The sequence below is a fragment of the Pristiophorus japonicus genome, chromosome 13 (genome assembly GCF_044704955.1).
Source record: "Pristiophorus japonicus isolate sPriJap1 chromosome 13, sPriJap1.hap1, whole genome shotgun sequence".
Classification (NCBI taxonomy): domain Eukaryota; kingdom Metazoa; phylum Chordata; class Chondrichthyes; family Pristiophoridae; genus Pristiophorus; species Pristiophorus japonicus.
The window spans coordinates 115,200,793-115,272,881 of record NC_091989.1 but is presented as its reverse complement, the minus strand read 5'-3'; the positions used below and the strand labels follow the sequence as shown (position 1 = coordinate 115,272,881).

At 45.6% G+C, this 72,089-nt stretch overlaps 1 protein-coding gene across 1 annotated transcript; it reads right to left on the bottom strand.

Moving 5' to 3' along the window:
- Positions 1 to 31,039: 31,039 nt before the first annotated feature.
- cetp (cholesteryl ester transfer protein, plasma) lies at positions 31,040 to 55,832 on the bottom strand. Its single transcript, XM_070896889.1, has 16 exons — positions 55,593 to 55,832; positions 54,413 to 54,527; positions 52,937 to 53,068; positions 49,542 to 49,612; positions 47,474 to 47,561; positions 45,610 to 45,679; positions 43,754 to 43,814; positions 42,778 to 42,869; positions 40,671 to 40,847; positions 39,939 to 39,989; positions 39,049 to 39,216; positions 35,968 to 36,035; positions 35,832 to 35,874; positions 33,887 to 33,956; positions 31,516 to 31,601; positions 31,040 to 31,423 (listed from the first exon to the last, which is right to left on the bottom strand). The coding sequence occupies exons 1-16, from the start codon at positions 55,729 to 55,731 to the stop codon at positions 31,334 to 31,336; spliced, it is 1,521 nt and encodes a 506-aa protein (XP_070752990.1). The 5' UTR covers positions 55,732 to 55,832; the 3' UTR covers positions 31,040 to 31,333.
- Positions 55,833 to 72,089: the final 16,257 nt, after the last annotated feature.

The window sequence follows — 72,089 nt, the reverse complement described above, 5'->3', positions numbered from 1 at the left end:
ATTACCCACTCTTTATAGATCACTCTCCTGAGACAGGAACGGGGTGAAAAAAAAGAAAAGTTAAAGCACCTTTAGAAGATCCAAAAGTCAGATCCTTTGGATTCAAATACAAATCTGATTGTCTCTCACTACCCATCAGGGATTAGGCCTACCCATCAGGGATTAGGCACAGAAATCGCATTAAAGTGTCAGGAATTAACACATAATCGACAGTTCCCCATCACTAAACCAAAAGGATCAGATATAGATGTAATGTTCTTACTCAATGGCACAAAACCCACACAAGGCACATTCTATGGACAAGGTCACTCTATGACCTGAACCTTTATTCACAGGACCAAGAAGTGATGACCCTCCGAGGGACCTCCCTTTATATACCTGGATGACCAGGTAAGGAGTGTCTCCACAAGTTCACCCCCTGTGGTCAAGGTGTGCATTGCTCAAGTATATATAGTATTGCAGTGGTGTTACATAGAGGTTACATACATGACAATAGATGCCACATTAGACTGTTGGGGATCAGATATGGGTAACCACTCTATGGTTTACCAGGGATTTAATGGCCTTGATTTTGTGGTGGTAATGATGGTGAAACTGTCAGTGTTCACTGTTGTTACCCCTCTTTAACTGACTGTAACTTCAGGATTTAGTGCATACGCAAATAAATGTGGAAATCCTGACGTTGCAGTCAGTCATTCCCTGCTCCAGCACAAGCTGCGCTATGGAACTCCCTACAGCCAGCAATTAGTGAAACTGATGAAAACTTGGGAGTCAAAATTCAGTTTCTACCGCCACGCATTACCGTACACAGGAGGCGGCTAGTCAACGGCAAAGGCCCACCTTTGATGGTAAGCGGCGTCCAGGCCTGTGCAGGACTTCAGTTGGTTCTTTGGCAGAGGTGCTAAGAGCTAGCTCTGCGCCGGCTAACGCCATGCACGTGATGAGGTCATCCAGTGTGCAAAGCCTCCTTGGCGCCTCTATCACAATATTTAGTTAGAACATTGGCCTTCCCAGCAGGCATTCCTGCAGCCTGAAAAAAGTGGTGAGTAAACAGCGGAACTCGGCGGAATCAGCCAGAGAGCAAAGTAAGATTTTTTCTTTCTTTATTTCTTCATGTTTTCATTAGTTCTAACAGTGGGGCAGTGGGTCGGCGAAGTTCTTCCCTTTTCTTCCTGTTTTCCAGCTAGCATGGCGGCAGCACCCCGATGCGAAATTCAGTCGGCCTCCTGAGCTCCCGTCTGAGGATGACTGTGAAACGCCACGTTTTAGCGCTGCTCTCTAATTTTGGGGCGAAGGACTGAATTTTGCAGCTGGAGCCGGCACCTCCTTTTCAGAATGGCAGGCAGTGATGAGTGGAGTACCGCAAGTTTCAGTGCTGGGACCCCAGCTACTTACAATATATATTAACGATTTGGACGAAGAAATTGAGTATAATATCTTCAAGTTTGCAGATGACATTAAGCTGGGTGGCAGTGTGAACTGTGAGGAGGATGCTAAGAAGCTACAGGGTGACTTGGACAGGTTAGGTGAGTGGGCAAATGCATGGCAGATGCAGTATGATGTGTGAGGTTATCCACTTTGGTGGCAAAAACAGGAAGGCAGATTATTATCTGAATGGTGACAGATTAGTAAAAGGGGAGGTGCAACGAGACCTGGGCGTCATGGCACATCAGTCATTGAAAGTAGGCGTACAGGTACAGCAGGCAGTAAAGAAGGCAAATGGCATGTTGGCCTTCATGGCAAGAGGACTTGAGTATAGGAGCAGGGAGGTCTTACTGCAGTTGTACAGGGCCTTGGTGAGACCACACCTTGAATATTGTGTTCAGTTTTGGTTTCCTAATCTGAGGAAGGACATTCTTGCTATTGAGGGAGTGCAGTGAAAGTTCATCAGACTGATTCCCAGGATGGCAGGACTGATATATGAAGAACGACTGGATTGACTAAGCTTATAGTCACTGGAATTTAGAAGAATGAGAAGGGATCTCATAGAAGCATATAAAATTCTGATGGGATTGGACAGGTTAGATGCAGGAAGAATGTTCCCGATGTTGGGGAAGTCCAGAACCAGGGGTCACAGTCTAAGGATAAGGGGTAAGTCATATAGGACCGAGATGAGGAGAAACTTTTTCACTCAGAGAATTGTGAACCTGTGGAATTCTCTACCACAGAAAGTTGTTGAGGCCAGTTCGTTGGATATATTTAAAAGGGAGTTAGATGTGGCCCTTACGGCTAAGGGAATCAGGGTGTATGGAGAGAAGGCAGGAGTGAGGTACTGAAGTTGCATGCTCAGCCATGATCATATTGAATGGTGGTGCAAGCCCGAAGGGCTGAATGGCCTGCTCCTACACCCATTTTCTATGTTGCTATGTTTTCACGCCTGACGGTAAAATCAGCACTCAGGTGGTGACACCGCCTCAAAAGTGACGGTACCGAATTTTGACCCCTTATGCTTTTCCATTCTAAAATTGCTGTTAAACATCCCATAAAATGTAACTGGGGCTTTTACAGTGTATTGACTGCTGAACAACTGTTCAGTCATAACTGTGATGAACTAATTTCATATTTGTGGAAAGTAAAATTTCTCCATTATGATAAAAAAAACACTATAAATTTAAAATATAAAATATTTTTAAAGTTTGTACATGACCCAATCTTTATTTCATTCTGTAAAAATTTTTTGAAGTGAATTGATAAAAGCTTCTTTCTATTTCTTGGTTTGCTGTCTGTGAGAATTCTTCAATGTGACAGCTCGATGACATCACAGCTGCTATATGCTAGGGATCTCCTTTTGACAGCGCTACAAGTAAATTAAGGTCGAGAAAGCTAAAGTATTCACCACAGAGGTCGCAAGATCTTTGTCAGCAGCTTTCTTCCAGGTAAGCGGCGATCACCATTGCTTCACCACTGACCGCAAATTCCAGGCTAATATGTCGCTCCCATTAGCCCACACAAGTAAAACAAATACTTTGGTTCTGCCTTCACATAGGAAGATACAAATAACCTTCTGGAAATACTAGGGGACCGAGGGTCCAGTGAGAAGGAAGAACTGAAGGAAATCCTTATAAGGCAGGAAATTGTGTTAGGGAAATTGATAGGATTGAAGGCCGATAAATCCCTGGGGCCTGATGTCTGCATCCCAGAGTACTTAAGGAAGTGGCCCTAGAAATAATGGATGCACTGGTGATAATTTTCCAACAGTCTATCGACTCTAGATCAGTTCCTATGGACTGGAGAGTAGCTAATGTAACACCATATTTAAGGAGGGAGAGAGAAAATGGGTAATTATAGACTGGTTAGCCTGACATCAGTAGTAGGGAAAATGTTGGAATCAATTATTAAAGATGAAATAGCAGCGCATTTGGAAAGCAATGACAGGATCGGTCCAAGTCAGCATGAATTTATGAAAGGGAAATCATGCTTGACAAATCTTCTAGAATTTTTTGAGGATGCAACTGGTAGAGTGGACAAGGGAGAACCAGTGGATGTGGTGTATTTGGACTTTCAAAAGGCTTTTGACAAGGTCCCACACAAGAGACTTGTGTGCAAAATTAAAGCACATGGTATTGGGGGTAATGCACTGACGTGAATAGAGAACTGGTTGGCAGACAGGAAGCAGAGAGTCGGAATAAATGGGTCCTTTTCAGAATGGCAGGCAGTGACTAGTGGGGTGCCACAGGGCTCAGTGCTGGGACCTCAGCTATTTACAATATACATTAATGATTTAGATGAAGGAATTGAGTGTAATATCTCCAAGTTTGCAGATGACACTAAGCTGGGTGGCGGTGTGAGCTGTGAGGAGGACACTAAGAGGCTGCAGGGTGACTTGGACAGGTTAGGTGAGTGGGCAAATGCATGGCAGATGCAGTAAAATGTGGATAAATGTGAGGTTATCCACTTTGGTGGCAAAAACACGATGGCAGAATATTATCTGAATGGTGGCAGATTAGGAAAAGGGGAGGTGTAACGAGACCTAGGTGTCATGGTACATCAGTCATTGAAAGTTGGCATGCAGGTACAGCAGGCGGTGAAGAAGGCAAATGGTATGTTGGCCTTCATAGCTAGGGGATTTGAGTGTAGGAGCAGGGAGGTCTTACTGCAGTTGTATAGGGCCTTAGTGAGGCCTCACCTGGAATATTGTGTTCAGTTTTGGCTTCCTAATCTGAGGAAGGACATTCTTGCTATTGAGGAAGTGCAGCGAAGATTCACCAGACTGATTCCCGGAATGGACTGGATCGACTGGGCCTATATTCACTGAGTTTAGAAGGATGAGAGGGGATCTCATAGAAACATATAAAATTCTGGCGGGACTGGACAGGTTAGATGCAGGAAGAATGTTCCCGATGTTGGGGAAGTCCAGAACCAGGGGAAATAGTCTAACGATAATGGGTAAGTGATTTAGGACTGAGATGACGTGAAACTTCTTCACTCAGGGAGTTGTTAACCTGTGGAATTCTCTACCGCAGAGAGTTGTTGATGCCAGTTCATTGGATATATTCAAGAGGGAGTTAGATATGGCCCTTACGGTAAAGGGATCAAGGGGTATGGAGAGAAAACAGGAAAGGGGTACTGAGGGAATGATCAGCCATGATCTTATTGAATGGTGGTGCAGGCTCGAAGAGCAGAATGGCCTATTCTTGCTCCTAGTTTCTATGTTTCTAACAACCAATATATTTTTTAAATGATAAAATATGAAAAACATTAGGGTCACAGTCACCCACCATCACTCCTACAAAGGGGGAAAACTTCTGTTAGAGAGAAGTGACATTATCCACGCACAAGACATGCAAGAAATGTGCTCTTCCAACACTTCAAATTCTCCTAATTTTGTCCCAGTTTAGATTCAGAGTTAGAATTATAGGCCTAGAAAATCACGACCGGCACAAAAGCTGCCGGTGCCACCGTGGCCGGTTATTAATAGCTGCCAAAAATGGTGGCTTTGGCAGGACTGAAAAATTAGTGCTGGGGACTAATTAACATTAGCCCAGCACTTAACTCACTGTGGCGTTAGTCCCAGCAGGAGGCTCCACTGTAGCGTGACCGAAGTGTCATTCAACTAGAACAGCCTCTGAAAGCAAGACTGTGATTTCAGAATGCATTGTCGGTCTCTTGAAGGTGCAATGCCTTCTGATAAAAATAAATTAAAATGATGTAAAAAAATATGCAGTTTTTAGCCCTTACAGTTCTTACTGTCTTCTGGAAAAAAAATTAAGACTTAAAAAGAATTTTCCAATGTGAATCTTCAACTTTTAAAGCGGAATTCTCTTCTGCACCTAAAAATATGGGAAAAATGCTTCAGCATTAATTCAAGTGAAGGGCACTCATGGTCTCACACGCAGTACTCCAGCTTTCTGCAGGGGGTCAACATTGTAAGACAGGTCCTTTACCCACAGGGGCCAGGAGGCCCTCCAGAAAGAACGATGTGGGACCACATCACCGAGACTGTCACTGCCAGTAGTGTCACCCCCACCACCTAGCTCCAGTGCCCAAAGAAGCTTCATGACCTCAGACCAGTGGTCAAGGTCAGTGAATGCATCTTCAAAAAACATCTCCAACCAACTACACCACTAGCCTCACACTGCTCAATGTGCCACTCGCCCCCACCCCTACCACCAATCACTCACCTACCAACAACCTGTCATCATAGGCAGTCCCTCGGAATCGAGGAAGACTTGCTTCCACTCTTAGCATGAGTTCTTAGGTAGCTGAACAGTCCAATACGAGAACCACAGACTCTGTCACATGTGGGACAGATAGTCATTGAGGGAAGGGATAGGTGGGACTGGTTTGCCGCACGCTCTTTCTGCTGCCTGCGCTTGATTTCTGCACGCTCTCGGTGACGAGACTCGAGGTGCCCAGCACCCTCCCGGATGCGCTTCCTCCACTTAGGGCGGTCTTTGGCCAGCGACTCCCAGGTGTCAGTGGGGATGTTGCACTTCATCAGGGAGGCTTTGAGGGTATCCTTGTAACGTTTCCACTGCCCACCTTTGGCTCATTTCCATGAAGGAGTTCCGAGTAGAGCACTTGCTTTGGGAGTCTTGTGTCTGGCATGCGAACAATAATATGGCCTGCCCAGCGGAGTTGATCAAGTGTGGTCAGTGCTTTGATGCTGGGGATGCTGGCCTGGTCGAAGACATTAATGTTGGTGTGTCTGTCCTCCGAGGATTTGTAGGATCTTGTGGAGACATCGTTGGTGGTATTTCTCCAGCGACTTGAGGCATCCACTGTACATGATCCATGTTTCTGAGCCATACAGGAGAGTGGGTATTACTACAGCCCTGCAGACCATGAGCTTGGTGGCAGTTTTGAGGGCCTGGTCTTCAAACATTCTTTTCCTCAGGCAGCCGAAGGCTGCACTGGCGCACTGGAGGCAGTGTTGGATCTCGTTGTCAATGCCTGCTCTTGTTAATAGGAGGCTCCCGAGATATAGGAAGTGGTCCACGTTGTCCAGGGACGCGCCGTGGATCTTGATTACTGAGGGACAGTGCTATGTGGTAAGGACAGGCTGGTGGAGGACCTTTGTCTTGCTGATGTTTAGCATAAGGCCCATGCTTTCATACGCCTCAGTAAATACGTCGACTATGTTCTGGAGTTCAGCCTCCGTATGTGCGCAGATGCAGGCGTCATCCGCTTATTGTAGTTCGACGACAGAGGTTGGGGTGGTCTTGGACCTGTCCTGGAGACAGTGTAGGTTGAACAGCTTCCCACTGGTTCTGTAGTTTAGTTCCACTCCAGCGGGGAGTTTGTCGACTGTGAGGTAGAGCATGGCAGCGAAGAAGATTGAGAAGAGGGTTGGGGCGATGATGCAGCCCTGTTTGACCCCTGTCAGGACGTGGATTGGGTCTGTAATCTGTACAATCTGTACCAACAATCTGTACCAAACACAAGGCACACCTCCTATTCGTAGCTTCACCTCACCTCCCTTGGAGAAGATGGTGCTGGCCATTCTTGGCAGGGGCGTGGCTGAGCCTTTGGCCAGCAGTGGGGCTGAAAGGATACAAGATGCTGGTATCCTCATACGTTATCCTCCTTCTCGCATGCACCTCTTGCTTTCCCACCTTCCCCTCACCACAACTGCACCCTTGTGCCTTCCTCATTTCACACACCCAAGAAGTATAGCCTGCCCAGCCAATGGTTGATGATGAAGAGGGAGAAGAGAGTGAAGAAGAAGAAGAAACACCATCACTCTTATTTCACACTCCCAGCTACCAGCTCCTCCAGGTCGACCAACAAGGCCATTTGCAGTGTACCCCACTGAAAGTCAGCAGCCTTCCAACAGCCATGCTGCAGCCACTGCGTGACATCCGTAGGATAGGCAAAGGCACACACAAGACAGTCTCTAAGGGAATGCATAAAGGTGATGAGTTGATTTCTTGATGTCATATTTATTTCTTGATGTCATATTGGATGGATAGTTTGCTTTGTGGTGGATTTTATTTCAGCATTGTGGCCATGAGGATGCTGTGATGGTCAGTAACAATGAGAAGGTAAGGTGTGGGACATATGTTGAAAGGGGAATTGGGGTTATGGTCACTGGCACAGCAGATGGTTGACTGATATCCTGGCCAGAAAGGGTTTCATCCTTTCTTCTAGTCTTCCCCTTCTATCTGCGAGAGGATGCGGTAAATCTGAAATAAAAGCATGAAATGTTGGAAATACTCAGGTCAGGCATCTCAACCCGAGATGTAAACTCTGTTTCTCTCTCCACGGATGCTGCCTGACCTACTGAGTATTTCCAGCATTTTGTGTCTTTTCAGAGGCCTTCTTTTACCATCCAAGGAGTTGCAAGCATCCAGCAGCACTCCCTACACATTAAAAAAAAATTAACATCTATTGCAGCAAGCCGCTACTTCAATAAAAAAAACAAATCCAGTCCAAAAGCTTAAATGCAAACTTACGTGAAAGATGTGCGTGTTCCTTTAAGAGGTGCTGATAATGTTGCTGTCAGTGTGCAGAATGCTGGGTTTTCATAGCGAGCTTAGGATCGAGTGCTGAACTCAGCACTAAGGTCAGAGATCGCTGAGGTGACATTAAATTGGCATGCCGTTACCCTCTCTTCATTTACATGTCCAGGGACAGCACTACAAACAGCAGCACTGCGGCCCTCACCACAATGGTGGCTGCCAAGTCCCGCAGCAGTCAAGGGCGTTAGAGTGGCATCCGTTGTTTTTTGCTTGGACTGTGACGTAAACTAGTGGCGGTAAGAGGCCCAATTTCTAGGCCTACAGCACAGGAGGGCATTCAATCCATCACGTCTATGAAAGAGCTGTTGAATTTAGTCCCACACCCCCAGCATTTTCCCCATAACACTGAAAATTAGTCCTCTTCAGGAACATGTCCAATAGCCTTTTAAAATTTCCTATGGCATCTTCTTCCACCACCCTTTCAGGTAATGTGCTCCAGATCTTAACAACCGTCTGTGTGGAGGAATTTCACCTAATTTCCCCTCTAGTTCTTTTGCCAATTAATTTAAATCTGTCACCTCTGGCAAGTGGGTCAGTAACCAGAGGAAATTGTTTCTTCCTACTTGCTCTATCAAAACCCGTCATAATTTTGAATACCTTTATTAGCTCTCCTTTAATCTTTGCTGCTTTAAGGAAATAATCCCAGCTTCTCCAATCTCTCCAAATAACTGAACCCCCTCATCCCTGGTATTATCCTGGTAAACCTCCTCTGTACCCTCTCCAGAGCCTTGACATCTTTCCTAAAGTGTTGTGCACAGAATTGTACACAATACTCCAGCTGAGGCCTAACCAGGGATTTGTAAAGGTTTAGCATAATGTCCTTGTTTTAGTATTCAATGACCCTATTTACAAAGCCAAGTATCAACCGCCTTCTCAACTTGCCCTGCCACCAATGTTCCCTTTAAGCTGTGTGGCCATGGAGCTGCGCAGTGCTCTGGAGGTCCCGCGCAGCCGGCTCACCGGCTTTTAAGGGGGAAAACTGCGCATGCGCAGAATTATGAATGAGCCACGCAGCGCATTAAAGGGGCCGTGCGGCCCCAAAACAATTAGAGGTAGCCTGCCACCTTTAAAGATTGGCAAATATATACCCCCAGGTCCATCTGCTCTTGCACCTCCCTCACAATAGTACCATTTAGATTATACTCCTCTCCGTGTTGTTTCTCTCAAAGTGCACCACTTCACACATCCACATTAAAAATTGCATCTGCCATGTGTCTGCCCATTTTCCAGTCTGTCCATGTCCTCCTGAAGTCTGCTACCATCGTGCTTACCATTTACTATGTTGCCAAATTCTGTATCGTCCACCAACTTTGAAATTGTACTCCCTATAACCAAGTCTAGCTCATTTATATATAACAAAAAAAGCAATGTACCTAATACTGACTCCTGGGAGAACCCCACTGCGTGCTTCTCGCCAGTCAGACAATCATTACAAACTGCCGCCTATCCCTTAACCAATTTCATACCCAATTTATCTCCATCGCTTTAATACCATGTGCTTCTATTTTCCAAATAAGTCTGTTATGAGGTACTTTATCACATGCCTTTTGAAACACCAGATATATACATCTTCTGCACTACCTTTATCAACTCTCTTAGTTACTTGATTAACACCCGTGCTTGTAAACATCACACCACCACACCTACGCTGTGAATATGCAGTCTCCGGAGAATACAACCACTGTTCCAGCAAAGGCATGCCGATCCAGGCCGACTTGAACAATCTACCACCAACCGGTCTCAAATCTAGGCAGCCATTTTGGACCATCACCTAAGCCCTTCAGCAATCTCCCCTCACTCTTGATGGCCGTTGGTGAAATGTTTGCTAGAACTGTGACATATGTTATGGATTCCTTATAGAGGACCTCACAGTACAACCTGAAGGATCAAACCTTCCTCGCAAACAGTGGACAACCATCAACCGTCTCAGAACTGGTCATGGTAGATGCTGCCACCTTCTCCTTAGATGGAAGATTAAAGCATCCCCATCATGTGACTGTGGAGCTCCTAATCAAACCCTGGAGTGCACCATTGAGCACTGACCTCAGAGCAAATTCGCAGGCAGCCTACAAGATATCCACACTGTTACACTGGAAGCTTTGGCCTGGATATCTGACTTAGATATTGATATTTGATTTGCTTTGCTACTACCATATGAAAAAATAAGACTTCATTAAAGAATTCAATCAGGTTAGTCAGACATGATTTGCCTTTAACAAGTCCATGCTGGCTGTCTCTTATTAACCCAGACTTCTCCAAGTGAGAATCAATTTTGCCTTTGAAAATTGTTCCTAGTAGTTTTCTCACCACTGACATTAGACTGATTGATATGTTTGTAGTGTCCTTAGATGCTCCAATAATGACTCCACGAGGCAGTGTGTTGTACTTGAACTGTAGTGACCGTAGTCCTTTATTAGTTAACTCCAGAGTGAGGATCACACCTGGTGGCCTGCCTTTTATACTAGGCCAGGCACACCTATACAGGTAACCTACGAGTCTCCCACTGCTGTGCCCTCTGGTGGCACACTTTGTGATAGTACCAACAGTAACCATGTAGGATACATGACATCACTCCCCCCTGAAACCTCAGTGCAAATTGCCTCTGCATTGACTGTGCTCTGGGCTTAGCTCTATGAGAGCTCTGTCTGGTTGACCCTTGGTGGGTCACTTCAACCTTGGGTGAGTAGTTGGTACAGTAGCGTGCTGGTGGTTGCTGTTTGTGTGTGTGTGTCCCTGACCACTCCATTCTCACCCCCACCTACCCACATCGATTATGGTGTGGGCTTCTGACATTCATGTACATTCAAGTAAGTGGGTTTAGCGGTTTTTTTTGTGTGTGGTTCCGTGGTGCAACAAGTATGTTAGCTGCCTTATCGATGCAGTGACCAGTGCATGAGTACAAGTTAGTTCTGGAGCTGCTGGGTTGTGTCCCTGCAGTCTGGTGATGGCTCAGTGCCTGGTGCTGACAGTGGGAACCCGGTTGGCTCGCGGAGCCTGCTCTCGGGGCTGTTGCTTTGGTCCCCAGCGTCGGGCCGGTTCACAGATGTCTGTGACCTCCCTGTCCTTCCTTTGCGCCCTGGGTCACAGCTGCCCCAAGAGGAGCTGTCATCTAGCAGTGCACAGGGAACTGCTGACTCGCTGGCCTGGGCGCTGTTTGGTTTGGGATCCTGGCTGGTGCCTGTTTCCTTCGGGGGAACAGTGGCGGGTGACCCTAGGGGTATGGCCTTGGTGCAGTCTGCTCCTTCAGACTCATGGCAGTTGATGCCATCGGGTGCCTGAGAGGTGGAGCCGACCCGGGGCATGGCATCGATGCCTGTGCCATTGCCCTGCTGAGGTCACTTGCTCTGCAGCTCGTGTGTGTTGGCTGCTTGTGGCCACACTCCATGGTGCATGAATCTGGTCCCCGGGACTCAGACTACAGCATTGGGTAGCTCGCTGGACCTGTGTGCACCCGATGGGTGTCTGCCCGCTGCATTGGCTGCATGCAGTAGAAATCCTGCATCGCACAACTTTTCCTTACTTATGATGGACACTCTGTGGGTCCGACCGCGATCGCACGACTTTTCCTCGCTGGTTGCATGTACACAATTCAGATCATCAATTACACATTTTACATGATCAGATACACACTTTGTCTCTGACTTACAGTTCTTATTACATTGCTTGAGTGTGTGGAACTGTCCCTTTAATTGTAGTGGGTTGCAGGCCTCCTTTAAGAGAGCCTTGCTTGCTTTACCCCAATCTGCTTCTCCGTTAGGTGCCACATGTTGCTGCATCTCATGGTCTGGCGCCATCTTTCTTTCGTTCACGATGTCGACTGCGGTGATCCTCTTCTCCTCAGGTTCTGTCTCTGTTGTTGGGAAGTCGCTTCTGGATCCAATTTTCTTCCACCTGCCACTGGAGCCTGGAAGGTGTGTTCGGGTCATCTCAGCTGGATCATCTCCACGCAGTCGTTACGAGCTCCTTGTACGACTTGGTCGTTGTTTTCACTGGTGCCAGCAAGTCCCTGATAGACGTTGGGCCCACAACTGGTTAGCAAGATAGCGCGGCGCTTATCAGCCACTGCAGCCGGGTCTTCTCCTGCCAGGTCGTTTGCTGTGAAGAAATGTTCGAGCCTCTCGACAAAGGCGTCCCAATCATCACTGCGAACTGCTGCAATGTACCAAGGGTAGCCATTTCCGCATGAAAGTTCGCAATCCCGTCACCAATTGTAGTGTCCTTAGATGCTCTAACAATAACTCCACGAGGCAGTGTGTTGCACTTGAACTGTAGTGACCGTAGTCCTTTATTAGTTAACTCCAGAGTGAGGATCACACCTGGTGGCCTGCCTTTTATACTAGGCCAGGCACACCTGTACAGGTAACCTATGAGTCTCCTACTGCTGTGCCCTCTGGTGGCACACCTTGTGATAGTACCAACAGTAGTCATGTAGGACACATGACAATGTAGTTACCAGGTTTATCCCTCTCCACTTTTTTAAACAGGGGTGCAACATTTGCAATCCTCCAGTCCTCTGGTACCACTTCAATATCCAAGGAGGATTGAAAGATGGTGGTCAGAGCTTCTGCTATCTCCATCCCAGCAACACTCAGCAACCTAGGATGCATCACATTTGGACTTGTTGACTTTGAATAATTTGAATATTTAACACTTCCTTTCTACCTATTTTTATCCTATCCAATATCTCTACTAACCGCCGCCCCCTCCCCCCCCCCACTCTGACATTAACTTCATCCTCTTCATTTGTGAACAGATGCAAATACTCATTCAGTACCTCAGTCATGCCTGCTGCCTCCTCAAGAAGATTGGCTCTTTTTTTCCTAATCAGCCCCACCATTCCTTTAACTATCCCTTTACTTTTTATGTTTATTTTCACTCCTATTTATGTTACTTGCTAATCGTTTCTCATATTCTCTTTGTCCTTGTAACCTTTTTCAATTTCCCTCTGCTCTGCTCTCATTCCTACTTTAATGTAAGATGATGCAAGTGTAAAATGTACAATTGGCTGATGGCATCAAAATGCAAGTGGTGAAATGGAGCAAATATCTTTCATCGGCTGAACTTTTGTCTTGTCTTTCCAGGTCATTTGGTTCAGTAAGTTTCACTTACAGCACTATTTAGAGAAAACACGTATTTAGTCCATTACTTTATCCAATAGTTAGAATATAGACTAGCAAAACAACGGTAGTCCTAAATCTGTCAGACACCAGGTATCACTTCTTACTATTCCCTAAGTGCTACTGGTGGTCGTCAACGTTCAGAAGAGTCTCGTTCCTTAATTCCTCCGTGTCAGTTTATAGTAGGAAAGTCTCGCTGGCAGTTGAGTAGATGGACTGTATTCACAGGTTGCTTGGAGGCGCATTTCATTTCATCTTTGGCTCCAGTTAAGCAGTTTCATTGGTCCTGACTTTGTGGTAGGAATAATGATGAGGATAACAGCACTCACCGTTATTATGCAGTAAATCGGACAGCAAATTCCGGTGTCCGCACATGCGCAGTTAAATGCGGAAACCAGGAAGTTGCTGTCCAATTTGCCCCGCTCCTCCACAAGCTTCGCTACACCAGTACCTCGCTAAGAGACTTGCCATCAAAACACATGAAGGGCGTGAAGTTGCGGTACTTACCCACTAAATACGCCAGGAAAAGTTAGGACTTGTCCATTCAAGTGCAAGTTAATTTTTAACGGTGTGATAAATCTTAATTGCTGCCAACAAACTTCTCTGGTACTGAAAAATTACTTTTACAAGTGTGGATTCTCATTCCTGAAGATTTTAATTTTTGCTGGAGGTTTAAGAAAAAAATTTAATTAAAAAAAAAGTTTTTAGTTTTTCTTTTGTCTCCTTTATCGCGCTCTCTTAATCCCATCTTTCTTCCCCTCTCTTTATTTTGCTTTCTGACCATGATTTTATATCAAATTAAAGATTCTAACTTCGACTCCGTGTTCTCGACTCTGCGTGGCTCAGTAAGGATTCTTCAATCTGATTGGTTGAAGATGTTATGTATTGTCCAGGTACATTAAATACATAAGTACAATGGTGCGCCACAGAGGGCGCTGTGGTGGGAGACCTGAAAGTACCTGCAAGACAGAGTATAAAAGGCTGCCCACCACACCTGAGAGGCACTCTGGAGTTACACAATAAAGGACTAAGGTCACAGCAGTTACTACAACACCAGACCGTGTGGAGTCAGTGATTTGAGTGCTACATACACCACATTGGCGACAAGGACACGGACGAACTTCACGCAACCATAGCTACTCTGGGCTCATTAAAGGATTTTACGGTGGGCAATGACTGGGAGGCCTTTACGGAAAGGCTCGAGTACTATTTCACAGCAAACGACTTGACAGGGAACACGACGCAATGAGAGAGAAGCGTAAGGCGATATTGCTTTCCAGTTGTGGTGATAAGGTTTACTGGCTCGTCAGGGATTTGCTGGCACCCGCGAACGTCAGGGATAAGTCATATGAGGAGATGATCGCACTCATTCGTGACCAACTGAAACTGAAGGAGAGCATCCTCACGGCCCGGCACAAATTCTACCACCACTGCAAACCTTAGGGCCAGGATGTCACCAAATATGCTGCTGACCTCAGGAGACTTGCGGCGCCATACGATTTTGGCACACACCATGACGATGCGTTGCGAGACGTCTTTGTTATGGGGATTGGCCATGAGGGTCTCCTTCACAAGCTGCTAGCCACTGAACCCACAGTCACCCTGAAGCAAGCCATCACCATCAGCAGGGCATTTATGACCTCAACGTGCAGCAGATGATCCACACAGTCCCGAACTCGGCAGGCAATGTCCACAGGATAGTGCCCGCCACGGACAAAACTGCAGAACGTGGCTCTGGTCAGGGCAGGGAGCATGGACCTTAGGGTCTTGGAACTCAGAGGGGGGCTAATTGAGTAGCACTATGCTGGCGCTGCGGAGGAAGCCACGGGGCTCATCGGTGCAGGTTTGTGGAGTATACGTGCAATACCTGCCACACGAAAGGCCACCTTCAGCGTATGTGCAAAAGAAACCTGACTCACCGTCTGAGGAGATGGTAGAGGATCCACCATCCAGCGAGGAGCAGGCAGAAGAAGATGAGGCGTTGTTTGGACTGTATACGTGGACCGACGATTCGGCCCCAGTGATTATGGAAGTCAAGATCAACGGAGTCCCAGTGAGTATGGAAGTGGACACTGGATCGGGTCCGTCGTTGGTGAGTCAGAGAACTTTTGAGAAACTGTGGGTCAACCCAGCTGCACGACCCAAGCTAGTCCCGGTCACGGTGAAGCTGCGTACCTACACCAGGGAACTGATACCTGTTCTTGACAGAGCGGATGTGCAGGTATCTCAAGGGGGACAAGACGCACAGTTTACCTTTGTGGGTCATTACAGGCGATCGGCCGACGCTTCTCGGCAGGAGGTGGATGGGAAAGGTCCGTGGGAACTGGGAAGACTTCATTCCTCCACAGACTGCTTTTCCCCGGGTTCCCAAAGAGCAGCGCCGACCGAGCTGGAGGAGAAAGAAGCCGTTCATCCGCAGTCTAAATTCCCACACAGGCGACAGCAGCCCAGAACTCCTGACCTCAAGCAATCCTGCAGCCTCAGCCTCCACAGGTGAGCAGACCTTGGAAAAGCAGGCGTTGATCAGGAAATCCATCGACGGACGACAAATCAGGGAGGCCCACGCGGAGAGAAAGTCGGGCGGCGGTCGCGGCTACGGTGGAGGCCGGGACGGCGGTGGCTGGAACAGCAGGAGAGGAGGCTACAGCGGCGGCGGAGGCTACAGCGGAGAACGCGATAGCTACTCGGGTAGGCACAAGAGCCAGAGCGGCGGATTAGGCAGCAGTTACGGAGGCCATAGGGACTATGACTGATCGAATCCACAGAACCATTTCTACCACAATTCAAGATTCAATCGTTCTTGGCCGTTTTTCTTCATTCTTCCTTCTTTACCCCTTCTAGTTCTTCCTAAAACGCCGTGCCAGCGAGCTCAAGAGCAGCAGAGTTCAGCAGAACAAAGGCAAGCAGAGCAACTAAAATGGAAGCCTCGTGGGAACCACAAGATGGCGTATTAAAAGGGAAATGCACCCGGGAGCCTTAAAAGGGCCTTAAACCATTGGCATTCCCCACAGAGACTTTTGTAAGGCAAGAGTGAGTCTAATTGTGTAATGTGATTTGTATGATGATGTGATTTAGGATAAAAGTTAATATTTAGATGCTATATGGGTACTGTGTTTAAAATGATGGATATGAATGATTTACGAAAAGAGTTAATACCACGAGGTACAAGTAAAAGTGTTAAGGAGTCCGTGACTAACATGCCTAATGGACCAAAGCGATTTTCGATTTTACGTGATTCATGCAATGGTTCAGCGGCTGCAGATGAGCCACTAAGGCGACTCCTGAGAACAGAGGCAACACACTAGTTACAATACCCTGTCTCAGCGCAGCCCATTACCTCGGGCAAAAAGGGGCAGCATACCGCCACCGTACCTCACCCAGTGAGCTGGGATTAAATAACTGTTCAGTGTACCTGCAACCTTTTAACATAACATCGGTACCATACAATATATGTACCATACAAATGTACTGTCCATGTATACCTGCTTTCTGTTGGAGGTTATACTCGTGACTTCATCACCCATGTAAGGACTGCTAATACCACATGCTTGCACTGGATCGCAAGCATAATCTCTACATGGGGAAGAAGAGGGAAGTGGATGGTCATGGACTCACACTCACAAATCAACCAGGACGAACAAGGCCGAGGTTACTGGCAATGGCTCTTGGAACTGGGGGGGGCGGGGAGTGAGATGTTATGTATTGTCCAGGTACATTAAATGTATAAGTACAATGGTGCGCTACAGAGGGCGCTGTGGTGGGAGACTTGAATGTACCTGCAAGACAGAGTATAAAAGGCTGCCCACCACACCTGAGAGGCACTCTGGAGTTACACAATAAAGGACTAAGGTCACAGCAGTTACTACAACACCAGACCGTGTGAAGTCAGTGATTTGAGTGTTACATACACCACAGAAAGGATATGCTGTTGCTTATCCTGTTGAGACAGGTGTGAGATGGCCTGTAGAGGGCTCCTCGCTGTATCGGACTCCCAATGACATAACTTGCTGCTTTAAAGCCCACGAAAGTCTGTGGGCAACTGTAAGCGTGATGAATGGAGAGCGCCATTCCTTTGCTGCCGACTGCAAAATCCGGGCCAATATCTTTGACTAAAAAGTTGATTTTTCTGCAATAACTTTAGCTTTTGGCACTTTCTTAACCTTCTGACTCATTTGGTGCCAGTGCCTGCAGCTACAAACCTTTGCAGTTTCAAAAGCATTGTGGGTGGATCAGGCAGAAACTGAACTTACGTAAAATAAATGTCATTCTGTTTCCAAATTGACTCAGTCTTGCTTTCAGTCAGCAATATCACAATTACCTCCAGTGGTGACTTTTGGGGGCGTGTCACAACCACGCCCACTGATTTCACTCTGTAAGAGCTTGTCAACTGATTAAAGGGATGTTGTCTTCATGAAAAGAGTTCTGACAAAAGGTCATCGACCTGAAACATTAACTCTGTCTCTCTCCACAGATGCTGCCTGACCTGGGTGTTTCCAGCATTTTCTGTTTTTAATTCATGAAATGATAATTTGGAAACCTTTATTTGGGCAAGAAGGTCCAGAAGAACAACATTTCTGTGACAATGGCATCATGTAATGACTTAACATTCAAGTCACATCATTGGACACTGTATTTACCCAGCACCTTGCTTTTAATGAAGTTGATTTCCCTTTAAACCAGACAAATTTAAATGAGCTGGTAGGCAATACTTCGAGAATAACACAATGGGCAGGCTCCATATTGTATTCTGAAAGTTTTTTAAAAGTAATATACAGCAACAATTTACATTTATAAGGCACCTTTAAAGTAGAAAAACAGCCGAAGGAACTGCACAGGATTGTAATCAATCAACGATTAGCACAGCGCCAAAGGAGGAGATATTAGGACAGGTGATTACATTTGGTCAAAGAGGTAGATTTTGAGGAGCATAGGCATGATTGGGTAACAGGAAGGTGAGGAGCCAAGAGAAAAGGGCTTAAGAGTGTCAAAGGGAAGAAAAAAGGGAGGTAGAAGCAATGAGCTCAGGTCTGGAGTGGCAGCCAAAATGTGCATGTGAATGGACACAGGGAAACTCAGGTTGCATAAGCACGGCAACGCATTCTGCAATGAAAGAAAATAAGGTCATTATACAGGGCCTTTCACAACCTCAGGACGTCCTAAAGTGCTTCACAGATGTGCATTTTCACCTTGCAGCGATCAGGTCTCTGATATTCATTTCTGAATCCTGTACACCGACAGAAGTAGATTTTTGTCTTCATCACTCTGCCAGGGTGGATTGCCTGCCCTTGTGGAACCCGCCCAATTCTCATTGCATTGATATCAACAGGATGAAAATCGGACGGATTCTATAAAGAGCAGGTGATCTGCTGCAGCAGATTACCCCCCGGGCGGTGAAGGTGAAAATCTATCCCCTAGGAACCAAAAGCCAACGACAAATATAAAATGATGAAAGCAATGCAGAAAGATCACTCTCCCGAGACAGGAATGGGAAAAAAGACAAGAAAGGAAAAGCACCTTTAGAAGATCCAAAACTCAGATCCGTTGGATTCAAAACCAGATCTGATGATCAAATAAAGAGAGATTGCCTTTCTCACAAGTGTGTAATCAGACAAAAATTGACACCGAGCCAAAGAATTACATAAAATTACATAGGATTTACAGCGCAGAAACAGGCCACTTGACTCGACTAGGCCGTGCCAGTGCTTATGCTCCACATGAGCCTCCTCCCACTCTACTTCATCTCACCCTATCAGCATATCCTTCCAGAGGAAATTTGGTTTTCGTGGCATTGGCTGAAAGAGGAATATTAGACAGGACACCAGGAGAGCTCCCTACTCTTAGTGCCAAGGGGTTTTGAATATTCATCTGAACAGTCAAACAGGGCCTTGGTTCAACATCTCATCTGAAGGAGATGCACTTTGACAATGCAGCCCTGTAGCCTCCAGGCCTACAACATTCTACCACAGGTCAGAAGTAGTTGAATGAATAAACAAATAAACAACTTGCCTGATGCGATGGTTGCTTGTAACCACCCAGCTAACCAAAGGCAGGCTGACTTCCTTTGGGACATCCAACTGCGCAAAATGAATGTGGATTCTTTCCCAACCCGGAGAACCCAAGTCCACAATAAGTAAAATTAAAAGTGACTACTAGAATACGATATGGATATGAAAGTACAGAGTCTTTCTGTTGATTTGAAATTTGACAGAACTTTCTATCCATCACAATTGCAACAGGCATTAAAATGGGACAAGGCAGGTCAGAAGTAGTTCAGATGATTCTATGAACTGCAAGATATTTGTTAATTGTCACCTAAAGACTTCCAGAAGTTATAGCATCATATCTCCTATCAGTAATTGTATTTGCGTATCAAATCATTAAGGTCAATGCAATGGAAGAGCCACGGAGAAGCTTAAGCCTTGGCTCAGTGATAGCATTTGCTCTTCTGAGTCAGAAGGTTGTGGGTTCAAACCCCACTCCAGAGACTTGAGCACGCAATCCAGGCGGATACTTCAGTTCAGTACTGTGTATGTGCTGCTCTGTTGGAGGTGCTGCCGTTCAGATGAGATGTTAAACTGAGGTCCCGTCTGCCCTCTAAGGTGGACATAAAAGATCTCATGACACTATTCGAAGAAGAGCAGGGGAGTTATCCCCGTGTCCTGGCCAATATTTATCCCACAACCACAGTCACTAAAACAGATTATCTGAAGATTGCTGTGTGTGGGACCATGCTGTGTGCAAATTGGCATCCACGTTTCCTACATTACAACAGTGACTATAGGGGAATTTTTACTTGCGGACATGCTGAGACCAAGGCAGGGTCCAGTAGCAGTGGGAAACCCGGATGTCTGAGTATCCCTGCATTTTGTGGAGATTTAACTCCACAGCGAGTGACTCGAGGCACTGTAAGGCTCCCTGCCCCGAAATCAGCCTGATTGATAGGCTTGGTTTCCAGTCAGGCGGGGAGCACTCCAGAGCAGGCTGCAGGACCAGGTAGATCCGACACCCAACCCCGGGGTCCGATCTTAAGGGGGGACCTATCCCTGACCCTGGAGGGGTCCGATTTCAAGGGTGATCCAATCCCTGACCTCGGGGGAAAGGGGGGGATTGAATCCCAAGGGAGGCCTGATCCCCCAACCTCGGAGGTATGAATGTGAAGGAGGGTCCGATTGTTGACTCTATGGGAGTGGTGGTTTGTAATGGGGATAGGGTCTGATGGTGAGGGAGCTTGGACGACCGGGAGGAAGCTTTCCTCCTGGCCCATCAGAAGTGCTCCCTGAGGTAGTCCTCGCTTCGCTGCAGCTGCCGGGTTTCCCGAGGCCCGGCACAGTAAATTCTGTAAAATAGGTAAAATCCACAACTTCCAGCCTCATTAACATATTTAAAATGCCAACCCACCTCCTGGGACCAGATTAGCTCCCTGCCTCTCCTCCCACCTCAGTAAAACTGCGGGTTGGAGCCGGCTTCCTTACACACTTGGAATTTTTGCCCATTTAACCCCCCCCCCACCCACATCCACTCACCCATGTTAAAATTCCCCCCATACTTCCAAAAAGTACTTTGTTGGCTGTAAAGCGCTTTGGGGCATGCAGGCACTCGAAATGCAAATTCTTTCTTTATGTGAGTAACAATTTTAAAATCTTTCTCCAGTCCCATAGAAAATCCTTGAGAAACATAATTTTCACACTATAATGGAGAGCTTTGCCAACCCACGGAATTTCCCCAAATGTTGTGATTGAGTTGCAGAGATACAGCTCTGACATCTACATGTGGTGACAGCATCTGGTATGCTGTGGTGTTTTCTCTGATCTCTCTAGTTCAACATCAAACAATACAATATATTTAGAAAACCGCATTATCACTCATGGTACTGTGACATACAGACAAGACAAGATAAGAAGATAATACCAGGCGAGGTAATTCATCCGCTCATCTTGGCTCAACCACAACTTCCATTTATAGCACCTTTAATATAGAAAAACCCAAGGCGTTTCACAGAGCCACTATCGGACAAAAATGTACGCCAAGCCAAAGCAGGTGATATTAGAAGGGGTGCACAAACACTTGCACACAAAGAGGTAGACTTTAAGGAGGCTTATAAAGGAGGCAAGGAATTTGGAATTGCGGCGGAGTTTAGGGAGGGAATTCCAGACCATGGGGCCTAGACGAAAGCACGATCACCAATAGTGAGACAAAAGGAGCAGGGTGGGCACAGAGGTTAGTGTCAGAAGAACGGAGAGTTCTTGGGGCCATCGTAGGGCTGGAGGAAGTTACAGAGATAGGGAGCGGTAGGACCATAAAGACCATTCAGCCAGATTGGTCCTAAGCTCCCCCATTGCAGCAGCAAATCAGTCTTTAAAGGATTCTGGGGATTTCGCCTCCACTATTCTATCTGGAAGTCCATTCCATGTATTAGTCACTGAGTGTGTGTGAAGAACCACGACAAGTTCGTGGTCGCTGAGGCGTGAGTCCGGGGATCGGCAGAGGCCTATAAAGGCCGCGAGAGGCAGCGGCAGTTCGTGGTCGCTGAGGCGTGAGTCCAGGGATCAGCAGAGGCCTATAAAGGCCGTGAGAAGCAGTGGCAGTTCGTGTTGCTGAGGCGTGAGTCCGGGGATCGGCAGAGGCCTATAAAGGCCGCAAGAGGCAGCGGCAGTTCGTGGTCACTGAGGCGTGAGTCCAGGGATCGGCAGAGGCCTATAAAGGCGTGCTTATACAGCTACAGGGAGAAGGCAAAAAAGTAGAAAGAAATCGAAAGGTGCCGTCACAGCCAAGGGGGTAAGTGATTGGTAAGTAGTTTTTCTTTTTGTTTTCTTTATCAGTAAATAACATTTACCATTGTTGTTGCCAATTTAAGTGTATCTAAGGGTTAAGTCATGGCAGGAGAGCTCGGACCCGTGTTATGCTCCTCCTGTACTATGTGGGAAATCAGGGACGCTGCCGGTGTCCCTGACGACTACGTGTGCGGGAAGTGTATCCGCCTCCAGCTCCTGACGAACCGCGTTGCGGAGGTACAGGAGGAGCATAACACGGGTCCGAGCTCTCCTGCCATGACTTAACCCTTAGATACACTTAAATTGGCAACAACAATGGTAAATGTTATTTACTGATAAAGAAAACAAAAAGAAAAACTACTTACCAATCACTTACCCCCTTGGCTGTGACGGCACCTTTCGATTTCTTTCTACTTTTTTGCCTTCTCCCTGTAGCTGTACAAGCACGCCTTTATAGGCCTCTGCCGATCCCCGGACTCACGCCTCAGTGACCACGAACTGCCACTGCCTCTTGCGGCCTTTATAGGCCTCTGCCGATCCCCGGACTCACGCCTCATCGACACAAACTGCCGCTGCCTCTCACGGCCTTTATAGGCCTCTGCCGATCCCCGGACTCACGCCTCAGCGACCACGAACTGCCACTGCCTCTCGCGGCCTTTATAGGCCTTGGGTGGATTCACTCTGGAGCATGCACGATGCTGAGAATGACGTGAATAGCACGTTTAGTGAGTTGGTCTTACCGCAGGTAAAGGTTACACAGCCAGATAGGGAATGGAAGACCAACAGGAAGAGCAGTGCAAGGAAGGTAGTGCAGGGATCCCCTGCAGTCATCCCCCTGTAAAACAGATACACCGCTTTGAGTACTGTTGAGGGGGATGACTCATCAGGGGGGAGCAGCAGCAGCCAAGTTCATGGCACCGTAGCTGGCTCTGCTGCACAGGAGGGCAGGAAAAAGAGTGGGAGAGCAATAGTGATAGGGGATTCAATTGTAAGGGGATTAGATAGGCGTTTCTGCGGCCGCAACTGAGACTCCAGGATGGTATGTTGCCTCACTGGTGCAAGGGTCGAGGAAGTCTCGGAGCGGGTGCAGGACATTCTGAAAAGGGAGGGTGAACAGCCAGTTGTCGTGGTGCATATAAGTACCAATGACATAGGTAAAAAATGGGATGAGGTCCTACGAGGCGAATTTAGGGAGCTAGGAGCTAAATTAAAAAGTAGGACCTCAAAGTAGTAATCTCAGGATTGCTACCAGTGCCACGTGCTAGTCAGAGTAGGAATCGCAGGATAGCTCAGAAGAAGCTTGAGGAGTGGTGCAGAAGTGAGGGATTCAAATTCCTGGGACATTGGAACAGGTTCTGGGGGAGGTGGGACCAATACAAACCAGAAGGTCTGCACCTGGATAGGACCGGAACCAATGTCCAAGGGGGACTGTTTGCTAGTGCTGTTGGGGAGGAGTTAAACTAATATGGCAGGGGGATGGGAACCTATGCAGGGAGACAGAGGGAAATAAAATGGAGTCAGAAGCAAAATATAGAAAGGAGAATCGTAAAAGTGGAGGGCAGAGAAACCCAAGGCAAAAAGCAAAAAGGGCCACATTACAGCAAAATTCTAAAGGGGAAAAGTGTGTTTAAAAAAACAAGCCTGAAGGCTCTGTGCCTCAATGCGAGGAGTATTCGGAATAAGGTGGATGAATTAACTGCGCAGATAGCAGTTAACAGATACGATGGGACATAGCTCCAGGGGGACCAAGGCTGGGAACTCAACATCCAAGGGTATTCAGCATTTAGGAAGGATAGACAGAAAGGAAAAGGAGATGGGGTGGGGTTGCGAGTGAAAGATGAAATCAATGCAATTGTAAGGAAGTACATTAGCCTGGATGATGTGGAATCGGTATGGGTGGAGCTGTGGAATTCCAAAGAGCAGCAATCGCAAGTGGGAGTTGTGTATAGACCACCAAATAGTAGTAGTGAGGTTGGGGACAGCATCAAACATGAAATAAGGGATGTGTGCAATAAAGGTACAGCAGTAATCATGGGCGACTTTAATCTACACATTGATTGGTCTAACCTAACTGGTAGCAATGCGGTGGAGGAGGATTTCCTGGAGTGTATTAGGGATGGTTTTCCAGACCAATATGTAGAGGAACCAACCAGTGAGCTAGCCATCCTAGACTGGGTGATGTGTAATGAGAAGGGACTAATTAGCAATCTTGTTGTGCGAGGTCCCTTGGGGAAAAGTGACCATAATATGGTAGAATTCCTTATTAAGATGGAGAATGACAAAGTTAATTCTGAAACTAGGGTCCTGAACTTAAGGAAAGGTAACTTCGACTTGAGGCGTGAATTGGCTAGAATAGACTGGCAAACGATACTCAAAGGGTTGATAGTGGATAAGCAATAGCAAACATTTAAAGATCACATGGATGAACTTCAGCAAATGTACATCCCTGTCTGGAGTAAAAATAAAACTGGGAAGGTGGCTCAACCATGGCTAACAAAGGAAATTAAGTATAGTGTTAAAGCCAAGGAAGAGGCATATAAATTCGCTAGAAAAAGCAACAAACCTGAGGACTGGGAGAAATTTAGAATTCAACGGAGGAGGACTAAGGGTTTAATTAACAGGGGGAAAATAGAGTACGGGAGGAAGCTTGCAGGGAATATAAAAACTGACTGCAAAAGCTTCTATAAATATGTGAAGAGAAAAAGATTGGTGAAGATGAGCGTGGGTCCCTTGCAGTCGGATTCAGGTGAATTTATAATGGGGAACAAAGAAATGGCAGACCAATTGAACAAATACTTCGGTTCTGTCTTCACGAAGGAAGATACAAATAACCTTCCGAAGGTACTAGGGGACAGTGGGTCGAGTGAGAAGGAGGAACTGAAGGATATCATTATTAGGCAGGAAATTGTGTGAGGGAAATTGATGGGATTGAAGGCCGATAAATCCCCGGGGCCTGATAGTCTGCATCCCAGATTGCTCAAGGAAGTGGCCCTAGAAATAGTGGATCATTTTCCAACAGTTTGTCGACTCTGGATCAGTTCCCATGGACTGGAGGGTAGCTAATGTAACACCACTTTTTAAAAAAGGAGGGAGAGAGACAACGAGTAATTATAAACCGGTTAGCTTGACATCAGCAGTGGGGAAAATGTTGGAATTGATCATGAAGGATGAAATAGCAGCGCATTTGGAAAGCAGTGACAGGATCGGACTAAGTCAGCATGGATTTATGAAAGGGAAATCATAAGAACATAAGAATTAGGAACAGGAGTAGGCCATCTAGCCCCTCAAGCCTGCTCCGCCATTCAAAAAGATCATGGCTGATCTGGCCGTGGACTCAGCTCCACTTACCCGCCCGCTCCCCATAACCCTTAATTCCCTTATTGGTTAAAAATCTATCTATCTGTGATTTGAATACATTCAATGAGCTAGCCTCAACTGCTTCCTTGGGCAGAGAATTCCACAGATTCACAATCTTCTAGGAGAAGAAATTCCTTCTCAACTCGGTTTTAAATTGGCTCCCCCGTATTTTGAGGCTGTGCCCCCTAGTTCTAGTCTCCCCGACCAGTGGAAACAACCTCTCTGCCTCTATCTTGTCTATCCCTTTCATTATTTTAAATGTTTCTATAAGATCACCCCCTCATCCTTCTGAACTCCAACGAGTAAAGACCCAGTCTACTTAATTTATCATCATAAGGTAACCCCCTCATCTCCGGAATCAGCCTAGTGAATCGTCTCTGTACCCCCTTCAAGGCTAGTATATCCTTCCTTAAGTAAGGTGACCAAAACTGCACACAGTACTCCAGGTGCGGCCTCACCAATACCCGATACAGTTGCAGCAGGATCTCCCTGCTTTTATACTCCATCCCTCTCGCAATGAAGGCCAACATTCCATTCGCCTTCCTGATTACCTGCTGCACCTGCAAACTAACTTTTTGGGATTCATGCACAAGGACCCCCAGGTCCCTCTGCACCGTAGCATGTTGTAATTTCTCCCCATTCAAATAATATTCCCTTTTACTGTTTTTTTTCCCCAAGGTGGATGACCTCACATTTTCCGACATTGTACTCCATCTGTTAAACCTTAGCCCATTCGCTTAACCTATCTAAATCTCTTTGCAGCCTCTCTGTGTCCTCTACACAACCCGCTTTCCCACTAATCTTTGTGTCATCTGCAAATTTTGTTGCACTACACTCTGTCCTCTCTTCCAGGTCATCTATGTATATTGTAAACAGTTGTGGTCCCAGCACCGATCCCTGTGGCACACCACTAACCATTGATTTCCAACCGGAAAAGGACCCATTTATCCCGACTCTCTGCTTTCTGTTAGCCAGCCAATTCTCGATCCATTTCCTCTGACTCCGTGTACCTTTATCTTCTGCAGTAACCTTTTGTGTGGCACCTTATTGAATGCCTTTTGGAAATCTAAATACACCACATCCATCGGTACACCTCTATCCACCATGCTGGTTATATCCTCAAAGAATTCCAGTAAATTAGTTAAACATGATTTCCCCTTCATGAATCCATGTTGCATCTGCTTGATTGCACTATTCTTTCTAGATGTCCTGCTATTTCTTCCTTAATGATAGCTTCAAGCATTTTCCCCACTACAGATGTTAAACTAACCGGCCTTTAGTTACCTGCCTTTTGTCTGCCCCATTTTTTAAACAGAGGCATTACATTAGCTGCTTTCCAATCCACTGGTACCTCCCCAGAGTCCAGAGAATTTTGGTAGATTATAACGAATGCATCTGCTATAACTTCCGCCATCTCTTTTAATATCCTGGGATGCATTTCATCAGGACCAGTGGACTTGTCTACCTTGATTCCCATTAGCCTGTCCAGCACTACCTCCTAGTGATAGTGATTGTCTCAAGGTCCTCCCTGCCCACATTCCTGTGACCAGCAATTTTTGGCATGGTTTTTGTGTCTTCCACTGTGAAGACCGAAGCAAAATAATTGTTTAAGGTCTCAGCCATTTCCACATTTCCCATTATTAAATCCCCCTTCTCATCTTCTAACGGACCAACATTTACTTTAGTCATTCTCTTGCGTTTTATATATCGGTAAAAGCTTTTACTCTGTTTTTATGTTTTGCGCAAGTTTACTTTCGTAATCTATCTTTCCTTTCTTTATTGCTTTCTTAGTCATTCTTTGCTGTCGTTTAAAATTTTCCCAATCTTCTAGTTTCCCACTAACCTTGGCCACCTTATACGCATTGGTTTTTAATTTGATACTCTCCTTTATTTCCTTGGTTATCCACGGCTGGTTATCCTGCTTGACGAATCTTCTGGTATTTTTTGAGGATGTAACGAGCAGAGTGGACAAGGGAGAACCAGTGGATGTGGTGTATTTGGACTTTCAGAAGGCTTTTGACAAGATCCCGCACAAGAGATTGTTGTGCAAAATCAAAACACATGGTATTGGGGGTAATATATTGTCGTGGATAGGGAACTGGTTGGCAGACAGGAAGCAGAGAGTCGGGATAAACAGGCCCTTTTCAGAATGGCAGGCAGTGACTAGTAGAGTGGCGCAGGGCTCAGTGCTGGGACCCCAGCTATTTACAATATACATTAACGATTTGGATGAAGGGATAGAGTGTAATATCTCCAAGTTTGCAGTTGACACTAAACTGGGTGGCGGTGTGAGCTGTGAGGAGGATGCTAAGAAGTTGCAGGGTGACTTGGACAGGTTAGGTGAGTGGGCAAATGCATGACAGATGCAGTATAATGTGGACAAATGTGAGGTTATCCATTTTGGGGGCAAAAACACAAAGGCAGAATATTATCTGAATGGTGGCAGACTAGGAAAAGGGGAGGTGCAACGAGACCTGGGTGTCATGGTTTTCCCCACTTCTGACATCAGTAGAGGGGAAAATGTTGGAATCTATTAGCCTGAAATCAGTAGTAGGGAAAATGTTGGAATCTATTAGCCTGACATCAGTAGTGGGGAAAATGTTGGAATCTATTATTAAGGATGAAATAGCAGCGCATTTGGAAAGCGGTGACAGGATCGGTCTAAGTCAGCGTGGATTTATGAAGGGGAAATCATGCTTGACCAATCTTCTAGAATTTTTTGAGGATGTAACTAGTAGAGCGGACAAGGGAGAACCAGTGGATGTGGTGTATTTGGACTTTCAAAAAGCCTTTGACAAGGTCCCACATAAGAGATTGGTGTACAAGATCAAGGCACGTGGTATTGGGGGTAATGTACTGGTGTGGATAGAGAATTGGTTGGCAGGCAGGAAGCAGAGAGTCGGGATAAACGGGTCCTTTTTGGAATGGGAGGCAGTGACTAGTGGAGTACCGCAGGGCTCAGTGCTGGGACCCCAGCTCTTCACAATATACATTAATGATTTGGATGAAGGAATTGAGTATAATATCTCCAAGTTTGCAGATGACACTAAACTGGGTGGCGGTGTGAACTGTGAGGAGGATGCTAAGAGGCTGCAGAGTGATTTGGACGGGTTAGGTGAGTGGGCAAATGCATGGCAGATGCAGTATAATGTGGATAAATGTGAGGTTATCCACTTCGGTGGCAAAAACACAAAGGCAGAATATTATTTGAATGGCGGCAGATTAGGGAAAGGGGAGGTGCAACGAGACCTGGGTATCATGGTTCATCAGTCATTGAAAGTTGGCATGCAGGTACAGCAGGCGGTGAAGAAGACAAATGGCATGTTGGCCTTCATAGCTAGGGGATTTGAGTATAAGAGCAGGGAAGTCTTACTGCAATTGTACAGGGCCTTGGTGAGGCCTCACCTGGAATATTGTGTTCAGTTTTGGTCTCCTAATCTGAGGAAGGACGTTCTTGCTGTTGAGGGAGTGCAGCGAAGGTTCACCAGACTAATTCCAGGGATGGCTGGACGGACATATGAGGAGAGACTGGATCAACTGGGCCTTTATACACTGGAGTTTTGAAGGATGAGAGGGGATCTCATAGAAACTTAGAAGATTCTGACGGGACGGGACAGGTTATATGCGGGAAGAATGTTCCTGATGTTGGGAAGTCCAGAACCAGGGGACATAGTCTTAGGATAAGGGGCATGCCATTTAGGACTGAGATGAGGAGAAACTTCTTCACTCAGAGGGTTGTTAACCTGTGGAATTCCCTGCCGCAGAGAGTCATTGATGCCAGTTCATTGGATATATTCAAGAGGGAGTTAGCTGTGGCCTTTACGGCTAAAGGGATCAAGGGGCATGGAGAGAAAGTGGGAAAGGGTTACTGATGTGAATGATCAGCCATGGTCATATTGAATGGTGGTGCAGGCTCGAAGGGCTGAATGGCCTACTCCTGCACCTATTTTGTATGTTTCTATGGTTCATCAATCACTGAAAGTGGGCACGCAGGTACAGCAGGCGGAAAAGAAGGCAAATGGTATGTTGGCCTTCATAGCTAGGGGATTTGAATATAGAAGCAGGCAGGTCTTACTGCGGTTGTACAGGGCCTTATTGAGGCCTCACCTGGAATATTGTGTTCAGTTTTGGTCTCCTAGTCTGAGGAAGGACGTTCTTGCTATTGAGGGAGTGCAGCGAAGTTTCACCAGATTGATTCCAGGGATGGCAGGACTGACATATGAGGAGAGACTGGATCAACTGGGCCTTTATTCACTGGAGTTTAGAAGGATGAGAGCGGATCTCATAGAAACATATAAGATTCTGACGGGACTGGACAGGTTAGATGTGGGGAGAATGTTCCCGATGTTGAAGTCCAGAACCAAGGGACATAGTCTTAGGATAAGGGGTAGGCCATTTAGGACCGAGATGAGGAGAAACTTCTTCACTCAAGAGTTGTTAACCTGTGGAATTCCCTGCCGCAGAGAGTTGTTGATGCCAGTTCACTGGATATATTCAAGAGGGAGTTAGATATGGCCCTTACGGTTAACGGGATCAAGGGGTATGGAGAGAAAGTACTGAAGGAATGATGAACCATGATCTTATTGAATGGCGGTGCAGGCTCAAAGGGCTGAATGGCCTACTCCTGCACCTATTTTCTATGTTTCTATCAGTCCCAAATTTGCTTTCTATTAGTTTAAACCCATGACTCCTTGTCCTATTCTTGTGGTTTAATTTAAAGTAATTTTTAAATTTTATCTATCACAATTGTGCATTTCTCTGTCAGTTGACCTCTCAGATGTCTCTCATCAATGATGACAATCCCAAGTTCCTCCAGTCTTGTCTCATCACTCAGGCCTCTTAAGACTGGGGATCATCATTGTGACTCTTTGCAGCACTTGAAGGTCTTCAATGTCTCCCTTGTGTCTCATTGACCAGAGATAGACACAGTACTCAAGTAATGACCTGACCACAGCACTGCACAGTTTGGTCACAACATCCTGTGACTTGTATTCTACTGTTTTGGTTATATAGTTTAACATTCTATTGGCTTTGTTGTTTACTGTTTTGCATTGCTTGGACAAGTTGAATGTTGCGTCTACCAAGTTTCCTTCAGTCTTTTTCAGTTTCATCCTTAACCATTCCAACACCATTCATGCTGCCCATTTCCTGATTTCTATGTATAGCACTTTATGTTTGTCTGTATTAAATTTCATCTGTCGTTACTCTGCCCAAGGAATGTGTTGGGCTCCATCCCCAAATGGTGCTGAGTTATCTAACCACAACCTCAAGTAGGTAGGTGGATGGGGGGGCAATATAATTAGATCATGTCCCCGGGTTGGGAGGAGAGAGAGGGAGCGAAGGGAGGAAAGAGCTGGAAACCATCGAGAGCTTTCCCTTCCTGATCGCTGTGTAGTGGTTTCTGCTGGAAAGTGCATGTTTGACTGGGATAAACCTCTATGCCTGAAGGACCTGCTGAAACTCACTGCTCAGATAACATATTAAAATGGCTACTTGGTGGAGCTTCTGGCAGCAGAAGTAATCACCGCCTTCAAAGGATGGAAGAACAAACTGTTGCGAGGAGAGGGGGTGGGGGCGGGGCAGGGGGATTAAATAAAAATAATCTAGGTAGGTATTCTAGATGAGTCCCCATTCAAAAATAGTTTGCTGAGGTTTTTTTAAGCACTGAATTTTCCCACTTTCATATTTTGCCCAGAAAATTTGCCACCCTTTCCCCACCCGACCTTTTCCCCGGAATAAAACCTAAAATATTCTTCAGGTGTAAAAAAAATTTTAAAAGGTAGAAAATGGGTAATCTGATTAGTGGTAATGAATGAAGACAGGAGCCTGAGTGTAGCAGCATTGGATAGGATTGACAAGATACATGGATTACAACAAGGGAAAAAGGCAACATGCAAGATTAAACACACTACTTTACAGTCTGATGTGGAGCAATTCAGTGCCTTCTATATTATATTTGATTAAATTCCATTCACATATACAAGTCAACATAATATGCCATGGTAATGGCAGTAAATTATCAATTTGGGAAACCCAGTTAAACACGTCTTCAGTAGAAAGATCAAAGTCTTTTTTTCAAGCTAATGTGAGCTCCTTATCCAACCAATCCTCACCATTTATTCTAGATTTAGGACCTTGTCATTGGCGTGAGGTTTCGGAGAAAATTCTCTAATAGCTGACGTGGAAAGCTAAAGTCTGTTGCAATAGTCACGTAACCCTGCAATAGAGAAAAGACCGGAGAGTTCAGTCACACTGTTGGTCGGCCGTCATCAAAATGCTTAATAAGAGACATTGGTAATCTTTCTCTACCTCGTCTGTATCCAGCTGAGTGTTGATAATGTTAAAATAGTGCAGTCCTTTTTTGTTAAGCATGGCCGTAATGTAAAACTCCACATCTAGTCACAGAAGAAAAGGTTAGTTACATTCAGTCACCTTCTTCACTCTGGCTTCAGCCGGGACACAACAGACAATCAACACTCTGTGAATTCTGTTGGCTAACGTTGTATATTCAGACCGCAGCTGAAGTTGAAGGTAAACTTAAAGTACAAAGACTGTTCTCTGACCCACAAACATAAAGAATGGCACCAACCCTGCTCCCATTGAGCAACAAAAGGCAGCAGCAACACGGCCTCAACACGGATTAGGATCAAATTGTTGCCACGTTCCCACATGCAGTCCTGCACGAATAGACAGGGTAAAACAGCTGATGGCAGGAAAGGCTGCTGCTGGCTGAATATATGCGAGTTAAGAGACCCACTGCAGCAATGCATAGCACAGGTTTCACAGTTGATCTCCCTTGTTTCTTGGCATCATTCCCCATACACCATAGAGCTGCTTATGAACCAGCGACAAAAAAAATATATAGGACTGTTATGTATGGGGCTGTTGTCACTGGCTCAGCATACTACGCAACAGATTTAAAAATCAAAATCAAGGCGTACCTGGGGGCGGGTGGGGGAGGGGAGAGGATTCACTAGATCACAATTGACTGCCCAATAAAAATGTTGAATGTCCCGGGATTGATCCCCAATCTGTGCTGGGTTAGTAAATCTCAATCAAGGCAGCAATAGGAGTGCTCCTATTGACTTCAGAATTACTGTGCCAGAGAGGACAAAATAAATCATTCGTACCCAGTGTTCACTATTTTGTTTTTAAATTGAAATAAATTATGTGGTGCATTCCAATTGCAATGATGAACTTGAGCTGAAGTAACACCACACCTGGAGTAGTGCACAGCATTGGTCTCGTTATCTGAGGAAGGATATACTTGCCTTAGAGGGGCTGCAACGAGGATTCACTAGATTGGTCCCTGGGATGAGAGGGTTGTCCTAAGAGGAGAGATTGAGTAGATTGGGCCTCTACTCTCTCTGTAGTTTAGAAGAATGAGAGGTGATCTCATTGAAACATATAAGATTCTGAGGGGAATTGACAGGTTAGATGCTGAGAGGTTGTCTCCGCTGGCTGGAGAGAACTAGGGGGCATAGTCTCAGGATAAGGGGTCGGCCATTTAAGACTGAGATGAGGAGGAATTTCTTCACTCTTTGGAGTCTTGTGAATTTTATACGCCAAAGGTTTGTGGATGCTGAGTCATTCAGTATATTCAAGGCTGAGGTAGATTTTTGGATTCTAGGGGAATCAAAGGATATAGGGATCGGACGGAACAGGTTGAAGATCAGCCATGATCTTATTGAATGGCGAAGCAGGCTTGAGGGGCTGAATGGCCTACTCCTGCTCCTAATTCTTACGTTCCTATCTAACCCTTTTGGAACCTGGCTGGTTTGTATTCATCCCAAGATGTACATTAAATATCAAGATGTCTGGCTTTCACTCACACACACAAGGATAAATCTTGACTGCGATATAGTCTAAAACTATAATAACCATATTCAGCGTCTCCCTGACAACGGAGGCTGCGCGAGCCTGGAGCAGCTGGAGGGAGATTTAAACTTCTGCGTCTCCATGACAACGGAGGCAGCTCGAGCCTGGAGTTATTACAGGTCCTATCAAGAGGACAAAATGAGAAATAAAAAGTAATAAAATGATGACATCACAAGGCTGGAGGACAGTGATTGGTTCTTCCAGATTAACTGAATCACTGGACAGGGAATGAATCTTAAAGATAGCTAATAACTGATTTAATTTGATTCCATTGCTGATTTTCTGATTTTAACTTAATTTATAATTATGGGATATATTATTTAATTTTGTTTAATTATAATTAATCTTTATTATACTGACTTTACTATTGTGCACTCCTTATTGTATTATTTCCAATGTAATTTGAATTTTTTTTTAATTAAGTTTTTTTGCCTGTGTCTACCTGCTGTGCATTTTAGCTGCCGCTTCGGACCTGAGCCTTTAACCGCTTTTTACACTTTCTTCTCACACTTTTTCTCTCTTTCCCTCAATGGTCAATCTCTAATATGTTGTAAAATTGTTGTGAAGCGCCTTGGGATGTTTTACTGCATTAAAGGCGTGATATAAATAAAAGTTATTATTATTAATAGTAATAAAACAGGTGATAGCGAATCAGCAGCCATTAAAAATGGGAAGAGATGTAAACCAAGTTGCCGACTCGTTTCGCCCATTTTACACTATATCGCACAAAGTCTATCCCACAGTTTTTGTTTATCTTTCCAATCTCCCCCCCTCCCCCCAGATATAACACAGATATACTTACACGAGATTATCTTTTGCAATCCTCCTGCTGAGAAAAATGACTCCAAATAACGTGTAGCTTTAATCTCATTCTGAAATAACAAATGTTCCACAGTCTGAAAGATTCCCGAGTACCACATCTTGGGCCAGACTTTTCCCTAAAGGCCCTCAACGCCCGATTGCCCACTGAGAACAGCCGCTAATGTTCGGCGAGAAAACTGCCTTGAATTTCCATTTTTTGATTAAAGTAAAACTAATTGCCCGGCGAGAAAATGGGCGATGCACACTCATTGTTGGCAGTTTTCTCGGCGTGTAAGTGGAAAGTTAGCAACATAGGCTGTCGTTACCGGAATGGATGGTAAGTAGTAACATTTAGTTTGAGGTTGCGATCGGGCCTAGGGAGGGGAGAAACTTTAAAAAAATATCATTAAAAAAAAAATCGCACAAAGCATTCCCAAGACAGTTTTTACAGGGCGGGTCTCTCGGCGATCTGGACGTCAGCGATTGAGGCCAAACCTACGCCCTGGCGATTGTTCTCGGCGTTGCATGTGGGCAATTTGGTCCCAGTGGGCGACTTCAGATGTGGGCGATAACATTGAAAAACTTACGTGGAAACTTCCGTCGGGCGGAAAACCAACTGTGCCGCCGAGAAAATCGCCGACAGTGAAGCCGAAAGTCTGGCCTCTTCATCCCTTAAATCGACCCAAGATGGTCACACAAGCGAACCGCATTTAAAGTTTGGCTGCATCTTTTATTCTAATTTTTAACAAATTCAAATGAACACATGCTGAAGAATTAGTTTATTCTCCACAAGGGACACGAGTTGCAGAAATACGGTTCTTGAATCAGTGGAAACAGGGAAGGGCCCGGCGCCCCACTTTTACCTTGTGCAACCGGCTGGTTTAATCTGACAGCACATTGTTTTAGATCCACATTTTCATGGGTTTACAATTCCCCGAACCTGGAGCCGGTTATACTGTGGAGTGCGGTGGATGGAGAGCAACCTGCGTGTCTCCTTTCAGTTGCAATCCCAGTCTACAAACTCACCCCTTAATGGGAAAGTAGGTGGGAGCATCGACTGGTTCAGACAGGCTGACCTGATTCAAGCCAAGGATCCAACAAATGGAATCATAGAATGTTGCAGCACAAAAGGAGTTCATTCAGCCCATTGTACCTGTGCCAGCTCTCTGAAAGAGCTATTCGCCTAGTTCCATTCCCCTGCTCTTTCCACAAGACCTTTAAATGTTTAAAAAAATATATATTTTTCCACGTCCCTTTTAAAAGCTATTACGGATTTGGTTTCCACACTGTTTCTGGTAGGGCATTCCATAATAGCCCTCTGTATAAAAATAATTCTCCTAAACCCGACCTTTATTCTTTTGTTGATTTCTTTTCATTCATTCTCGGGCAATGGGTATTGCTGTCAAGACACGCATTTATTGCCCATCCTACTTGCCCTTGAGAAGATGGTGGTGGGCCTTCTTGAACTGTTGTAGTTTGTGTGGTGTAAATTTACACTCTCTACTTATTAACCAGTGGAATAAATTTTCCCCATCTACCTTAGCAAAACATTTCAATTTTGAATTTAGACAGGGCTGACACCCACAATCAACTCAGCCTTCCTAAATTTCAAGAAACCCACGCCTGAACAAACTTGAGAGAAGGCACTTTTTTTGGGCTGTTAATATTTAAAAAGCTACACTCCTCATCAGAAAGTGTTAGGCAGAAAGAGTTTACCAATTTGCAAACACAATCGCATCAGAACAATATGCCATTTGTCACCAATGGGTCACCATGACAGAATAAAACAGCTGTTTTTATGTCCTCAAAACAACAGAAAAAAAGGTCATCGTATATTGTTTCACTGAGGTGACATCTCTTTACAGCTACAATCAATTTATGGAGCATCGAAGAACTGCTGAAACAACTCAAGCTTTCCAGGATGTAAAGATTCCATGGGTACTAACCAGAGTGATCGCAGGATTACTCTTTACAGCTTTGATGGCCCAGCTGTGGAGAGATGCACAGTTTGTAAGTTTAGTAAGTCTCGATAATAACATGCACTATGATCTGAATAACTTGTGTAGCGACCGAGGCACTTACAGATTGGAAGTGGGCTGCAGGCGGATTTTCCTGTTTGCATAAAATGCTTGGATAGTAGTTTTAACATCCTAAGGGTAAGAGGAAGCTTTTAAGTAACAATCAATCAATTATGCCTTTAAGTTGGAACAACACAAGACAAATTTTAACTACTATTGAATTAAAGGTCTGGATTCATATCCTCTCCACTCACGCCAGACCCGGCCCCATAGAGAACCAATGGGCACCCAGTGTTTGTAGGCTGACAGGAAGTAGCAGCCTTTACCCACTCCCAACAGCCACACCATTTGTTTCTTTGTGGGTTCCAGATTTTTACCGTGCTATTGCGGGGACTCATTACCTGGATTCCAGGCTTTTTCACAACACTGAAGGATGAAAACCAGTGAAAGAGTCAGGCTCTCACCCACAGCCAGCTCAGCAGGCAGTGGTAGAGGCCTGGGAACAAGCTACAACCTATAATAGATGCATAGACACCGAGGTCAATTGTGAGAGAAAGCGAGAAGTGGTAGAAGATTAACAGGTTTAAAGTACATCACAAGCACAGATGCATCACAAGCACCTCTGATCCATTGGGAGGGAACTGTAAGACAAAATTCATATTCAAGGTGTTTGTGGTATCACTGCCAGCTCAGTACTTAATGAAACAATGGCCCAGATTTTGCTGTAATAACGACATTAATACAGGGTAAATGTGACAGCAACTTCGGTCATTCGCAAATGCGCAGTTAAGCACAGAAATCAGAAGTTGCCAGAGATAACCTGTTCCACCTCAGGGTGCGCGGTTGCAATCCTCACCATAAAACACAAAAGCAAAATACTGCGGATGCTGGAATCTGGAATAAAAACAGAAAATGCTGGAAATCTCAGCAGGTCAGGCAGCATCTGTGGAGAGGAAGCAGAGTTAATGTTTTGGGTCGATGACCCTTTGTCAGAACTGGTGAGTGTTCGAAAAGAACAGATTCTTAACAAGCACTGAAAGGGGGAGGGGAAGAAAAAACAAATGGGAAGGTCTGTGATAGGTTGGAAGACAGGAGAGATTAGAGAGACAAAAGAGATGATGCTCAAATTCAAATGATAATGCCAGGAGTTAGAAAAACATTAGTCGAGATGGGGTGTGAATGGTGGGATTATGACCAAATACCATTAGAGACAATAAGAAAAAAATAAAGAAACAGGCTCTGAGAGTAGGTGGCGGTGGAGGGGAGCCAAAGATTGGCAGCGGTTATAGACTGAAATTTTTGAACTCGATGTTGAATCCAGAAGGCTGTAAAGTGCCTAAACAAAAGATGAGGTGCTGTTCCTCGAGCTTGTGTTGAGCTTTGCTGGAACAGTGTAGGAGACCGAGGACGGAGAGGTCAGAGTGGGATGCAGTGGAGAATTAAAGTGACAGGCAACCGGAAGCTCAGGGTCAGACCTGCGGACGGAACGGAGGTGTTCCGCAAAGCGGCCACCCAGTCTATGCTTGGTCTCCCCAATGTAGAGGAGACCACATCGTGGGCAGTGAATACAGTATACTAAATTGAAAGATAGCTCAGCACTGAAATCACTGTAATGGCATGAACTTGGGGTACTTGCCCAACATTCCATTGGTAAAGAAACCATTTAGATAGCTTTGAAAAAAATCATTTATGGACTCTGCTTCAACAATGGTTTGTTGCAGAGAATAGTTCGTTCTAATCTGTGCAAAGAAATCTTTTGTAACTCTGTGATTATTTTAAATTTGCCTCATTATCTCACTGACCAATTGAAATGCTCTATCCCTATTTATCTCATTGTAATGTTCAAGGTCATTATTAGGTCACCCCTTAAACAGTGATGCCCATTCACTTCTACCTTTTGGAAGAGACCTCCTTCTCTGAGCTACCTTCGCCCCCTCCCCATTTTCATACTTCACTTGCTTCTTTCTCAATTCAATTATGTAAATTAAATGAAAAAAATTGCCCCATCCCAAGAGTTCATGGAGAGTTGCTCTTCCTCTCCCCCCTCCCTCATGGGCACCCTTACCTTAACCCTTCACAGATCCAATGTAAGAAGCTTTGACTTGTCAAGTACCTCCTCATACCTAAAACTGCTCAACTCTCCTGAAAGCTTAGAAAGTCTACACTGCACCTTTTCGCATTGCTTTTATATCACAGAAACATAGAAATTTACAGCACAGAAGGAGGCCATTTCGGCCCATCGTGTCCGCGCCGACCAACAAAGAGCCACACAGCCCTTGGTCAGCAGCCCTGAAGGTTACATATAAATCCATGAACAATGACAGAAAGGCAAAGAGCACCCAGCCCAATCAGTCCGCCTCACACAACTGCGACACCCCTTATACTACAGCATTCTACACTCCGCCCCAACCGGAGCATGTGATCTCCTGGGAGAGGCAAAAACCAGATAAAAACCCAGGCCAATTTAGGGAGAAAAAATCTGGGAAAATTCCTCTCTGACCCATCCAGGCGATGGAAACTAATCCAGGAGATCACCCTGGCCGTATTCTATTCCCTGCAGTACTTACCATTATATATGTGTCGTCCAACAAACGGTCATCCAGTCTAATCCCAATTACCAGCTCCTTCAAATGGAGGGCCAAAAGTGTGCACAATATTCCAACTGAGGCCTAATTAAGATCTTGCACATTATTCCCTTGCTTTTGTATTCAATGTATCTAGATACAAAACCAGAGATTTAATTTCCTGTTTCTTTTTCCAAGATACTGTTAATAAAGAAAGAAAGAATTGCATTTATACAGTGCCTTTCGCAACCTCAGGACTTTCCAAAGCGCTCCACAGCCAATTAAATACTTCTGAATTGTCGGCATCATTTTAATATAGGAATGGCCTTTGTATCTGCACATCAAGGTCTCTCTATTTTTCTACCTTATTTAAATCTTACCAGTTAAGGTGCATTTTCTATCCCTAGTCTTGCTTCCAAAATGTATTCATTCACATTTTTCTACATTGAACTGTATCTGCCACGTGTCTACCCTGTTAGCCTATCTATTTCTTCCTGCAGTCTTTCACAATCCTCCAGTTTGTCATCCCTCCCAATTTGGTGCAATAATATTGTTCCTGTGATATGACCGAAGCTACTAACCAGTTCTAAATGCACTGCTGTGTAGGAGTCTTTAGTACCAGGCAACACGTCAACTTCCACAGATATAGATGATTGCATAATGGTGCCAACACGCTTGAAGAGAATGACTGGCGGTTTAAGAGGCCCGAGTTTGATCATCAGGTCATGCATAGGAATGGCAGGGATCATCTGTAAAATAACACTGAAAATATTATGACAGCAGAGACAAGAGAGGCAGTCTTGATCCTCTTAGTCATTGAACAAATCAGTTGAGTTCATAGAGGCTCTACCAAAAAAAATGGTATTTGCGACAATTTATTGTATTGGCTACACATGCACAGATGCGTACAGACAAATATGTAAGTCTATGCATGGGCACGCACACACAATCAAGAGCATGGATGTCATTTTCATCATCACCACCTGGGGTAACCTGGCCGAGCAGATCGCCCACCTATTATATGACCTGCCTGATTTTCATTCCATTGATTAAAATAGGATTAAGATCAGGCAACGATCCTCAGCACCAGATGGTGCAGGTGACAATTACCGATCATCAGCCCACTTGTACTGTTGATATCAGAAGCAGTAAGGATATTTGTACCCAGGCTCCAGCTCAAGCTGACTAGCTGCAGCAAGTGAAAGGGAATTTAGTAATATATTGAAAAGTATAAAATGGTCATCATCCTCATTAAAGTTGTGAGCTATTTTCTTGTTTTATTCACAAATGTACAATGTGACGATAACACATAACCATGTCAGTGACACGAGGTCACCATGTGGAAATGGACACAACGCTCCTCTGACTCTGCTCCCTCCTGAAACTCCTCTCCCTCCTGAAAAAAGTGTTTCACAAATATTTTATTCATGAAGAGGCTACCCCCTTATTAAGTAATGAAATGACAACATACCTGCTGTAAAACGTTAGGCTCGTTTTTAGATTCTCCATCTTCAAATAGTTTCTGAAATGGCAAGTAAACAATGTTAGTGTTTTATGCTTTCTCCTGTCTCTTAACTCCCCTCTCCTGGAGGCACAACTCTTGCTGAGACAATTTCACAGCACTGGGAACCCTCCAGTACCTCAGCAGGTGGTCACTCGTCACCTTCCCAGCACAGTCAGCACACCATGGGGGTCATGACAGTGGAGCCTGATACTGTCCTCACCCAGACTTTCCAGGACAGCAATCAGGATTGGGAACCCCTGGCTGAGATTCCGCCTCTACTTATTCAGAGACACCAAAGCCAATTTGTAACCTGCTGTCACAGCTCTGGCTGAAATCACAGCAAGGCCGTTCAGGGATGATGTCAGGATGATGGAAATCTGGAACTCTCTCCCCCAAAAAGCTGCTGAGACTCGTTCAATTGAAAATTTCAAAACCGATATTGGTAGACTTTTGTTAGGCAAGGGTATTAAAGCGTTACAGAACCAAGTATGGTAGACAGAGTTGAAATAATTGAATGGTGGAACAGGCTCTAGAGACTGAATGGCCTACTCCTGTTCCTATGTTGCTGTGAGATCACCTACTTGGCTACAGATTAGGGATCTGACATGGGACCCCCCCTCCCCCCACCCCACCCGTGCTTTGAAACGAAGAGTGGAGCCAGCTGCATTTGAAATGATTTTGTATCGATCTGTGACTCACCAGCAAATCACCGCCTGTCAACTTCAGAATCAGGCGATCATCATGATATGCTGCAAACAGGAGAGAGTTAATCACTGGCTCCGAGATCCACAGATTAAACATCCTGGTCTCCACTCTCTCAACTGGGATGGCACTGGGCTGATGTAAAACTGAAGAGTTCTTGTAGAAAACAGTCCCCTATGAGACACAACGATAGGTTAAAGTCAGCAGCAGACAATCACAGAAACCAACATAGAAAGCAGCTTTGGAGTCAGACAGTTTGGGATATGATTCTGAGGGACTGCCGATGATGATATGATGATGATGAATTTGAAACACAACATGTGGCAAGTGTAGCTTGGGACTAAAAAGGTGCGTTTGGATCTATGTTTCCCAAAACTCTCCCCCATTGGTGTTTTCCTTGTGTTATTTCTGCTCTGTTGTAGACTAATTGATAGAGGTTAATTGCCATGATTAGTCAACAACTCCATTACCATTGTAGGATGCATTTACCAGGATGATATACGGCGAATTAGATGTACTGTGGTCTTCTTTCATCTAGCAATTCCTATGGAGTCGTGGAGTCAATTCACGGGAGTGTGCCTGTGTATTCACGTGATTCCAGCAGTTTTAATGCCATTGTCAATCATTGCACTAACTGGCAGGGGATGGGTCGGGATGGAGGGGGTGGGGGTTAAGTACCACTGGCGCAATCAGACAATATTGAGAAAGAAGAATTCGCAACCCTGCAGAGTGACATAGTACAAGAAACTATATGAACATGATTAATAACTAACTCTTTACTTCTAATGTTAACTCAACTTCTCCTCGCCCTCAGACTTAGTATTTCACAGGTAGGTACTTTGGATAGCAAGTATTTTGAAAAGTTAACTCAAGAGGTCAGTCCTATGGATGAGAAGGATTTAGGTGGGAGGTAAGAGTTCAACCCTATGGATACTAAGGACTAACCCAGAAATGTGGAGCCCTCTACATTATCCATTTAGTGGTTAAGCGGTGAAGCAACTGCTTCCAGTTGCCAGGCTCTAGCGACTGCCCAAAGCCGGACCACTTTCAGATCAGGCTTGTTTAACCCACTTGCTGTTTTTATTTCATATTTCCAGCATCCACCGTATTTTGATTTAGGATAAGGGGTCCATTGTATTAAAAAAAATATCAATTTAATCAACATCACTAAAACAGAATGTCTGGCTATTATCACATTGCTATTTGTGGGACCTTGCTGTGCACAAGTTGGCTGCATTACAACAGTGACTACACTTCAAAAAGTACTTCTTTGGCTGTAAAGCGCTTTGGGACATCCGGTGGCCGTGAAAGGTGCTATATAAATGCAAGTCTTTCTTTCTTTTACAAACTTAGCAGAGACTCAAAAGAAGAATAAAAAAAGACATTTGAATTTTCAGAGTGGGAATTTCCAAGTAAAAATGTCGAACTAAAAAGGCTGTGGGGAAGGTGCATAACGCAGCATTTTAACCCAATAGCAGAGAATGCATTCAGTGATGGAATAGTGAGCACTGGATCATAGTGAATACAGTGAGGAAATCAAATGTATTTTAAAAAACGTTTCACTGCATCCAATTTGACTGGAATCCAGCTCAGAGACATTCTGGAATATTCCATGTAATAGAAGAAACGAACCAGTCCCTTTTGGATCTTGATACAACCACGCTGTTTCTGCCACTTCTACATTTCATTTATTTTTAAGTGCCTCCTCCCTGTCATTCCTCAACAAGGGGGTCAATATACCTGGTGTCAGACTGGTGTGACCTGATTTATGATCTGACCACAAAAGGAGGTTCAGGAGAATCTTCTCTCTCTCTCTCTGCACTGAGTGCCTCACCCTCTGATTGTCCCTGGGCTCCACTCAGTGCCTGCCTCTGATGTAAGACCCAAGATGGATAACCCATCCCCAGATGCTGGAATATGTAAGTGAAAACAGTCCCCTTACCACATACCCGGGTAAATGGTGTACCAGTGTCAGATGTAAGTTCTAGCAAGTTCACAGAATAAAAGGTTCTGTACTACAAATTAAATCAGAACACCAGGTACCAGAATTTCACATTATTCGAAGGATGCGATGCATTTTCCTGTTTGCATCATGCACAATTACCTTGTGCCGTGATTCAATGTATCCTGAGGTAAGCACTGGGTCACTGGTTAATTCAGTACTTGTGGCAATTTCCCCATCCCGTATGAACTCTCCTGTATGAAAAGAGAAGCTGCTTGTTATAAAGAAGATACATTGCTAAAAGTGCATTCAGCAGGACTTAAAATAGATGGCCTAGTAATTGGTGCTGAAGCACTGGAAAATCCAACTTCAAGGACTGAGTTCACACCTCAATCTTGATCGGGGGAAGTCCAAGTAGAAACATCAAAGGCACAATCTTCCATCTTAGGGTAAGTGTCACCTTCACAGCACCCTTGCCTCAGAGTCAGAGGTTATGCGTTCAAGCCCCACAATGGACTTGAGCAAATAATCTAGACTGACTCTTCAGTGCTGTACTGAGGGAGTGCTGGAGTGTCAGAGGCACAGTCATTTGGATGGGACGTTAAACCACGGCCTAAACTGTCTGCTTACTCTGGTAGACCAGGCACTATTCATAGAGCAGCAGGAGGTTCTCCCCAGGGCTCTGGCCAACATTTCGCCCTCAACCCACATCACTGCGTGCAAATTGGATGCCGCATTTGGGTCTAGATAACAGTAACTGCACTTCAAAAGTTAATCCTTTGGCAGTAAGGTACTGAGATGTCCTGAGAAGGCACTTTTTAGATGCAACATCTTCCTTTCATCTGTGGTAGGGACAAAGAAATAAACCTGGCCAGAGGTTCTCCTTCCCTTAATACTCATTCAGTTCTACACAGTCCCTCTCTTCTCTTGTACTGGCAAAAGACTGGAATTGAAAACATTTGTGGTGATACGGATGGTCAGGTTGTCCCAGCTGATGAAGGTAAAGATAGTACAGACTATGGGAGGGGGTGACAAAATAAAATGGAAAATAAAATTGGACACAAATCTATAACAAGCATCACATCAACTGTACATTTCACCATTTAAAATATTTATCACCGTGCATGGTCATTCTTACCTGCTTGATCCAGAGTGAAGTCTGCCAGTAGATTTGCCATTTTATGAATTTCTGTACAGATCTTAAAACATATAAAATAAAGTTTAGAGAGAATGTTGGGAACATACTGTGAGTTAACCTTTCATTGACCAGGCAAGCCCAGCGGATGCTGAAAATGATGGTTTTTCCTATTGGTTTCATTTTCAAACCTCTTAGTCTGTAAAAAATGTGTCATTTCTTCAGGGAGTAACAACTATTATAGGTTGACTTACACTCGAAAAAAGAGGCTTGTTATCTTGTGTAAAAATGTATTCAAAATATTTCCATATCTCAAAATGTGCAATTTTCTTTTAAATCAAAAGCATAAAAAGAACTCATTCTACACATTCCTGCCTACGCAACTGTTTGTGTGTCCTAGCCTGATAAAGGTAGGAACAGATAAAGGATGTCAGGGTTGTGTGAAGGCACACATTAACACAGAGAGACTCAGTCCCAGACAGTAGACAGTGTCAGAGCTCAGTGTCTGGAGATCGACGATCCAGGCTGCACAGACGCAGAGGTAGACTGTAAATGCTGCAAAGCTGTATACCTGTATTACAAATCAGTTCTGCTTCACTTACATCATAACCATCGGTTAAAAGTTGACTTAACAACGTGATGCTTTTCTGATTTACTGCAAGGCAGAGGGTGGGGTCAAGCCCATGAATGTCCAAACTTGACTGAACCAAGGGATAGAGGAAGGGAAGGCCTCAGTCAGCCGGGGATAGGTGAGGGTGTGAAAGGAAGAAAGTGCCATATAGACCCACAGGAAAGACACACTGAGAGTAGGTAATCTCCTACCAACTGCTCATAGGATAACAAGACAGAATTGAGATTAAGGAGTAAGTCACCTGCCCACCATCTAAATGAAGGATATGGTGCGGGGAAACGTTTTCATATAGTTTAAAGAAACAGTTTGTTTTTATTACAGAAAAGTTTATCTGCTTTTCAAAAGCAAATAATAGAGTGACATTAGAAAGCTGTTCAGTTTTACCCCAAGTTCAGCTGCTGTTTAACCGTGGTGTGAAGTGTAATTTTGTTCACTGTGTGCTCCTTGCCAAGAGTGTTGTGAGATTAAGTGTGTGCTAGCTTGACATTATCAATTGGAGTGTACAAGGTTTCATAGGCAGGCAATAGTGTAAAGGAGAACATAAGAACTTCCTCAGAAGAGGTTCAAATCAGGCTTGATGTCTACAGAGAGTGGCTCCCTTCCATCAGGCCTGGGGCCTAAAGCAGGGAGCAGCTCCCTGCTATCAGACCTGGGGCTTAAAGTAGAGAGTGACTCACTTCCATCAGGCCTGGGGCCTAAAGTAGAGAGTGACTCACTTCCATCAGGCCTGGGGCCTAAAGTAGAGAGTGACTCACTTCCATCAGGCCTGGGTCCTAAAGCAGGGAGCAGCTCCCTTCTATCAGGCCTGGGTCCTAAAGCAGGGAGTGGCTCCCTTCTATCAGGCCTGGGGCCTAAAGTAGAGAGTGACTCACTTCCATCAGGCCTGGGTCCTAAAGCAGGGAGCAGCTCCCTTCTATCAGGCCTGGGTCGTAAAGCAGGGAGCAGCTCCCTTCTGTCAGGCTTGGGGCCTAAAGTAGAGAATGACTCCCTTTCATCAGGCCCAATGTCTAAAGCAGAGAGTGACTCCCTTCTTCCAGGTTCAGGGTCCACATGAAGGGAGACCAAAAATTTGTGGTACTTCACAATTTTTTAAAAAACACTGGTATACATAAACACAACATAATCTTACACTTTAAGTGGAGTTTTTCTGAAGAAAAAATGGGGAAGGAAGAAAAAAGTGGAATAAACTTCTATTTTTAGGTATGAAAACAAATATACACCACTTTACCTGTCCCTTAATAACATGTCTCAAAGTGAAAGAGACTAAATCTGTGAATAGTTTTTTGATCCAGCTGGCCCTGTTTGGAGAAAGCAGAAAGAATATAATGTGAAAACAATGTAATTACTCAATTAGTATCTATTTATCATATTAGAAACTAGCCATCGATTGGATTTAGCAAAAATGAATTAGCAAGGTCATTAGGTCAAAACAGTAACTTTCAAAAATATTCATTCTCAGGCTGTGGCATCGCTGGCAAGGCCGGCATTTATTCCCCATCTCGAGTTGCCCCAAGAAGGTGGTGGTGGACCCTCTTTGTGAACCGCTGCTGTGCATGAAGGGATTATTCTTTGTAGTTGATAGATACAGCTGAATCGTTTGCTAAATCACTTCAGAGGTCAGTTAAAAGCCAACCACGTTGGTATGAGACTGGCTGACCAGGTACGGACCGCAGGTTTCCTTCCATAAAGGAAATTACAGAACCAGTTGGGTTTATAAAGAAAATCGAAAAGCTTTATGGCCAATTTTGCTGATACTAACTTTTTATTTCCAGATTTTCTTTTTATAAACTGAGTTCAAAGTCTCAAACTACCATGATGGGATTTGACTTCAAATTCTCTGAATTACTAGTCCTGTAACATAACCACTACACTTCTATACCCTTCCCACAGCTTCAGAACCGAGAAGGATTAGGACACGTTAAGAGTCACAAAAATCTAGGTGGCAATCTCTCTGCATAATAAGTCAGTATTATTGTCGTATCCCCATTTGCACCCCAATTGGTCCGGCAACCAGATTGCAAAAACCAGCAATAGAAAGTTGGTGTGACTGAATCCCCAGTACAGGGAAAAATACAACAGACAGGGGCCGGTGCAGATGGCCCCTGGGGGGAAATTGCCCTGAGATTTTGGGGGCGATTTGGAGCTTGTGCCACGCCCCGACATCATCACCATGCGCACTACCCCTCACCGTCCCGCGCCAACCATCTAGTGCCCCGTGGGAGAAATTCACCCGTAGGATGCGAGGCTGGTACAGGCCGGGGGGGCCCCTTAATAGGGAGGCCGTATGCGTCCTGGGCCGCTATTCATTTTTGTCGGCCCGACGGAATCTGCCCTTGTCTCGAGCAGGCCTGTTGTCATGCAGCCCGGTACAACCATAGGGCCGAGCTACAGCTCATGTCATTTTAAGATTATGAGGGGGCATGACAAGGTGGATGCAGAGAGGATGTTTCCACTGATAGGGGAGATTAGAACTAGGGGGCATAAACTTAGAATAAGGGGCCGCCCATTTAAAACTGAGATGAGGAAAAATTTCTTCTCCCAGAGAGTTGCAAATCTGTGGAATTCACTGCCTCAGAGAGCTGTGGAAGCTGGGACATTCAATAAATGTAAGACAGAGATAGACAGTTTCTTAACTGATAAGGGATTAAGGGGTTATGGGAAGCGGGCAGGGAAGTGGACCTGAGTCCATGATCGGATCAGCCATGATTATATTAAATGGCGGAGCAGGCTCAAGGGGCCATATGGCCTACACCTGCTCCTATTTCTTATGTTCTTATGTTCTTAATAGAACAGGTATGGCATTTCCATTCCAACCTCTTTGCCTGGCCTCCACGTACAAACTGCACTAGGTGGCACAGTTGAAACTAGACCCGCGTCATGTCGGGTATTGTAGGTATCGCAGACACCAAGGGTGATTCTTGCAAGACATTACTTGGGATTGTGGAATTGATGAAATATTAGTGAACAACTCTATAGTGCAAAAAAAGTCTCAATACTTTGGATCCCAATGGCAATGTCATAGATTCTGTATATTTTTGAGAGATTATCGAAAAACGCACATCTTTCCAATTGAAACAGAAGCTTCAACTTACTCTCTGCGTTTCTGTAGTTGCAACGTTAACTTATCAAAGTTTAGCAGACAATCAGAAATGGTTACAGCAATCCGCCCATTGTCGCAGGCTGCAAGGAAGCACAAGTTCAGGTACGGTATTGTGGCAAGAGTTATACAGGATCCAGCTGGGATACAGTTAGTCAAGTTATCAGCTGTAAATCCAGATTGGTGCATTCCTTGACAAGACATCCAAAAATTAGGATCCCACGCAGTTTGTTTTTATATGCAACAGCCTTTTCCTGATAAAGTTTCAGACACACTGTGCTGACACTAGGACACATAAACATAGAAAATAGGTGCAGGACATTCGGCCATTCGAGCCTGCACCACCATTCAATAAGATCATGGCTGATCATTCACCTCAGTACCCCTTTCCTGCTTTCTCTCCATACCCCTTGATCCCTTTAGCCGTAAGGGCCATATCCAACTCCCTCTTGAATATATCCAATGAACTGAACTGGCATCAACAACTCTCTGCGGAAGAGAGACCCAGTGCACACAGACAAAAAGTGTCTCCGGGTTATTCAGAATTACTGGCCCCGATCTGAACTGCGAGCCGTGTTCCATGCGGGAGGTGAAGGCATCATCCGGGTTTTCCGAACGTCCTGCAGTTTTTAAACTGAGGATATTGTGGGGGGAGGCAGATGGTGGTTTGGGGGGGGGAGGGTATCTCATCCTGGTGAAAGAGGGAGAGGGGGCGGAGGGGGGAGGCAGATGGTGGTCCGGGGGTGTCCGATCCCAGTGAAGGGGTGGGAGTTGCAGGGGGGGGGAGGGGGGGAGGGAGATGGTGGCCTGGGGGTGTCTGATCCTGATGAAGGTGGGGGGGGGGGTGCGGAGGGGGGAGGCAGATGGTGGTCCGGGGGTGTCTAATCCTGGTGAAAAGGGGGAGGAAGTAGGGAGGAGGCAGATGGTGGTCTGGGGATGTCCGATCCCAGTGAAGGAGTGGGGTTGGGGAGGGGTTGGGAGACAGATGGTGTCTGGAGATGTCTGATCTCAGTGAAGAGGGGGGGGGAGCAGATGGTGGTCTGGGGATGTCTGATCTCAGTGAAGGTGGGGGGGGGGAAGCAGATGGTGGTCTGGGGATGTCCAATCCCGGTGAAGGGGGGTAGATGGGGGAGGGGCGGAGCAGACAGATCACGGGGAGGTGCGGTGGGTTTATGTGTTATGTTGTTGGACCTGGAGGAAACACTCCTGCTTCTCCTGACCCACAAGCAGTGCTATAAATACACTTACCTCATGGATTCAGCCGTTCTCGTCTCCTTTCACCTGCCGAGTTTTCCGAGGCCAGGGAAACCCAACCGACTGTGGTTGAAAATGGAATCACTATTAAAACCGGAAGTGGGTGGGTTTGAGGAAGGTTGGGATCCTGTTTCAGATTTCTGGTTTTTTAACCTCCCACCTGAACCAAACCTACGTGTTTTAGGAGGTTAAAATTTCCCCCACAATGTTTGCGTACAAACGATCTACCAACTGTTGTCAATTACGAGACTCATGCCCAGCCACATTATAACGATTGTCAAGAACAAACCATCATCTGGAGGAAAGAATGGACGCAGTCTCTGTATGGAGTAACCCCTACAAGAAATAAAATAGTTGCAGACTCGCTACCTGACCACTGAGAATTTCTCCTCACTGGAGGTTAAAAGGATTGGTCGGAGTTGTCCCTCTCCACCTTGTTCACAGTGGCTGCTTTAATACTTTCTTCACGGGCTTCCTCACCTCCACCCATCACAAACCTCAGCTAATTCAAAACTCAGGTGGTCCGAGACCTGCTGAGCTCCAACATTACACCAGGTCCTGGACTAATTTCTGGCCCGCCGCAATGGGACTGCGTCAAATAGGCTGAGGATATTTGGCACCCGGGGGAATGAGGATACACGAGGATTAATTCAAAGCACTAAATAAGATGTACAGCGACGTGTAAAAGGTTTGGTTAGAAAGCAAAACTCTTTCATTTCAAACTTAAAAAGAATTGACATTTGACAATGAATTATACAACAGAGCAAGTCTCACCTGTTATTTTATAGAATGTTAAATATGACACTCACCTAAAGTTAGAGCAAGTTCAAGATCAATCTGGGACTCAATTTCAAAATCCAGTGAGTGATTTAGATTCAACCTAAGAAAACACAATAATTGAAGTAGATTGGGGTATATCCAATCACAATTTGATAGTCACATTCACATAGTCAGGACTCAGGTGAATTTAATCCCACTGCACAAACTGTCTCACAATATTCACCCCTATTTGAACGTGCCAGAACCTTTAACATTCGGAAACCCATCAGGATAGGGCAGACTCATTTACACCAACGTTTCTTCAAAAACGTGCAAGTTGTGAAACTCCTTACCTCCTCCCACCTTCCTAAAAATCGACAAGCTGTTGAAACCCAAGCTTTGTATTGTCTGACCATCACTTTCTTGCATTACCTTGTCTTCTCTCCTCTATCTGGGTTTCTCAATGTAAAAAAGGCTTCTGTGCTCAAATCAATAAAAAACGCTCTCACATTACTAAAGCTAAAGGTTTAAAGACGATGGGGAAGAAATTGGTCATGGGCTGTTTTTCGGGCTGTTTTTCGGGTCCATACCTGGCGGCAAGCTCTCAACGTGTGCCAAAGCAGGGCTGAATTTTCCTCGAGCCCGTTTTCTAGAGTACTTACTCGAGTTGCGCCGCTTCAGTATGTCAGGAGATGCTCCAGAAAAAAAATCTTCCCACTTTCGCCGCTGTCTGGCCTCTTCTCTGCAGCCACGCAGTGTGGCCAGTCGCCTCGGGGGGTGGAACCTGCGTTCTGCGCTGGAAAATGTGCCGGGGCGTCTGCGCATGCGCGGTGGAAAAAAGTGATGGCCGAGGACGCACAGTAGCGCTCCGCGTTGGCGATCGGCCATTTTTAAACAGCTACTTGTGTCTGCGTGCCTTCCGTGTTGTAATGTCTGTGATTCTAAGGCCCTGTCTGATTATGACTATCCAAGTTCCGGGGCCTGAATGTGAAGCAGTCAGCCGGATACTGGCTGTGTCCTTTGCTGCAGATATGAGGAGCCCTCACACAAAGTGCAGTTTTCAGGGCCGCTTCCACGTCACCTTTGAACGTGTACTGGCCTCTGTTTGCAGTGCGATAAGCCAGGATCGTCATACTGACCAGGGCTGCACTGAACAAACCTCAGCCATGCACCCGAGTCTTATCCAGCCTGCCTCTGAGCTGAGGGCAGTCTCTCCGTGCTGGGCATGACACTGCTGCAGACGTGCAATGAAACCAGAGTTCAAAAGCAACTAACAGTATTTTATGCTGAAGATTCTTAATCGGAGTTTTTAAGAATATTGCCGCGCTGTATCAAAGAATGCCGATTCTGATCTTCTGGAGATCCAAATTGGTGCTGTTGCTTTTAATTGTGATCAGTCTGGTGCTGCATGTGCTGATAGCTCTGCTGCCTATACTGGAGCTGAGTGTGCAGGGAAGGTGTGATCATCACACACAGGCTGCAGACCATAGAGTTCCTCTTCTCCAAAACCAGCCTCTCTGTTTAATTGCAGCCTCTCCGTTGAATTGCAGCAGCTCTGTGGGCCCCGATGCCCACCAGTTCGCTCCCTCCCGCCCAGCCCAGGCCGAGTGGCCTCCTGCACCGGCCCGCTCCCTTCCCGGGCTGAGTGCAGAAAGGTGAATTGCAGTTTGATGCTGAAGGTAGGACTTCAATTTTTTATTTCTTATAGAATTGCGGTAATGATTATTTTAATTGTACAAAGGAAGGATGGTTTTGCAAGTCTGTTCCCTCTGAGAAGTGGTGTTTCTATTGAATGGATTTTATTTTTCAATGTCTCGTTAGTAGTTTTTGTTTGCAAATGCACTCCGCATTGATTTATTTAACATTGATAAGGCTTGGTTGGTTCAGGTCCCGGTCCTTTCCGCTTCCCATTACCTATCCCAGGCCGAAAGGCCTCCGATTTACTTACCTGCGCCGATTTTTTTAACTCTCCGCAAGGGTTTTATCGAGTGGCCACATACGCTGGCTTAAGTAGAAATGGAGTAACTATCAGCTGGCCAAAGTTGTCTAAATGGCTAGAATTGGCGTAGTTGGCTGGTAACACCCCCTTTTGAGAAAAAAAATTGTACCTGAAAGAAACGTAACTATGTCAGTTACACTGGTGCAAATTGATTGGGGAAACTGGGGATTTTTAAGTAAGGCCAGAAAAAGCAGCCTATTCCAAAAAAAAGAGCAAATACTAGGGAAAATTGAGCCCCAAGGCCCTAAAACAGACATTATGTAATTAAGGGGCCTAATGCCTATTTCAGGTGGCCACTAGAGCCACCTGAACAATGGCTCAGACGAATTTAGCAGTGCCCTGAACGCATGTGCAGATTGGATGTGAGCTAGATTGCTCATGGCTGTGCCCATTTTATGCCTGAAAAATGGACACAACCATTGCCATTTGTTAAATTTTTACAATAAGAATAATAAAAACAATGGAGTTATAATGGCAGCTTTAACAAGCTCCCTGATCAGAAGTTTTCAGATAGTGAATACTAATCACACTTATGGGACATCACTGAGATGTTGCTGCTGAGCCTGCCTGCACAAGAACCCTTAGGGTGACTACAACTTTATCATTTCAACTATGCATTAATTCAAGCCCCTTATCCTGCTATGCTCGGTAACCACTCCAAGCCAGGACCTCCAGTAATAGCAACAGGCTAAATAGCAAATATTCGAAAGCCAGGATTTACATTAGTCAGAATTCTTTGTAACTGTTTGACATTTATGAAGGGACGATCGGATACCCTGCTCACTAACAGTCATAAAGGGAGCTAATTCAGGGCAGTGGTCACTGATCTACCGTAACCCCTTTCTAAAAGTTGACATCTTTAACATCTTACCACCTGCCTGCTCACACATCCCAGAATCCATCGGAACAGTCACTATGCAAAACCCTGCATGCACCATGAGTTATTTGTGAGTCAATTGATATAATGCCAGGCAGAGGTGGTTAGTTTCTAGTCTGCTCAATAACCCGTTTTCTCTTTTTGTTTTCCTTATGTACAAGTGCTTGGCAGCTCTCTTTCATAGATCTATGTACATACAATACAAGAACATCATTCACGTTGAAATGCATTACTGGCCACTCTTATGGAAATAATACACACTTCGTCCACCTCCCCAAGCAAAGGTTTCAACTCCATCTTTTTATACTGTTTTCTAGTATTACCTTACCTCTTTCCCATGGCCCTGAATACTTGACTAAGAGGGCAGATTTGCTCATTGACTTTTCTCATCTCGAACCTCTCTCATTCCATTCTATAACTGATGACTAAAGTGGGTTCACGAAAGCAATACAGATTGACTTGCCTCCTCATGCTGTGAGGAAGTAATACTCTGCAGCACACCATATATTTATTTTTGTCTGGTTAAAAATACAAACACAAAGATTGCTTGGTTAAAAGTGAATACTTGCAGCCAGTTGGAGTATGCATAGTTCATGGTTCCCTGGAAGGCAGCGGCCACATCTTGGATAGAGATTAGGATTCCTTTTTCATCACTCAGGTCTACATCACTATTTCCCATGGACATGTTGTTTATCTGCAAGCTCAAAAAACAGAGAAATATCCTTTTATAAACAGCTATGATTTAACTGACAATAGTACATACAAGCTGCTGTGGTCTTTTAGGAAGCAGCCAGAGATTTATTTCTAAATTAGGTTGGAGCCATTTGTATCCATGCACAATTTATGCCTCAGTTATGTGTGGCCAATTCAGATCATCAATGGTCACTCCAGTGTCAGAGGTTGGTGCGGATTAAAGTGTTTAGAAAACCAACTGTGTAATTCAGCTGGGTCAACTTTGGCTCAGTGGCAATCTTACTTCTGCGTCATAAGGTCGCGAGTTCAAATTCCACTACAGGTCTTTGGCACTGAGGGAGTACAGTCCCCATTGCTTATAGCGGGCGGGTTGCTGTTAACATGATTTGCCCGCAATGTGGGTTGTATGGTTTATCCCCTTCACCTGCAACACTCGTGATGTTTAGAAGAACTGAAATAGATTTAAGGCTAAAATGTCGATAGCTATGTATAGAATAAATAATTTATCAAATATTGCTTTGTAGAAGTATGTAATGATTTTGGATATTTTAGAATATTCCTTAGGTGGGTATAGGGAGAAAGCGGAAATATAAATAAGCAAAGTACACGTGTAATAATGGACGTTGGCGGTCGTACCTGTACCTTAACAAGGTGCTATTTACATTGTTAATGCAGTCAGTGCTTGCAATGCAAGCTGTAACCTGACATTAGCAGGCAGGTCGGAGGACCTCCTCATAGGACTGCTCCTGGGCCTGGACATTAAAAGGTCCAGGCAAGCCGATTGGGAAGTCAGTCGGCAAAAATAACAATATGGTGGCCGCGGCAGTGCACCCTCCCCTTGAAAGGCTGCCGTGCTGCCAGGCCGCACACAGGCAGGAGAAGGTGCACCGACAGAAAAAGCTGTCAGGGGGCACAGTACAGCGGCTCGTGGATTTTCTTACCTAAATTTGGGGCGGATTAAAATGTAGGTGCGGAATAGCGGTGGTGCACGTTTTGATGACAAGCTTGTGGCAGTCGGCAGCAGCGGGGTGGAAGTGGGGACAGGCCGAAAAATCCCCAAGCTGAATTTGGGTCGGGGCGGCCACTCGATTCCGCTGCATGGCCGCCGCAAAACGGCGGTAATGGGCCTTATACGGACCCTGAATTTCGGCCTAACTGGGTACTACGATGGATTGGGGTTTCAACGTTTCATGGCTTTCAGTTCGTAGAAATTCATGGAGGGTATCCTCTGTTTTACAGGAGATCTTGGGTTGGGTAAAACATGACAAGTCATCAAAATCTGCAACTACTAAATTCAGTTCACACACGGCCAAATGCACACAAAGAGTTTAAGAACACTTCAAAATGCTTACTTTTTTAAAATGTATGACACGGAGCCCAGAAACAGAATAGATTTCATCCCTTCTATGTTAGGGAATGAAGCATGTCGGAATGCTGCCTGGATTACATCGCTGGTTTCTTGGTTGACTAGAAAACATGGAATATGAGAGTTCATTAAACTGTTCTGAATATTCTCTCAGTTCACACAACATAGTCAGCAAAGTCTTGTTGGCCCAAACTGTGGAGTGATTAAACTAAACGGACTCAGTTGTAAGGGACTGCCACAATGATTATCCCAGTGAGCTGGTGTGCTGTGCCATAAGGGAAAGATTTCTCACAGCAAAACCTCAAACTAGAACCTTTGACAATCCTGTCTACTACAACAGAGGATTCGGACGGGTAGCAACTCTTAAAAATATAAACTTCTGCACAAATAGCTGAAGGAAGGATTCCTCCTATCTATGGATATTGTACTGTATCTTTAAAAATCCCATTTTCAAACTGTATTTTGTATGTTGAAAAATAAATTAACCAACATTCAGTAATAAACAATACTTAGTGCACATTCTGAAGTGAGTAAAATTGGTACAGTACTTCCATGTCATTGAGGGAAATGGGTTTTCATATTCCTATCATAGAATAGTACAGCACAGGAGACCATTCGGCCCATCCAGTCTGCACTGGCTCTATCGAAGAGCAATCTTCTCTTTCCCCATATCCCTGAAAAAAATTATCCTTCAAGTATTTATCCAATTCCATTTTGAAAGCTACTAGTGAATCTGCCTCCACCCCCTATCAGGCAGTGTACTACAAATCCTAACCACTTGCTGCATAAAACGATTTTTCCTCATGTCGCCTCTGGTTCGTTTGTTAGTCATCTTAAATTTGTGCCCTCTGGTTATCGACCCCTTCAGCCATTGGAAACAGCTTCTCGTACTACTAGTAGAAATTGTATGATGGAAAATAAGCTTGAGCAGACTCGAATCAAATTCATAGCAACGCCGTCCTAAGTTCAGCAACTTTTGTTACTAACACAGCAGTCTCAGTTTCTCATTGATAAACACTCAGTCTTAATCTGCAAATCTCTCCAGTTTATTGCGATACTTTACCACGCGTGACACACGGTGCAGTGTAAACATTCAGATCATGCCATCGGGGGAGGGGGGAGGTCACCGTTTTGATTCTTTTTTCCCCCGAAGTTAACGAACTTACATACTAAACCCGCTTCCTTGGTAAACCTGCAGACAATCCCCGTGCTGTTCATGGCTGATGCTGGTGATCCACGATCGCAGGAAAGTGAAGCGCCAGCCAGGAATGAAAACACCGAGGTGAGCTGTCTCAACAGCAACATGTTTTCAGGCGGTGGCTGCTCGTGCTAGCTAGCGCTGGATGGAGGCTCACTGTGCTGCCTCAATCTGGTTATATATGGTGCAGAGCTGCCTTGTACTCGATACACTCAGTTGCACTGCAATCGCCCTCCCAAAGCAAGGACGTGATGCATTTCCTGCACGGCTATACAGTGCAAATATCCTCACTTGTTTTTTTTGGCATTGCCTTTTGACCTTATAAACTTCACAGCAGTCCGCCATCCAACGTACCCCTTAAAGTAAACTAAATCAGACCCCAAATTGTAAATATAATATAAAACTGCACTTGAAGATCACGTTAAATATCCCACACGTTTTGATGAGATTAGTGTATTTAAGGGAGCCCCATGAAACCTCCAAAAGAATCAAGATGTATCAACTTGTCTTACACTGAGATTGGGATGTTAATGTCCTGTTTAAATTGGTTAACACGGTGAGGCAAATTCTTCTTAACTGGAACCAACCCCGCTCTTAAAGCCGACTCCAGTGAGCAGGAACTGACATTGTCCCAGTTTAATTGATCGGTCGCTTTAAAAGTGTGTTTTTAACCGCAGTGGGCAGAAGTCAGTCCATTTTTCCTTATACAAGGAACAGAGCCCAGAGCAGACTGTGTTACAGAAAGCAATACGACCGCAATAGGAATCTCTAGCGAAGATAGCTATCAGTTAACGTTCACCTCTGAGAAATGATTTATTAGGTTCTTGAAGCTTGGCTCTACTGTCAATGTGGGTGATGAATGGGTTACACAACAGGTCAAAAAATGTAAGTCCAGTCATCCAGAGTTTGTCAAAACAATGGCTGTGGATGCAAGACATTTCTGGAGAATATTTTTCTTCTGTTTCGGTGAGGGGAAAGATTTCCGTTTTCCCATCAATCCCCCACCAAAAACAAGTTTGTAACATTCCCCATTGAAAGGGCTGTGATAGGAAGTTACTTGCCTCACCTGGGGGGGCTGTGACAGGAAGTTACTTGCCTCACCTGGTGTGGAGACCCCTCTCTTCCCCTTCTCAGACAGTCCCCCGGAGTCGAGGATGACTTGCTTCCACACTAATATGAGTCCACTGTGGCATTCGAAACGGAGGAAGATGCTCCATAGACCCTCACGGTTGACAGTGTCAAAGGCCTTTGTAAGATCGAAAAAGGCCATGTATAAGGGCTGGCGCTGCTCCCTGCATTTTTCCTGCAACTGTCGCGCTGCAAAGATCATGTCTGTTGTGCCCCGTAGGAGGCAAAATCTGCATTGTGATTCCGGGAGGAGCTCCTCGGCCACAGGGAGAAGATGATTAAGGAGAACGCTAGCGACAACTTTCCCAGTGGCTGATAGCAGGGATATTCCCCTGTAGTTGCCGTAGTCGGACTTGTCCCCTTTTTAAAAAATGGTCACAATCACTGTAGGGCTGTAGTAATACCCGCCCTCCTGTATGGATCTGAGGCATGGACGATGTTTAGAAGGCACCTCAAGTCGCTGGAGATATATCACCAACGATGTCTCCGCAAGATCCTGCAAATCCCCTTGGAGGACAGGCGCACCAACATCAGTGTCCTCGACCAGGCTAACATCCCCAGTACTGAAGCACTGACCACACTCGATCAGCTTCGCTGGGCGGTCCACATAGTTCACATGCCAGATACGAGACTCCCTAAACAAATACTTTATGCGGAGCTCCTTCATGGTAAACGAGCCAAAGGAGGACAGCGGAGCCTCCCTGGTAAAGTGCAACATCACCACTGACACCTGGGAGACCCTGACCGAAGACTGCCCGAGGTGGAGAAAGTACATCCGGGAGGGCGTTGAGCTCTTCGAGTCTCAACGCAAAGAGCATGAAGAGGCCAAGTGCAGGCAGCGGAAGGAGCATGCGGCAAACCAGCCCCACCGACCCCTTCCGTCGACGAATGTCTGTCCCACCTGTAACAGGGTCCGTGGCTCTCGTATCGGACTGTTCAGCCATCAAAGAACTCACTTTGGGAGTGGAAGCAAGTCCTCCTCGATTCCGAGGGACTGCCTATGATGATGATGATGATGTGGGAGCTACAGACTCTGTCACAGGTGGGGCAGGTGGTGGTTGAAGGGACGGGTGGGTGGGGTGCTTGGTTTGTCGTACGCTCCTTCCGTTGTTTGTACTTGGCTTCTGCGTGCTCCCGACAGAGAAACTCAAAGTGTTCGGCACCTTCTCGAAGGCTTCTCCTCCACTTTGAGCGGTCTTGGGTCAGGGATTCCCAAGAGTCGGTGAGGATGTTACATTTTCTCAAGGAGGCTTTGAGGGCGTCTCTTCTGTGTTTCCGCTGCCCTCCTGGTGCTCGCTTGCTGTAACGGAGCTCGGAGTAGAGTGCTTGTTTCGGGAGTCTTGTATTAAGCATGCGGACAATGTGGCCCATCCATCGGAGCTGATTGAACGTGGTAAATGCCTCAATGCTGGGGATGTTGGCCTGTGCAAGAACACTGATGTAGGTGCGCCTATCCTGCCAATGGATTTGCAGGATTTTGCGGGGGCAGCGTTGGTGGTATTTCTCCAGTGCTTTGAGCTGCCTACTGTACGTTGTCCATGTCTCTGAAGTATATAGGAGGGCAGGTATCACTACTGCTCTGTCGACCATGGGCTTGGTGCCGGGTTTGAGAACTTGGTCTTCAAACACTCTTTTCCTCAGGTGACCAAAGGCTGCACTGGCACACTGAAGGTGGTGTTGGATTTCATCATCGATGTCTGCCCTTGTTGACAAAAGGCTCCCAAGGTATGGAAAATGGTCCATGCTGTCCAAGGTCTCATCGTGGATTGAGATAATCAGGGGGCAGTACTGTGTGATGGGGGAGGGTTGGTAGAGGACCTTTGTCTTACAGATGTTTAGTGCCCCCACTAACAGCAGCAGTGCAGCACCAAGGCATCGGTCTCCTTTAAGGAGTGTTGCAAACATGAACATGTTGAATTTGTCTACATTAACTAACTATGGGGAATGGAATTAATTGAAAGTCATATCATGTATCTGGAAACATTAGAATTGGGTTCATATATACCTAACTTTTCTGGGCCCTGAAACATAAATTAAACTCAAAGATCCCCCCACCCAAAATAAAGAAAACAGCATATCCATAGTAACTATTGTCACTGTGACAGCAAAACTGGGATTTGGTACACCCCTGTTCTGAGGCAAAAACATAAAACATTTTTTATTTGTTCAAGGGATATGGGCATTGCCAACAAGGCCAACATTTATTGTCCATCCCTAATTGCCCTCTCAGAGGGAAGTTAAGAGTCAACCACATTGCTGTGGTACTGGAATCACATGTAGGCCAGACCAGGTAAATGACAGGAGTGAACCAGATGGGTTTTTACTCCAATCCAGTAGTTTCTCTAGCTTTTTATTCCAGATGTATTTAATTAACTGAACTTAAATTCCCCAGCTGCTGTGATGGGATTTGAATTCATGTACTCCAGATTATTACCCCAGGCCTCTGGATTATTAGCTCAGTAACATAACCACTGTGCTACCATACTCCTTGATTGGGAGAGGTCACTTGATATTGGAACAAGTCCGAATGAAGATGTCTGCTGACCAGAGAGACTGAAAGTGACCTGATCCCCTAACATGCTTTTGAGGCCAGCCAATAGGAAGTCCAAAAGAACTTGCCCTGCAGTTCATCCTCCCTGGCTGTGATGAGATGATTGAGATTGACTGACCGACCGTCATCTTATCAATCCACAACTGGGCCAAAAAATGAAACTTGTTTTCTAAGGCCAACTTTTGAATCAATTCAAAAGTTTATTGGACATAATTAACTGCATGGGGTATGTGTTAGCTGACCTTGAACTGGAACTATGCTGAATGGAGTTAATTGAAAGTTGCACAATGTATTTAGAAACAATATTTTCTTTCAAGCATCACATTGCTAGTTTCTAGGTCACAAAGTTGCCTGAATGATAAAAATTATAGCCAGGCTAGCAAAGCAGCACACCCACAGCCATCACATATTATGGAGCATCGAAGCACTGACCACACTCGACCAGCTCCGTTGGGTGGGCCACCTTGTCCGCATGCCCGACACAAGACTCCCAAAGCAAGCGCTTTACTCGGAACTGCTACACGGCAAGCGAGCCCCAGGTGGGCAGAGGAAACGTTTCAAGGACACCCTCAAAGCCTCCTTGATAAAGTGCAACATCCCCACCGACACCTTGGAATCCCTGGCCAAAGACCGCTCTAAGTGGAGGAAGAGCATCCGGAAGGGCGCTGAGCACCTCGAGTCTCATCGCCGAGAGCATGCAGAAACCAAGCGCAGACAGCGGAAGGAGCGTGCGACAAACCAGACTCCCCACCCACCCTTTCCTCCAACAACTGTCTGTCCCACCTGCGACATGGACTGTAATTCCCGTATTGGACTGTTCAGTCACCTGAGTGGAAGCAAGTCTTCCTCGATTTCGAGGGATTGCCTATGATGATGATGATGATGATGGAGTTGGTGCCAAAGGCGCATGTGTGCCCTCTACATCATTAACATGCCTTAGGGGGAGTTAAGGTACCAAAAAGATGAGCTTTGAAAATCTTTTATTGCTCTTGATTTTCTTATGTTCTAAATCATTGGAAAAGTGTCCTGGTTGGAAAACATGAGGAATAATTCAAACCTATGTTGCTCAGAATATGTACCCTAATTTAAGAATAGTCATATAGATTTGGCATCTCACCTCTTTTTTCCATATAGAGTCTACAGCTCAGAAACAGACCATTCGGCCCAACTGGTTTATGCTCCACACTAGCCTCCTCCCACCCCTCTTCATCTAACCCTATCTGCTTATCCTTCTATTCCTTTCTCCCTCATGTGTTTATCTAGCTTCGCCTTAAATGCATCTATTCACCTCAACCGCTCCCGATGGTAGCGAGCTCCGCATTCTTACTACTCTCTGGGTAAAGAAGTTCTTCCTGAATTCTCTATTAGATTTATTGGTAACTATCTTATATTTATGGCCCCTAGTTTTGGTTCCCCCCTACAAGTGGAAACATCTTCTCTACATCTATCCTCTCAAACCCTTTCATAATCTTAAAGACTTCGATCAGGTCACCACTCAGCCTTCTTTTTTCTAGAGAAAAGAGCCCCAGCCTGTTCAGCCGTTCCTGATAAGTATATTCTCTCCATTCTGAAATGGATTTAGAGAAAGGGAAATTGTAGGTAAAATTGTTTATGTTAATATTCATTCTTCTAATTTTATTTGAAGAAATCCCCAAGTCGGAGAAATTCCCTGTGGAATTTCCAATAAATTCATAGTAACATTGACAGTGTCTGATCCCATCCCATCCAGTCATTATTGCATCCAAACCCCTTGACAGAAGCTTCTGTGTTTCTTGCTGGCCTAAGGACGTTTGGAGATTTGTGCGCAAAGCATCTATCTAAGAGGTATGTTGGAATTAGGCTCACATGTACCTAACCATTCTGGGCTCTAAAACTGAAATTAAAGTCAAAGCTCCCCCCCCACCCGCCCCAAAGAAAACAGCATGTCCATAGTAACTATGTCACTATGACAACAAGAACTGGGATGTGGTGCTAGCCCTATTCTTTGTCAAAAAATTAAACATTCTTGACCAGCTTGACTGGGAAAGATCACTCGATATTGTGACTCGGCCAAATGAAGATGTCCAGAAAGTAACCTGGTTCCCATCATGCATTTGAGGCTGGCCTATTGTAAGCCCATGGGAATGGGATGGGTTCACTTGCCCTGCAGTTCATCCTCCCTCCCTGCGATGACATGATTGGGATTGACCAATCGCCATCCTATCACTCCATTACTGGGCCAGAAACTGAAACTTGTTTTTGAAGGCCAACTTTTGAACCAATTCAAAAGTTCAGTCAATGCAGTTAACTGTAGGGAAATGTGATAGCTGTCCTTGAATTTGAACACAGTGAGACAGTCCCTGGCAGAGGCACTGTAGCTATTACTGTGCTTGCACAGCATGTACTTTTGCAATTCAACTGGAAATGTTTCTAATTTACTCCAAATGCTACTTGTGCATTCTAACACAGGAATGAATAATACTGCCAAGATATTCCTATCAGTACTTGTAATTAATGACTGTAATTATCAATATCTAAGGTTACCAAACTTGATAGATTGAAGTGATATGTTAAGGATTAAATAAATAAGGAAATAACGCAATGTCAAATAACAAAATGCAGAACATTGACAAACAACTGCCATTTTATGCTGGGTTCACTGCTCACACAACAAAAGAAAAGGATTTGCATTTATGTTGCATCTTTCATAACCTCAGGATGTCCCAAAGTGCTTTTCAGCCAATGAAGTACTTTTTTAGTGTTGTGACTATTGTAATGTAGGGAAATGGGGCAGCCAATTTGCACACAGCAAGCTCCCACAAACATCAAAGTGATAAATGACTGTACCATCTGTTTTTAGTGATGTTGGTTGAGGGATAAATATTGCTCAGGACACCTGGAGAACTCCCCTGCTCTTCTTCAAATAGTTCCATGGGAACTTGAACTGCGGTTTAACGTCTCATCTAATAAATGAAATATGTTTGCATTTATATTCCACCTCTCATAATCTCAGGATGTCCCAATGCACTTTACAGCCAATTAAGTACTTTTGTAGTGTTGTGACTGTTGTAATGTAGGGAAATGGAGCAGCCAATTTGCACACAGCAATATAATATAAACCAGCGTACTAAGTTTAAATAAAGGAGACTACAAAGGTATAAGGGCAGAGTCAGCTAAAGTAGACTGGGAAAATAGATTAAAGTATAGGACGGTTGATGAACAGTGGCATACATTTGAGGAGATATTTCATAACTTTCAAGAAAAATATATTCCAGTGAGGAGGAAAGGATGTAAAAGAAAAGATAGACATCTGTGGCTAACTAAAGAAATAAAGGATGATATCCAATTAAAAACAAGGGCATACAAAGTGGTCAAAACTAGTGGGAGGACAGAAGATTGGGAAGCTTTTAAAAGCCAGCAAAGAATGACTAAAAAAATGATTAAGGAAGGGAAGCTAGACTAGGAAAATAAACGAGCATAAAATATAAAAACAGATAGCAAGAGTTTCTACAGGTATATAAAAAGGAAAAGAGTGGCTAAAGTAAATGTTGGTCCCTTAGAGGACGAGACCGGGGAATTAGTGTATGTGTAACATGAAGATGGCAGAAACTCTGAACAAATATTTTGTATCAGTCTTTACAGTAGAGGACACAAACAATATCCCAACAGTGAATAGTCAAAGGGCTATAGGGGGGGAGGAACTTAACACAATCATAATTACTAAGGAGGTGGTACACAGTAAGATAATGGGACTAAAGGCGGATAAATCCCCTGGACCTGATGGCTTGCATCCTAGGGTCTTAAGAGAAGTAGCAGCAGGGATTGTGGATGCATTGGTTGTAATTTACCAAAATTGCCTGGATTCTGGGGAGGTCCCAGCAGATTGGAAAATTGCAAATGTAACGCCCCTATTTAAAAAAGGAGACAGACAAAAAGCAGGGAACTATAGACCAGTTAGCCTAACATCTGTGGTTGGGAAAATGTTGGAGTCCATCATTAAAAAAGCAGTAGCAGGACATTTGGAAAAGCATAATTCAGTCAGGCAGAGTCAGCATGGATTTATGAAGGGGACGTTGTCATGTATCTTACATTATTATATATAACTGTATCCAAACATGCTATACATGACTGTAATAAGATATGACCTGTAACCACCAGCATACCTTACCACCAGGGGTGCACTTGCAAGAGACAGGTATATAAGGGCAGGTCTCAGGCAAGTGCAGCATTCCAGAGCTGTGAAATAAAGGTGCAGGTCCAGAGTGACCTTGACTTCACTACATGCCTCGTGTGAATCTGTACTGAGGGGACAGGACTTTACAGTGGCGACGGGTTACGGGATTACAGAATCCACAGAATGGCGAACAACGGATCAGATGAAAAGTACAATGCGGGAGACAATTGGAAGGACTTTATAGAAAGGCTCCAGCAAAGCTTTGTAATCAAAGACTGGTTAGGCGATGATAAGGCAGACAAGAGAAGAGCCCATCTCTTGACCAGCTGTAGCTCGAAAACATACACTTTAATGAAGGATCTGTTGGCACCCGAGAAACCAGCAAGCAAGTCGTTTGAAGAATTGAGCACACTGGTAAGAGACCACCTGAAGCCAGCGAGCAGCTTACACATGGCCAGACACAGGTTCTACAACTACAGACGCTGTGTGGGCCAGAGCATACCCGACTTCATGGCGGAACTTCGGAGGTTGGCTAGTTTATGTGAGTTCTCTGATGAACTGAGGAGAGAAATGCAGAGAGACTTTTTAATTGAAGGAATAGGCCACACAGGCATATTCCGAAAGCTCATAGAGACCAAGAACCTGACCTTAGAGGCAGCAGCACTGGTTGCACAGACATTCTTGGGTGGGGAAGAAGAAACGAGGTTGATTTACAATGCAGGTACGACAACTAACGAAATATTGGAACAAGAAGTTCACAGCACTAAACAAGCTGCTACCCCCACACACAGACAAAACCGGGAGAACAGGTTCTCGACAGCAGGCAGAAGCCATCAAGTGCCAGAGGAACGGCCGTTCACATCTCATCAACCCACAATGCGAGCAATCAACTACAAACTGAGAGAAGCTCAAGAGAGATCAGCCATACGCAGCTCATTCTTTGGAAACTCTTTGAATAATGGAACAGGTCTGTGCTGGAGGTGTGGGGGTGGGCACTCAGCAAGGGGATGTCGATTTCAGCAGGCTGTTTGCAGAAATTTTGAATATACAGGGCATTTGGCCCGCATGTGCAAAAAAACGGCAGCTCGGCTGGTATACGAATTGGATGGGTCGGAAAGTGGACCAGAAGATGGTGGGGACAGTACCCGGGACACCGGTGTACAGCGGGTCAACACGATCAATGGCCGCTGCTCCTACAACAGGACGCCACCTATAATGATGAGGGTCCTACTCAACGGGATATCTGTCAACATGGAGCTGGATACGGGAGCGAGTCAATCTCTCATGGGCGCTCAACAATTTGAACAACTGTAGCCACATAAAAGAGACAGATCAAAACTCACAAGGGTCGACACCAAACTAAGGATCTATACCAAAGAAATCGTACCAGTCCTCGGCAGCACCATGCTCTCTGTCACACACAAAGGGACAGTGAACCGACTTTCCCTGTGGATTGTTCCCGGAGCACTGCTGGGGAGAAGCTGGCTGGCAAAACTAAACTGGAAATGGGATGATGTCCATGCCATGTCACTAGAGAAACGGACCTCCTGCTCAACAGTTATAAAGCGATTTGAACATCTCTTTCAGCCAGGTGTGGGCACTTTCAAAGGGGCCAAAGTCAAAATCTACATCACACAGGATACTGGACCGGTCCATCACAAGGCCAGAGCTGTACCCTATGTGATGAGGGAAAAGATTGAACACGAACTAGACAGGCTTCTGCGGGAAGGCATTATATCACCTGTGGAATTTAGCGACTGGGCAAGTCCCATCATCCCAGTCATGAAGCCTGATGGATCCGTACGAATCTGTGGGGACTACAAATCTACCATAAACAAAGTCTCCCTACAGGTCCAGTACCCGCTGCCCAGAGCGGAGGACTTATTTGCCACATTGGCTGGAGGTAAACTTTTCTCAAAATTAGACCTCACATCTGCGTATATGACGCAAGAATTGACTGAGGAATCCAAGCTACTCACCACCATCAACACACATCAAGGCCTTTTCATGTACAATCGATGCCCATTCGGCATCAGGTCAGCAGCTGCCATATTCCAACGCAACATGGAGAGTCTGCTCAAGTCCATCCCAGGGACGGTTGTATTTCAAGACGACATACTTATCACGGGCAGGGACACCGACTCCCATCTCCGCAATTTGGAGGACGTACTAAAGCGGTTGGATCGGGTAGGCCTACGAGTCAAGAAATTCAAGTGCCTGTTTCTCGCACCCGAGGTTGAATTTTTGGGCAGAAGGATTGCTGCTGATGGAATCCGCCCAACAGAGTCCAAAACAGAAGCAATTCGCCTGGCACCCAGGCCCTGGAATGTCTCAGAACTGCGCGCCTTTCTCGGGCCACTCAATTACTTTGGGAACTTTATGCAGAACTTAAGCACGCTGCTGGAGCCTCTCCACGTGCTACTCAGAAAGAGGAGCGATTGGTTTTGGGGGGACTCCCAGGAACGCGCCTTCAATTAGGCATGCAACCTTCTGTGTTCCAACAGTGTTTTGACTTTCTTTGACCCAGGTAAAAAGCTAGTTCTCACATGCGATGCGTCAGCGTATGGGGTCGGGTGCGTTTTGCAACATGTCAATAGTGCGGGCAAATTACAACCCATAAGGTTATGCCTCCAGGTCACTTTCGCAGGCGGAGCGCGGGTACGGAATGGTAGAGAAGGAGGCGCTCGCGTGCATGTACGGTGTCAAAAAGATGCACCAATACCTTTTCGGGGCCAAGTTCGCATTAGAAACCGACCACAAGCCCCTCACGTCCCTCCTATCCAAGAGCAAGGCAATAAACGCGAACGCCTTGGTGCGAATTCAACGGTGGGCACTCATGCTGGCGTCCTACGACTATACCATAAGGCACAGACCAGGCACAGACAACTGTGCCAATGCGCTCAGCAGGCTTCCCCTGGCGATCACGGAAGGGTCTGACGAACAGGACTGTGAGATAGTCATGGCAATCAATGCCTTTGCGTCCACAGGTTCGCCCATGACGGCTCGCTAAATCAGAGCCTGGACGGCCAGCGACCCTACGTTATCCTTAGTAAAAAGACGTGTCCTAACCGGTGACTGGGCAGAGGCTTGCGATGCCTGTCCTGAGGAATTAAAACCCTTTCACAGGCGCATGCATGAGCTATCACTCGAAGCAGACTGCCTGATATGGGGCAGCCGAGTAGACATGCCTCCTGCTCCTATTTCTTATGTTCTTATTTTACTTTTAAGGGGGCACATATTGACCCTGGGATTGTGTCAATATTTACAAGGGGGCCTTGGCTCTTGCAACTGACACCTAATCTCTTCGGTAAATGAGGTATATCCCTACAGGAAAAGCAGCTGCACACATACTGAGCAAACAGAAATGCTACCTGTGCACTGCGTCCTCAGTAGCTAGGTTTTCAAATTCTGAATTCATCAATCGGTCATCAAAATCCACGGCGCAACCTTCGACAACGTGGACCACTTTCCATACCTCGAGAGCCTACTATCAGCAAGGGCAGACATCGAAGACAAGGTCCAACACCACCTCCAGTGCGCCAGCGCAGCCTTCGGTCGCCTGAGGAAGAGAGTGTTCGAGGATCAGGCCCTCAAATCTGGCAACAAAATTATGATCTACAGGGCTGTAGTGATACCCACCGTCCTGTATGGCTCAGAGACATGGACCATATACAGCAGACACATCAAATCGCTGGAGAAATACCACCAACAATGTCTCCGCAAGATCCTGCAAATCCCCTGGGAGGACAGACGCACTAACGTCAGTGTTCTCGATCAGGCTAACATCCCCAGCATCGAAGCACTGACCACACTCGACCAGCTCCGTTGGGCGGGCCACATTGTCCACCTGCCCGACACAAGACTCCCAAAGCAAGTGCTCTACTCGGAACTCCTACATGGCAATCGAGTCCCAGGTGGGCAGAGGAAACATTTCAAGGACACCCTCAAAGCCTCCTTAATAAAGTGCAACATCCCCACCGACACCTGGGAATCGCTGGCCAAAGACTGCCCTAAGTGGAGGAAGAGCATCCGGGAGGGTGCTGAGCACTCGAGTCTCGTTGCCGAGAGCATGCAGAAAACAAGCGCAGGCAGCTGAAGGAGCGTGCGGCCAACCAGACTTCCCACCCACCCTTTCCTTCATCGACTGTCTGTCCCACCTGTGAAAGAGATTGTAATTCCTGTATTGGACTGTTCAGTCACCCAAGAACTCACTTTTAGAGTGGAAGCAATTTTTCTTCGATTTTGAGGGACTGCCTATGATTTGATTTGATTTGCTTTGCAAATTCTTAAGCATGGCGATGGGTTTCTGTGTATGTAGAACTCAAGGCTCACCAAAAAAACAACTAACAGTATTCGGATCTGTCAACCAGCATTGTAACCCATGTATAATCTGACCTAAGTTGTACACTGTGAGACCACTGACCACTAGGTGGTAAACTTGTGGGAGACACTCCTAACCTGGACCTTCAGATATAAAAGGGGAAGCTCCACCCACCTTCATCACTTGAGTGCTATGAAATAAAGGACAGGTCACAGAATGACCTTCTCTCAAGCATGGGCCTCGTGTGCATTTATACTGTATAGTAAAGACGTATCAATAGCGACAAGAAACTGGGATTTAAACCACGCGAGCATGGCCACTAGCAGAACAGACGAGAGGTACTGTGTTAAGGAATGGTTGGGACAGAGATTCAACATTTTTAAAGCAGCACACAGTTCTCCAGGCAGACAAGGGGCGATGTCAATGCAATTTCCTCTGTGGAGCGAGTATCATGCTCACAGATCCTGGACAAATTTGACTCATTATTTTAACCCAGCATTGGCACTTTCATGGGGGCCAAGGTAGTGATTCACATAAACCCGGACGCCAGGCCAGTACACCACAAGGCCAGAGTGGTGCCGTACATGATGCGGGAAAAGATAGAAGGCGAATTGGACCGCCTGCTGAGGGAAGGCATCATCTCGCCAGTCGGATTCAGTGACTGAGCGAGTCCGATTGTGCCGGTGCTCAAGGCGGATGGGTCGGTCAGGATATGTGGCGATTACAAGGCCACCATCACTCCAAGACCAGTACCCGCTACCGAGAGCGGAGGACCTCTTTGCAATGCTATCTGGTGGCAAACTTTTAAAAAAATTGGACCTGTCCTCAGCTTACATGACCCAGGAGTTGGCGAGTGAGTCGAAGAAGCTGACCACCATCACGACACACAAGGGGTTGTGTGAGTACAACAGATGTCCGTTCGGGATTCGCTCGGCCGCCGCGATCTTTCAACGAAATATGTAAAGCTTCCTCAAGTCGATTCCAGGGACGGTGGTTTTTCAGGACGACATCCTCATTACGGGTTACGATACTGAAGAACACCTCCACAACCTGGAGGAGGTGCTACGCAGACTGGACCGGGTAGGGCTGCGACTGAAAAAGGCGAAGTGCGTCTTCCTAGCTCCAGAGGTAGAATTCCTGGGGATGAGCGCAGCAGACGGGATCAGACGGAAGCGATCCAGAGAGCACCGAGACCCCGTAACACGATGGAGTTGCGTTCATTCCTGGGGCTCCTGAACTATTTTGGTAACTTTCTTCCCAAATTGAGCACGCTGCTAGAGCCGCTACACATGCTCCTACGCAAAGGTCGCGAATGGGTCTGGGGGGACAGCCAGGAAAGGGCTTTTAATAGAGCACGCAATTTGTTATGTTCCAACAATCTGTTAACGCTATATGACCCATGTAAGAAACTTGTGTTAACGTGCGATGCGTCGTCCTATGGTGTCGGGTGTGTGTTGCAGCATGTCAATGCCAAGGGTCAGTTACAGCCGGTAGTTTAAGCCTCCAGAAGTCTGTCCCAGGCAGAAAGGGGCTACGGGATGGTAGAAAAGGAGGCGCTCGCATGTGTATATGCGGTAAAGAAAATGCACCAGTACCTGTTTGGCAGGAAATTTGAGCTGGAGACAGATCACAAACCCCTAATGTCCCTTTTGGCTGACAACAAGGCCATAAATGCAAACGCATCGGCCCACATACAGAGATGGGCACTCACGTTAGCCGCCTATGACTACACAATTCGGCACAGACCGGGCACCGAAAACTGCGCCGATGCACTCAGCAGGCTCCCACTAGCCACCACTGAGGGGGCTACCGAGCATGCTGCTGAGATGATGATGGCTGTTGAAGCTTTCGGAAGCGAAGGCTCACCCTTGACAGCCCGTCAGATTAAAGTCTGGACAAATAAAGACCCGCTATTGTCTCTAGTCAAGAAATGTGTCCTGAATGGGGACTGGGCAGCCACGTACAGAGCATGCCCTGAGAAATTCACAGGCGCAAGGATGAACTCTCGATTCAGGCCGATTGCCGCGTAGTCATGCCCCAGATGGGCAGAGAGGTGTTCATCAGAAAACTCCACAATGAGCACCCGGGCATTGTCATGATGAAGGCAATTGCCAGGTCACACGTTTGGTGGCCAGGGATAGACGCAGATCTGGAACTTTGTGTTCGCAGGTGCAACACGTGTGCCCAGCTGGGCAATGCGCCCAGGGAAGCCCCCCTTAGCCCCTGGCCATGGCCCACCAAGCCTTGGTCATGCATCCATGTGGACTACGCAGTTCCTTTCATCAATTCATGGAATCAATTATTAAGGATGTCATAGCAGCGCATTTGGAAAGAGGTGACATGATAGGTCTAAAGCAGCATGGATTTGTGAAAGGGAAATCATGCTTGACAAATCTTCTGGAATTTTTTGAGGATGTTTCCAGTAGAGTGGACAAAGGAGAACCAGTTGATGTGGTATATTTGGACTTTCAGAAGGCTTTCGACAAGGTCCCACACGAGAGATTAATGTGCAAAGTCAAAGCACATGGGATTGGGGGTAGTGTGCTGACATGGATTGAGAACTGGTTGTCAGACAGGAAGCAAAGAGTAGGAGTAAATGGGTACTTTTCAGAATGGCAGGCAGTGACTAGTGAGGTACCGCAAGTTTCTGTGCTGGGGCCCCAGCTGTTTACATTGTACATTAATGATTTGGACGAGGGGATTAAATGTAGTATCTCCAAATTTGCGGATGACACTAAGTTGGGTGGCAGTGTGAGCTGTGAGGAGGATGCTATGAGGCTGCAGAGTGACTTGGATAGGTTAGGTGAGTGGGCAAATGCATGGCAGATGAAGTATAATGTGGATAAATGTGAGGTTATCCACTTTGGTGGTAAAAACAGAGAGACAGACTATTATCTGAATGGTGACAGATTAGGAAAAGGGGAGGCGCAAAGAGACCTGGGTGTCATGGTACATCAGTCATTGAAGGTTGGCATGCAGGTACAGCAGGCGGTTAAGAAAGCAAATGGCATGTTGGCCTTCATAGCGAGAGGATTTGAGTACAGGGGTAGGGAGGTGTTGCTACAGTTGTACAGGGCCTTGGTGAGGCCACACCTGGAGTATTGTGTACAGTTTTGGTCTCCTAACTTGAGGAAGGACATTCTTGCTATTGAAGGAGTGCAGCGAAAGTTCACTGGACTGATTCCCGGAATGGCGGGACTGACCTATCAAGAAAGACTGGATCAACTTGGCTTGTATTCACTGGAGTTCAGTAGAATGAGAGGGAATCTCATAGAAACGTTTAAAATTCTGACGGGTTTAGACAGGTTAGATGCAGGAAGAATGTTCCCAATGTTGGGGAAGTCCAGAACCAGGGGTCACAGTCTAAGGATAAGGGGTAAGCCATTTAGGACCGAGATGAAGAGAAAATTCTTCACCCAGAGAGTGGTGAACCTGTGGAATTCTCTACCACAGAAAGTTGTTGAGGCCAATTCACTAAATATATTCAAAAAGGAGTTAGATGTAGTCCTTACTACTAGGGGAATCAAGGGGAATGGCGAGAAAGCAGGAATGGGGTATTGAAGTTGCATGTTCAGCCATGAACTCATTGAATGGTGGTGCAGGCTCGAAGGGCCGAATGGCCTACTCCTGCACCTATTTTCTATGTTTCTATGTTTCTATGTTTCATGGGGAAAATGTTTTTGGTTGTAGTAGACGTCTACTCCAAATGGATCGAGTGTGACATTTTAAATTCAAGCACATCCTCTGCCACGGTAGAAAGTCTACGGCCAATGTTCGCCGCCCACGGTCTACCGGACATCTTGGTCAGCGACAATGGCCTGTGCTTCACAAGCACTGAATTTCAGGACTTCATGGCAGTCAATGGAATTAACCATGTTAGAACGGCACCGTTCAAGCCGGCCTCAAACGGCCAGGCAGAACGAGCAGTGCAGATAATCAAACAGGGGATGCTCAGAATCTAAGAGGGTTCCCTGCAAAGCCACTTATCACACCTCCTGTTGGCCTACAGATCCCGACCACACTCGCTCACAGGGGTTCCACCCACAGAGCTGCTAATGAAAAGGACACTCAAAACCCGGTTATCCCTTATACACCCCACCATGAAAGAAATTGTCGAGAGCAGGCACCAGTCACAATATGACTACCATGACAGGAATGCGAGGGCACGATGTATTGATGTAAATGACCCTGTTTTTGTCCTCAACTACGCTGCAGGGCCCAAATGGCTCACAGGCACTGTGGTTGCCAAAGAGGGAAATAGGATTCTGGCAGTTAAACTTACCAATGGACAAATCTGCCGCAAACACGTGGA

What these genes read in the sequence shown, in the direction of transcription:
- cetp (XM_070896889.1), bottom strand. Translation starts at nt 55,731, where the DNA reads ATGTTGCTGTTGAGACAGCTCACCTCGGTGTTTTCATTCCTGGCTGGC. An exon ending in TATGCATACTCCAACTGGCT is followed by an intron (nt 49,613 to 52,936) that starts GCAAGTATTCAC and finishes GTGTTTTCTTAG; the next exon opens with GTTGAATCTAAATCACTCAC. An exon ending in ACATTGAATCACGGCACAAG is followed by an intron (nt 40,848 to 42,777) that starts GTAATTGTGCAT and finishes TGTGTCTCATAG; the next exon opens with GGGACTGTTTTCTACAAGAA.